The sequence below is a fragment of the Balaenoptera acutorostrata genome, chromosome X (assembly GCF_949987535.1).
Source record: "Balaenoptera acutorostrata chromosome X, mBalAcu1.1, whole genome shotgun sequence".
Lineage (NCBI taxonomy): Eukaryota > Metazoa > Chordata > Mammalia > Artiodactyla > Balaenopteridae > Balaenoptera > Balaenoptera acutorostrata.
In genome coordinates this window covers 73,621,872-73,681,242 of record NC_080085.1, presented here as the reverse complement: position 1 = coordinate 73,681,242, position 59,371 = coordinate 73,621,872, and the positions used below count along the sequence as shown (strand labels likewise).

Sequence of the window (59,371 nt, the reverse complement as noted above, 5' to 3'; positions counted from 1 at the left end):
AAATACATTAGTAGATAAGAATGAAATTTTAAAATGTCAAACCCTTTGGTTAAAGTTAAGAATTAGCAAAAATTAAAATGTTTGCATTTGACAAAGTATAGATTAAGGTAACAAATAAATTTGGGTTTACATGTGAATGAGATTTTGCACTGAAATGTCTCTGCAAGTAACTATATAGAATTCTGTCATTCTTTATAATTATATTCTAATAATTATTCATTATACTAAGAAACTGTTAAGATAGGAACATATAAGGCACTACATGAAATCAAACCACAAATGAAGAGAAAAAATGCTTTTAATACTTATATAAATATCCAAATAAGTCTTGATATGAAGCTAAAAGCTTTATTTTATTTTCTTAATACCTCGACTAAAATGTTAAGCTTGGGGACATCCCGGCGGTCCAGTGGTTAAGACTCTGCCCTTCCACTGCAGGGGGGAAGGGTTTGATCCCTGGTCGGGGAACTAATATCCCGCATGCCGTGCAGTGTGGCCAAAAAAAGAAAATATATTAAAAAATATTAAATGTTAAGCTCTATAATGTGGATTGATACAATTCCAGTCTTATTAGTTATTTTGTGGTAGAAAATGTTAATATTCTTTATGAGCTATGTAGTCCTTACATTTTTTCCCTTGGTGTAGAAACAACAGGGTAGTTTCTCCTCTGCTAACTACTCATATGTGTAACTGTAATTATGCCATGTTATCTACCCATTGCATATAAATGGAAGTTTTTAGTAGCTTGATAGAAAAGTGCCACCATAACTGTCTGAAAATTAGAACAAGTGTGATTTTCCTAAAATACCCTTAAATAAAAATAACAGTGTCCAAAATTTGGGATAGTTAAGAAGTCAGCACTTCATTGGCTCACTTGATCCATGCATAGTGAGAAATGGGGGTCATAACAAGGTGCTTATTATACTTAACAAAGTTAAATGTATTTCTTTTCCAATTTTTGATTAAGTTCAATAGAAATAGTAGTGATTTTTTTCCTCTCACAAGTTTCGCACAGCTTATCTCTGAAAATTGTAAAGATATTGTCAGATGAGGAATGCCTGTTTATCTAATTTCTATTCCCAGCATATTTTGCTTTAGATGTTGAATAAAATGGAGACTGTGCAATGACATGCAAAGTAATTTGTTTAAGTGTGTAAATAAAATATATATATATCTGTATGGTCTTTGTGGAAGTCCTAGTAGGAAACATGCGGAATGGAGTTTTAGCTTAGCTGTATACTCTTTTCAGGAAGTTATTATCATGTGAATGTTTATGTTAGAGCTAACAAGCACCACTATAAAAATAATCCTGATGTGGACTACTAGAGACAACAGTTTAACATAGTTGGACCTCTGGTTGATGCAGATTTCTGCTTTAAATGAGAATTTCTTTGCTTACAAACCTAGTCTTCTAAGTTCTGTAATTCACTAAGTTCATAACTAGATGCCATAAAGCATTCTTCCTATTTTTGTAATGGTGCTTTAACTGTAATACTTTGTCTTTACACAAACAGTACAAAAGGAAAAAAATAAAGCTCAAAAAATTGCATGTCACCACCCAATTTAGATCACTTTAACAAAAAGCCATTCTCACTTCTTTCCTGTTATAATCTACAAAGATAACATGTAGAAATAATTCCCTCGAAAGTAAATAATAAGCCATGAAAAGACTTCCCTACAAGGTCTCTCTCTCCCACCACATACCATTACTGAATTTACTGGATTTCCATAGTACTTTTTTGTCCAATAAAAAAGTACAACATATTTCAAGCCCATCCTAGGATAAATAAAATATATTTTTTAAAAACAAAGAATGGAATAAACAACTACATCTGTCTTATAAAACCATTAATCTTTAGTGACAAAATAAGACATACTGCTTTTGAGTCTACAAAGGAAGACTGGAATTGTTGTATGACATGATTATAATACATGATAGCCAGGCAGTCTTGGTAATCTTGGATTGGTCTCTTGTAGATGAGATGTTAAATCCAGTTCTTAATCTGTGCTGTTTTCCTTCAAAAATTCTTAAAAATATGTCTGGGATTTACTTCAAATTAAGTCAGTGAGAGAAGGGGTCATCAAAATAAACCAATGAGAGGCAGGTTGGTGAAAGTAGGAGTGAGGAAGAGTAAAAATGAAACAAAATTGGCCATGAAGTGATGATTGCTGAAGCTGGGTAATGGCTATATGGGGGTTCATTATATTGTATGTGGTTGAAAATTTTTTACAATAAAAGTTATCTGTCATACTACATCTATCATACATATCTTTAAGGGAAGGCCAAGGTTCAAACTGGTGGTTGTCCTGTATGAGACGTGAATTGGAGAGGTCTACCTGAATAATTCTAAATATTTTCCTCTCCATCATGGTATAGGCCACTTAGAAGTGACAATCAGACAAATCCATCTCCACATAATGACCCTAATGACCCTGAACTGTCCTGGAAAAGTGCCTTTTATTTTTCTTTTGTTTGTAACATGGGCTGAATTCTTATGTATTCTATCTTGGCTGTTTTCTAGGCCCAATTTATAAGAAAGAAAATCCATTTGCTTTTCTCCAGCACCACTGTAACCACGAACAACTGGAATAACCTCTTCACATGGCTGCCTGCTTCCTTTGGCCCCTGTACAATACATTCCTCACACAGCTTCCACAGTGATCTTCAAAACGTAAATCACATCATATCACTCCTTTCCTTAAAACCCTCCAATGACTTCCCATTTCAAATTCTCACAGGTCTCATCCCTTATCAGTCCCCCTTCACCATGATCCAGCCAAAGCTGGTACCATCTCAGGTTGTTCGCATTTGCATGTGTGTTTCTCTGCCTTGAATGCTCTTGCTCTTGCACAAGATTTTCATGACTGGTTTTTTCCTGCCACTCATGTCTCAGCTCAAATGCCAAGTCCTCAGTATGGATCTCCTCTATCTACTCACCCATAGATATTTGTTTAAGCAAAGTTGGCAAAGTGTACAGGAATTATACTGGGGGCTTTGTCTAACACCTTACTATTTCTATGGTGGTAACACATTGGGGGCTTGCTAGAAATGCAGAATTGTAGGCCCTGGCCTACACCTACGGAATTAGAATATATATTTTAACAAGATCCCTAGATGAACTCTATAGAATTAAAGCTTAAAGCACTGGTCTAACATGTAATAGCTAATAGATTCTTTCTTTTTCTCTTAGTGATCACTAAAGAATAACACAACTGACAAAGAGTCTTAGCAATAGTGCTATATATTATATCCAGGTACATGGATTCTACTGAATGCTGACTAGTTTGAATACAGCACGTTATTTTTACGCTCATTTGCAGAAATCTTTCCCAAATACTTGATTTAATATTTTTCCTTTTGAACGTATATTGGTCTATTGGGAATATAATTAGATTCATTTTTCAGGATTGTGTTACTTAAGCAGGTTAAGAATTTTTAGTTTTCTCTGTAATACTAAGTCTCAAGTCTTAAGATGGGCAACTTTAAAACATTCCATCACGGTTTTAGCAAAAACAAAATTTTGAGGAATAATCATGCCATAGTCATCATAATTGTTTAAATTCCTAGCTCATGTTGTTAATGCACAAAATTCTACAAGACACTAAACTGCAGACAAAATTGCCTAAGAGCAATTTTAAGTGAAGTCTTTTAATGAGGGACACTGCAACACAACTTTAAATAAACTCATAAAACCCTGAAGTGCAATAAATGCTTTTTATTGTATGCTCATTTCAATGAGTAACATTTAGAAATAATCATCGCACGTAACAGTGACAATCTTATTTTACAGCGTGTACATCATTTACAATCACATGACACACAATTGTAGATTTCCAAATTTAATATTCTGAAGTTAAGAAAGATAAAAAATTTATTCTCAAGGAACTGATTCTTATCTGGTGCAAAAACAGAAAGGTGAACATTATTTAAAACACAAAGCCACAATATAGCATGAAGTAAAATTACATTTTAATTATGTTTAACAGCTGAGTGTAAACATGAAGCAACTAAAACTTAAAAGTACACATCATATGCATTACATTTATGAACAGGATTTTCATTAAGTTTCCCTAAACCTGCTTTTTATATTAAGCGCCATGTTGATTTGCAGCATGCTAACATAAAGCATTGTTAAAGGGATGCATATTTTAAATTTATACACTGTAAACTGAATATCCACCTCCAAGCTCTATTGGCAGCATAGTGTTTTGTTAAATACCGCATAAATACTGCCTCATATTGAAAATGCATGTTAATAATATGGTATATAGATTTTAAAAATCAAAATTTTCAATAATGGCGTAAAATTGCACCTTTAAACATTAGAGCAAGTAAGACTAGAACAATCATACTTGCTATGACTGTCCTAAAAAAACCTCTAAACATAATATTTAAGAAAACTGTGTTCTCTCAATTTAATCTTTAGATCATTAAGAAATATAGTGCTAACTTTGCAACATTACTGTTGCATCCACTTTAGAAAGCCACATTTGACTCAAATATACTTCTGTCATGTATGCCACACTGAACAACAATCAACTTGAACATCAGAAAAAGGGGAACTTTAATCTTTAGACTTCAGTACAGAATGCTATATTTTAAACATCCTATCCTGTGATAAAATCTTAGCAGCTCTGAAATTCTTTTAAATAGTATTGAATTAATCTAACCTGTTTTCCAGTGAAATTTCTTTTGATGAATACACAAAACTTGCCATTTCTGGAATTCAATTTCCAGGTACCATATAAAGGCTCAATGACTAAGTGACTAATGGATGACTGCATTTTATTTCCCCACTTCATTTCTAAAACTGCATAAAAGTGACACTTGCTTGCGATAGCAAAGCATTGCTAAACTCCTTAATTAGATATGATCTTTTCAGAAACATCTGTCTCTAGTATGATCAGCCAAATAAAGTGGTTTTCTTTGCTCTTCCCCTCTGTAGCTGAATTATGCTTATAATACTATTAAATAGACAATAAGGTTTTCTGCAACCATTCTATGGTGCTCCTTAAATTCTTTAACTAATTTCAAAGGGCTATGAGATCCCCTCTCAATTCAAATATCTTAAGATCTTTAATAAAAAGAATGTAAATTTATGATTTAATATCAAGCTTTGTAACCAGGTGAAACAGTTCATGAAATTATCTTCCCATGTAACATGTCATATTTTCTAAATAGCTTCTTTCTTTATATTGATCTTATTACATAAGAGCCTCCTTGTGGTGCCTCATAATATGCTGATTTTTTTCTGATGGTCTTCGGAATCCCTTCTTGCAGAATTCACACCTGTGTGGATAGTCTTTTGTATGTATTGATATCACATGTCGTTTAAAGCCAGATGCATCTGTAGTGCTGTATTCACAATACTCACATTGGTAAATCTTCCTTCCAGTGTGAGTCTTCATATGCTTTTTGAGCTCATTTTGTTGTCTGAACCCTCTTTTGCACCTTTTACACTTCAATGACTGATCCTTAGTATGAACTGAAAGGATATGACCACTAAGAATAAATGGATCTGATGTTTTAAAGTCACAGTGCCTACACTGATGAATCTTCCTACCCTTATGGATATCACTATGCTTTTTGAGCTCAGAAGGACGATGGAAACCTTTATCACAGACCTCACATTTGTGAGGAAAATCCTTAGTGTGGACAGATATGATGTGCCGCTTAAGGTCACTTGAGTTGGTGCTCTTATGGTCACAATGAGGACACTGGTGTGTCTTATGTCCTTGAAACAAATCCAGATGGTGTTGAAGTTCCCTCTCATCACCAAATGCTTGGGGACAATGCTCACATTTATATGGCAAATTGTTACCATGCTTAGACTTAATGTGAGTTTTCAAATTTGATTGATCTGCACACCTGAAGACACAATACTGACATTGATATGGCTTCTCACCAGTATGGGTTCTCATATGCTTCTTGAGTTCAGAAGGATGTCGAAAGCCCTTCCCACACTCAACACAAACATGAGGAAAATTCTTGCTGTGAACAGCCAGTAAATGTCGGTTTAACAGTCCTTGTTCTGCAGTTTCATAGTCGCAGTATTTGCACTTGTGCATCTTCGGCTCCTTGTCTCTTAATATAAGTTTATTTGAACTCAATGGACTAGCCTCTCTGTATCTTCGTGTGTATTCCGTAAATTCATGGGTTTTGTCAACTTTGTTTATAAGCTTATGGCTTTCTAAGTGGTTATGGAAACTCACTTTCTTGTTAGTTGTAAAGTCACAATCTGTACACTGATATTTTTTTCTCATCAAATGATCAGGATGATTCTTCATGTGTCTTTTCAAGAATCCCCTGGATTTAAACTTTTTTGTGCAAATATGGCAAGGGTATACTGTCAGGGGCTGTCCATCAGGGCCTATTATAACAGCTAGATTTAAAAAAACAACAAAAACAAAACAAAACAGGGAAGTTGTGAAATGTGGCCAGACTGTTTTAAACAGTTTTACCACAAAGGCGGCAAAATTAGCTGACATTCACAATGTGAGAACTATACTAGTAGAATAAAATCCCATAAGATAAAATGCACATTGAAAGCAATTTATAATAAAGTAGCTCACTAAAAAGTAATGAGCAGCACTCTACTATAGACTATTCACCTGCCAAAATGCTATATCACATGCACTTTGTAAACTAGAAATAGGCACCCTTTATTGTTAAACCAACCTGAAAATTCTCTTTAAAAACGTCATTTGGGTAAAAAGCAAACAAGCACAGTTTTATTAAGTACCAGTAGAACATTTTAAAAAACCCAACTATTTAGATCAAACACAAGTAGGTACATGGGAGTAGGACTAACTACACTACAAACAACTGGCATATTCTTGGGTTACAAAAAATACTACTGCATTTCAAATAATTATAATCTTCATCGAGTAATGTATTAATATTTTACCTGTTTGCCACTGCCTCGTTTCTCCCCTTCTCCTCTTCTTAGCTTTTTGTTTAAGTACTTTGTTTGTATTAATGCTATCACAAATTTGAAGGTATTGTGCTGCTGTACTACTTCTGTTTTCTAATGTTGAGTCCAAAGTATTTCCTGGAAAAAAAAATCGATACACCATTAAACTACATATATTTGTACTTTTTTGGTTTTGGTTAGATGAATTAGAGAAGACATGGCATTCAGTTGCCATTGCAGTACTAAATTTCACAAAGTACACCCATCTTCTCCTTCTCTCTCTTTTATACTCTTACACACACATGTGTATATGCAAATACTTTAAATACGATACCATGTGAAAGTAACTTCAAAATATCCCAATTTATTCATCCTAAAGGAACAAACTGATAAGGTGAATGAAACATAAGAAACTGAATTTTATGACCCTAAACAAAATCTTGATATCAGATCAATTTCTCATCGATGAAGGCTGATGAAATTAAAGAGATTTAGCAAAGAAATTTACACATGTCAGTTATCCAATACAATCATGGTAACTGTAATACATGACAAACAACAGATTTCTTGTATTTATGCTTTAGAATAGTTTACTTAATGTTAAAAGTATTAAGATTGATTTTTTAAGTGTTAAGATAAATGTGGCAGGCAATCTACTGCAATTTCAGTGGGATCAGTGTATATGGAATAAAGTACTTAATAAAATCTCAGTTCTCACAATCTCTTGTGTTATGCAATTCAGTTTAAAAGTGTAGCCCTAAGAAACTGTTTAGCTTAAATGCTATGATATATATGCCTCTCATTAATTCCCCTGAAATCTACAGTTAGAGAGTCAAATACCTCCTAAAGCTAGAAACAAAATAGACACTTTATCATAAGAAAAAGTCTCCTTGTGTAAGAAAATAAAAAGAACTATCAACCACGGAATAAATAACACTATATGAAGTGTATTAAAACTAAAAAAAAAATTTACACTGACACATGAACTTTATGTAACAGCTATATAAATCTACTGGTTGCCATAGAAATTAAAAAAATAGTTCCATCCCAAGGAAGACATTAACAAGTGGTTGATATCATTGACAACTTTTACTTCCATGTCAGAATAATTCCTATTTTATAATTTTTTCCATAGTAACTTTTTTATGGCCCATGTAGTAAGTGGCCTGATATTTGTATCTTGAGGTAAATCTATTTTTTTAATTTTTAATTTTTATTTTTTGGCCATGCCGCGTGGCATATGGGATCTTAGTTCCCCAACCAAGGATCAAACCCGTGCCCCCTGCAGTGGAAGGGCAGAGTCTTAACCACTGGACCACCAGGGAAATCCCGAGGTAAATCTAAAATGAACTGCATTCACAGAATAACACACGCTATGTCTCTATATAAATTAATCAATTTCCCAAAGAGGTAAACTCTTCTAACTAACTAGATATGACCAGGCAAGTAAGAGTCTAACAAATGGGTCTGTACACACAAACTAATAACTCTGTATCTACCAAGCAGTACACAAAACCAGCTACTTAACTTACATCTCACATATAATGCTCTCTCACCTGATGACTGACAATCTTCATACCTTCGAGAAACTCTTCTTTCATCTCCTTAAAAAAAAAAGACCAATTAAAAACTGAGTGTAATGATTACTAGTAGATCACATCTTAATCTACAAAATCTTACTTTGATCACCGTTCCTTGGATTAAACATTTTTTTGTTGTTGTTGAGTTCTTCCACTCCCATGGATTAGATAATATCACACACTGAAAATAAGGGCTGCTGTCAGCATCCTTCGAACTACTAACATCTAGGACAACCTTACTTTTCAAATAAAACCTGGGTAGATATTTCTGCAGAATGCCCTCAAAATTGAAGATGCTCAATAAATGACTGTTGAATGAATGAACCTTTGGAAAAACCAAGTTAAGATACATTAATGCATTTGAACAACAAAATTTTTCAAAGTAAAGAGTATACCTGGACCATCTTGTAAATTAAGTAAGAATGAGATAAAATAGAAAGGGAAAAAATAACTTGATAAATTTACCTTTCATTACGTACTTCCTAGAAGAGCACACCTGGATTTCTGTTCCTTTTCAAAACCCCAATATCTTATTATTTGTGGTGTTAAAACATAAAATAAGTTTTTCCAAAAGGGGAAGGATCAATTTTCAAAGGATATTCCTATTTTAGAAAAATAAAACTTTTTATGGCACTCACTTATACATGTAGGATTTAAAATAAATCCTTCTGAAAAACAAAGTGCATTAAGCAAGGTTCATTGTAAATAACACAAGATATGTGGTACAAAAATTATGTAAGTAACTAGAGATGAATCAGTCCACAGCAAAACATTTTATAGTATTAGCCAACTCATGGGGGGCATTAGCACAGCATATTTAATGACCTAAAGGCTGATCAAATAGATATGTTATGTACTTATCAGGTGAAAAAATGCCAGTGTCCTACCATATGTCGCAGCCCAGACAACAGGGACAATTGTTTTATTAACATCAGAGTCCTCAAGCTGAGTCTCAGGGAGAGAAGTTCCTTCCTCTTCCCCTACAATGACTTCCATGTAAACTTCATCTGCTATTTCAGCGCAACCTAAATTTTAGAAATAATTGCTTGTTTATAACCCCAAGTATTTAATAAATGGGTAAAAATTTCCAAACGATTATCTTTCAACTTTCAAGATTTCGATTTGGTTAATTTAAAAATTACATTAGGCACTTCGCAGGCTGGTGCCACTAGGAGACAGTAATTTATCAAAGTTCTTATCCTCCTCTTAAAACCTAGTCCTATGAAAATGACTTTTAGATTATATAAAACGTGCGCCTGAAATATATTGACTAATTTCACAGTCCACTGGGCATTAGGAATTTATAAGAAGAGTTGTATTCCATAATTCTGCCTGATAGTTCTTCAGAACTCAGAAGGCACTTCCCATAGAATCAGTACTAGAAAGTGGTCCATGCTATCCCACATGTAAATTAAATGCAGTACTGTACATGCAATGAAAAATTGTCAAAAATACTAGTAATTGAAAAAGAATTAAAAATGAAACTAAGTAAAACCATAATATACGGTTATAATATAAAATGCTGGCGGCTCAAGGCTATGTGGACACCCATTAACAGGCAGGATTTTCAGAGACCCTACTGAAGACGAAAGCATTAAGTGAGACATTTAAAAAAACATCAGATTAGTGTAAAAGAATTTAAACCTAGAAGGTCAGTAAGCATATTTTATGTGAAATAATCCATTTGGATTTAACGTAGAAAATTGGCTTGAATTTACGCTTTTCCTTTGATTCACATACTGGGATTTTCTACTAAATATTTTTTTCTTTTTTTGGCCGCGCCGTGAGGTGCGGCATGTGGAACTTCCTCAACCAGGGCTCGAACCCACGCCCCCTGCAGTGGACGCATGGAGTCTTAACCACTGGACCACTAGGGAAGTCTCTACTCACTACTGAAAAATGTGGAAAAAATGTGGGAAAAAAGTATCCCTCTTCTCCTAGGTTTCCCTTCTTTCAATTAACCAGAAGGAAACATTGGTCTAAGTTTTGCACATCCCTATGGAATTCTGGCATCAGCTAACCTAACCTTCAGTCTCCTGACCAATGAGTAAAAAAGAAAAGAAAGAATCTAGAGCCCAAATAGAAATTAATTCCTTTTTTCTCTAACCAAATCCTCTAGACTCATTTGTTTTGACATTTTCAGCTGTGGTATATTATTCATGTTTGTTTGGGATTGGAATTCAGCTCCCTATGACTTCTAGGGGAGGAAATCTGAGGAGTGGGGATCATAGTGCAGTATAGGTAAAGCTAACTATTGTCAAGGTAATGCACTGAAGTGGAGGCTCTTGCTCTTCTAGGGCAAAACAAAGTAGTTTTTGTCTCAGCATGGCAAGAAGACAGAAAAAGCCTTAGGGAAGGGCTGCATTCCTACACTGAGGTGAGGAGAAAGTAGGAAGAAAGAAAAACATCTTCATAAGGAAATGTGTACCATGGCAGGAAAGGAAATGTGAGGAGCTTTTTTCACCCTGTGGTACTCAGCCGCAAGAAACTTTAAACAGCAACTACTTGGAGACCATCAATGGCATAATAAGTAAAAATCCTGGTGGCTTGACATGGAAGAATACTTACTCAGCTAATCTCTCAGTGGCAGAAGGAAAACAACCAGCTAGCCCTTCTACTGCTAAATTCAGAGAGAGGTCAACAGTGCTCACTGCCATGTACAAAGATCACTGACAGCAGAGTTAGGCAGACATGAGTTCAAATCCTATCTTCCTCGTTTAATACTGGAATGACCTTGGGCAACTGCTTAACTTCCCTGAGCACTTTCTCCTTCCATAAAACAGGGATAATACCACCTACCTCAGAGATGAATTATGAGAATTAAATGAGATATTATATATGCAACATATTCAATAACATATACAAAGTAGATTCCCAGTAATTCCCTACATATTTGTGGGCTCTCCTAAAGTCAGGAACCATATTTTGCTGATCTCTGTATCCCTAGTATCTCAGACACAGTATTTTATGTTTGCTCATTTGAACAATACATGCATGCACGGATAGTCAAAAGGACCCTTTTCCTTTAAATTAATTATAGCGAAGGGTCAGACTTATTTTATTGAACTTTGTTCCTATGTAGTGCTTGAATATGAGATTGCTTTTTTTTTTTAAGAATGCATGATGACTACTGATAAGTCACTACAGTGCCTTTTTTTCTTACTGATATCATCTTCTTCTTGAGAAGAATCTTTAACTGCCATGTAAACCATCTTCTCCCGCTGCATTCGGCTCTGGTCAAGCACTCCACCTACAGAATGCCCATTGGTGTACTCACTCTCTGTGACAATTTCCGTTCCACCTTAAAAGTTAAAACATGTATCAAAATCAGTAAGTATCATGGAATAATTCCCTAAATTAATAAGAAGGATACATAAAAATATTTTCCTTTAGAAAAATATTCCCCCTCAAATATTCCAACATAAATTTCTAAGTGTCAAGAGAATTTTCTTATAAATTGCACTTTAAATTTTCAGTCATCACTAAGAAATAACAACAAATGTTAACACTTACATTACACTTGTATATGCCAAGCACTATTTAAGTCTTTTACATGTATTTACCCATTTAATCCTCACAATAGCATTATAAGGTAGTTACTACCATTATGGCCATTTTATGGATGAGGAAACTGAGGCAGAAGAATGTTAAGTAATTCACCAAAGGCCACTCAGCTAAATGGAAGAACTAGGATTAAAATCCAAAGCACCCTTCCTCTAGCCTGCCCTTAAGTACTCATAATTTCCTACTCTAAACCAAATCCCCTCCACTCATATGTTTTGAAATTTCACCTGGAATCTTCTACTCAAGTTTAAAAGTATCTAAGATGACTTGTTCTCTATCCTTGCTTTATATTTATATATAATTTTTAAATATTCTATCCCCAAAGAAACCTTTTATAAGAGTTGCACTTTGAAGACAATATTAGAACTTAGTCTCCAGAAAAGAGAAGTTCTAATTCCTAACCATTATAGCAATAAATTAAAATTATTATTTGTACCTATTTCAACGTCATCTTCAGCCTCAGCTTTAAATATATACACTTTTATTACTTCTGAACCAAATCCATCTTCTTTAACATCTTCTTGTGAACCATCACTGCTGATTTTTAATGGTGTGTTCCCCATATGCTCTAATTTTTCCCCAACATCATCCACTGTAAAATATAAACGGGAAACTGTTTCAGTCAAAAAGTACCATTGACATTTAGTGGGTGTTAAGTATTAGTGCAATGTGAAATAATGTGTTAACCACCTACCCACTATATTCAATTAATGACCTATTATGCAACCATTAAAAGTGGTATATTTCATGAAAAAAAGTATACAAGACAGATATACTACATGATCATAATTATATAAAAGACATAATCACAGATTTCAATTTATGTATATGAAATACTCTTAACCATACAGCTTTAATTAAAGTGGTTTGGGAAAAGATTAAATAATCTTCCATTACGTTCAACATTTTAAGCTAAATCCTAACACCAAAATTAATAACAAAAATTAGAACATAAAATATATAGTACTCATGAAATAAGCTGACATAAACAATTCCCAAATTAAATAGCAGTATACTATAACCAATTAACATATGAAATCTAGTATTTAAAAAAAGAGAAAACAGAAAACCTGAATTATTTTATAAAAAGGGCTTTTCACAATCCCACTACTGGGCATAAACTCAGAGAAAACCATAATTCAAAAAGACACATGCACCCCTATGTTCATTGCAGCACTATTTACAATAGCCAGGTCATGGAAGCAACCTAAATGCCCGTCGACAGACGAATGGATAAAGAAGATGTGGTATATACATACAATGGAATATTACTCAGCCATAAAAAGGAATGAAATTGGGTCATTTGTAGAGACGTGGATGGATCTAGAGACTGTCATACAGAGTGAAGTAAGTCAGAAAGAGAAAAACAAATATCGCATATTAACGCATATATGTGGAACCTAGAAAAATGGTACAGATGAGCCGGTTTGCAGGGCAGAAATAGAGACACAGATGTAGAGAAAAAACTTATGGACACCAAGGGGAGAAAGTGGGTGGGGGGTCGGGGGGGGATGAATTGGGAGATTGGGATTGACATATATACACTAATATGTATAAAATAGATAACTAACCAGAAGCTGCTGTATATAAAATAAATAAAATAAAATTCTAAATAAATAAAAGAAAAAAAAATAAAAAATAAAAAAATAAAAAGGGCTTTTCAGAAATCATAACAATAAAATCTTAGTAAATACTTTTAATTCCTGTTGAGTCAACGAAAGGCAACTTCAAATCAGAAATTTTGTATACTTCCAGGTTTACCATTATATGATTTGCTTCAAATCATATATAAAATAAAGCAACAATAATTACTTACATTTTAAGTATACTTAAAAATTTGATTCTTTAAGAATAGCATTTAGTTTCAAGTGAATACTGTGCATAAACTATGCAATGAATACATTATATTCATAAAGTTTGCTCTTTGGACATAAATATTAAACAATATACTCCCCCAAAGATTATATGCCTACCATTTTTTATTTCAATGCTTGTCCTGTCCCCATAAAAACTGAAATGTAACCTAAACTGAAAATCTGCTCCTCCCTACTATATGTATCATAGTATCATATATGAAACAAAATCATGAAGGCTTGACTATATCTAAACAATTCCAGAGCTACTGAAAACAGAATAAAGTGACATTAAAAAGCTTTTAACTCAGTACTCTTAAAATATGAATTTCAGTAAGATCTAAATGGGTCAAAGTCTAGATTTTCTCTACCGCAGTTTCAAATTTGATACATGCAAATTCAAAAATATTCCTTTGGCCTTTCAAAATGGTGAAAACACATTTCAGAAATTCTTCTTACAATGTAAAACTACTTTAACTTTGTGATTAAATATAAATGATTCCACACTATTTAAGAGTTCAAATAGTTTATTGTCTAAGAAAGAGAGTACCTAAATGATCAAAATAAACAGAAAAAAAAATTTCATTCCATCATAAACCCTAATTCTGTTAGTATTTTTTTGGCAAATATTTTTTTCACAATGGGACAGATTAAAATGAAAGAAAAAAAGATGAGGAAGAATCTGATATTACTGGTTTTTAACAGCCTCTCTTTTAAAATACATTGAATAAAACAATGAGATCATTAAAAAAATTAAGAGGCAAGTTAAGTCTTCAGAAAAAAAGTACTTTCTCATTCTTGGAAATAAAGACATGGGATATAAAACACTCAAAAAGTGTCCAAAATATGAATTTCTTAGGTTGCACTAACAGTAAATTAATGAAAAAAGTACTCTCATCTGATAAATACTACTTTATTACACTTCAATGGTTAAAAGTAATCACAGTTCCTCCTGGGATAAACTGAATTAAAACTGTAATTCACAAAATTAAAACTCATGAAATGAAATAGACATTTGTTTGGTCATTTCTCAAAAGTTTTGTACCATAATTTTTGCTTTAAGTGTTGAAATTACTGGTGCTATTCTGATTATATTTATACCTTTCCTCGAGGTCCACAGTTTAATGTATCCATTATTTTCTACTTAATTAGATTCCTCAGAATGAACAATTTTGAAATGTATTGAGTAATTAAACTTGTTCTGTATTTTAAGTTCACAGACGATGATAGTTATTAAATATGTTACTGTACAGTTTTAAGAGATAAACCATCAACTTCACCAAGATTTATTCTGTATCCTTTGTTATAGAAAGTACAAAGTTAACAAAGATTTAACAGGCAATCAACAGATTTTAGAAATAGATCCTGAAAGACTCTTCTTTACGCAGACAGTACTCAAAATACCCAAAATTCAAGCTTAACCTTTTTGTTATAAGGCTTACAACATTCAAGTCCCACGGTGTTGTTTCCCAACTCACATGACATCCCAGCCAGTAATAAGTGGGTAATATTATATACAACGCAGAATTCTACTGGTGCTAAATATAACATTAAAACAGTAAGTTGTGGGGGGTGGGATGAATTGGGAGATTGGGACTGACATATATACACTATGTATAAAATAGCTAGCTAATGAGAACCTTCTGTATAGCACAGGGAACTCTACTCAGTGCTCTGTGGTGACCTAAATGGGAAGAAAATCTAAAAAAGAGGGGATATAGGTATACGTATAACTGATTCACTCTACTGTACAGCAGAAACAAACACAACATTGTAAAGCAACTATACTCCAATAAAAATTAAAAAAAATAAAACAGTAAGGTGCATTATTTGCCAACCCTACAAAGTTTGCTATCGTTCAATATTCTTCTATAGCCCATTGGTACAATTTGATTAAAATTTCATTTTAGCAAAATGTACAGTATAATATTCCTTTTAAAAACTAAGTAGGCTTTTTACTATACCCCTTTCATGTTACATCTACCAAAATTATATGGTGAATATGACATCAGTATAGACTATAGCTGACCCTTGAACAATGCAGGGCTTAGGGGTGCTGACTCTCCACATAGTCGAAAATCCATGTATACCTTTACAGTTGCCCCTCCGTATCCATAGTTCCGCATCTGCGGACTCAATTAACCTCAGATTATGTAATACTGTAGTATATATTTATTGAAAAATATCTGCGTATTAGTGGACCCACACAGTTCAAACCTGTGTTGTTCAAGGGTCAACTGTATATTGATGTACCACAGGGATGCGGTGAGGCAATGTGTAATGGATCCGTATTATGCAATGATGAAACAAACAAAAATTAGTAATATTTAAATTACAAAGGTGTTCCACGCCCAGGTGTATATATCCAAGACATCTGAAAACCTATGTGCACAAAAACTTGTACATGAATGTTCAGAGCAGCATTATTCATAACAGCCAAAAAGTGGAAACAACCTAAATGTCCATCGACTGATGAACTGATAAATAAACTGTATATCCATATAATGAAATATTACTCATTAATAAAAAGGAATGAAGGACTGATGCATGCTACAACATGGATGATCCTTGAAAGCATTATACTAAGAGAAAGAAGCCAGACACAAAAGGCCATATATTATATGATTCCATTTACATGAATTGTTGAGAACCGGCAAATCTATAGAGAAAGAATTTGGATTAGTGGTTGCCTGAGGGGTGAGTGGAGTGGCAGGGGTGATTGCTCAAGGGTATGGGGGTTTCTTTTCGGGGGAAGAAAAAATTCTAGAATTGATTATGGTGATGGTGATACAATTCTGTGAATATATGAAAAACCACTGAATTGCACACCTTTAAGGAGTGAATTGTATGGCATGTGAATTATATCTCAATAAAGCTATTATACTAAAAAAAATACAAAGGTGTTAACTTTTCTCTTTTACCCCTGAAATTGGTGAGGTTTCATGACCTCTCCCATAATGACCCTACCAATATATTTTGCTTTATACAAAATTATTTTCCTGAAAGAAATAAAATCTGATTTTATAGGTAAAAAAAATAATTTGAATGCATTATATTGGTTCATTATTTAAAGGAACCCCCTTTCTCCAGTGAAGCTTTTCATAAAGAAAATCATCACCCATAAATGTTTTGAGGGTGTTAGGTATTTTTAAAGAAAAGCACACCTGGGATAACTTTAGACAGATACAGTTATCCTATATTAATTTCCAAGTTACTTGGCACAAGTGGAAGAGCCTAACCAACTGCTAAGATAAAGAAATTGTGACATTTGGTCTGAAAGTGGAAAAAACTCAGATGCACCTCAGAGACTGAGAGAAGACAAACTCCCTACCACAAAAACTCAGCTGCTGATAAGATTTCCTTACAGGAATAGTTAGGGATTTAGGAATAAGATAACAGTCTGTTTTAAGTCCTCAATTTTACCCCTTGAGTAATTTGAAGATATCTTGGGAAAAAAAGAGGACTTTTAAAATTACCATTGAGACATTTCAAGGCAATTTATTCTCTAACTCCTGAAAGATTCAATGGTCAACAGAAACCAAGAGGTAAAAAAAATGAATTAAAGATTAAGCGATGAAGAAAAAAAAGGGAAAACTAAATAAAATAAAATAATGAAAATGGTTAAAAAGAGTAACTAGTCCCGGGGCTTCCCTGGTGGCGCAGTGGTTGAGAATCCGCCTGCCAATGCAGGGGACACGGGCTGGAGCCCTGGTCTGGGAAGATCCCACATGCCACAAAGCAACTAGGCCCGTGAGCCACAATTACTGAGCCTGCGCGTCTGGAGCCTGTGCTCCGCAACAAGAGAGGCCGCGACAGTGAGATGCCCGCGCACCGCGATGAAGACTGGCCCCCACTTGCCGCAAATGGAGAAAGCCCTCGCACAGAAACGAAGACCCAACACAGCCATAAATATAAAAATTAAAAAAATAAAAAAAAAAGAGTAACTAGTCCCAATTTGAATATTCTAACCATTATAAAAAGTTAGGGATCTGGGTGGCGAGAGAATGAATGATATAAAAAATATTTAATTTTTGTATATTCTATTTTCTAAAATAAAAAAATTATTTAAGTTTTAAAGGGATTTTTTTAATAAAGGAATGCCTTCAAATTTTATAAAGAATAGACCCACTTCTTCCTCAAGCTCCATCAATAACTTATCATGAGATTTTTTATTATTGTTGCTGTTCAGGCAAACTTACCACTTAAAATGAGAATAAGATATTTCTATCTTCCTCATTCAGATAGAATGTCTTAAGGACATCGTAAAGCAGTCTGAAATAAATATGTTTAAAGTATTTTTGCATAGACTATACAGACACATATATAGACAACAGAAAACAAACACAGGCAGAACTGTAGAACACAATCTGAGTTGATTATTTACTTTTCAAGTATTTAATTCAAAAAACTAATCATATTTCTTAACATGCTATGCTTAAACTCCTAAGCAAAACTGAACTGACAACTCCAGTACCTGTCATATTAAAAAGAAAGCAGTGGTTGCATGAAATAAACTTCCCATTTTGAAATATATATATTTATCATTAAAATATTGTCACTTAATGTTCTTCTTTGAACCTTCCAAATCTGTATTTTTGTTCTAAGATATTAATAAATTGCATTATTTTACTCCATTGTGGGTATAAATTTTCATAAATTAAAAACATGAACAAATTCAAAAAAGCATCTCAACACAGCTTTGAAAAAAAATTATTTTTCAAAAAGATCACCCCCATGACTTTTATTGAATAGATCCCCATCCCAGAAAACCTGTCCATGTTATACATAAATCAGTTTCTACCAAGTAATTATGGACTTTAAGTTTCACTTACAAGATATCATTAAGTAGTCTTCAGAAGTGCTCTTGACATCATCATCATCATCATCATCATCATCATCATCATCATCTTCAGTTTTAATAGTAACTGTAGAACCAGGAACACCGCCAGGTGCTTGAATCACAGTTTCTGTATCTGAATTAGTTACAAGAACCTCCTCTGATACCATTGTGGGAGAGTCAACTCCTGAAACACAATCTTGGACCACATGTTCTAAGTGTCCATCAGGACCAGTAACAAGGTCAGCCACAAAAACCTGCTCAGGTACTCTAACAGTTTCCGTAATTAGCTCAGACGTCAAGATGTGATCACCATCATCTTCCTCTAAATCTTCTTCAATAGCAACATCAGCCTCAAGTACGGCTTCAGGAACAATTACACCTTCTGTTACTACATCAGTCTCGGTGATGATATCAGGCCCATGGACAACTTCAGCTGCGAGGCCATGATCAAGAGTTATCCCATCATCTGTGACAACATCAGAAACTAATACAGCCTCAGGAACTGAAACAACAATATGGTCTCCATCGATATGCGCAGTACCAGCCATTCCAGCCACTACAATACAAACAATTATCCAAAAAAAGTAAAGTTATTTTATTAATTAAAAGTACTGTATGTATATATCAGATGACATAAAATAGATTTTAAATATGAAACAGTCCTGGGCAAACTATAATTTTAAAGAACCACTGACAATTTAACTGTAATAAAAATCATCACCAACCAGGAATCGGGGTGGAGATGGGTGAAAACGATGTTAGTAAAATCTAAATTAAGAACTTAAAAAGAATGTACTTTATTTTCAAGTAAAAAAAAAAAAAGCTACAATGAGATATCACTACACACCAATTAGAGTAACTAAAATAAAAAATAACACCACAGGTTGGTGAGGATGCAGAGAAACTGGATCTCTCATACGTGATGGCAGCAGCCACTCTGGAAAATAATTTGCCCAGTTTCTTATAAAAAACATGCGCTTACCAATACAACCTAACAATTGTACTCCGTGGCATTTCTCCCATAGATATTAAAATATGTTTACACAAACAGCTGTACATAAATATCCATAACAGTGCATAGTAGCTATTATTCCTAGTAGCAAAAAACAAAAACAAAAACACAACAACTCAAATGTCCTTTAGCAGGTAAATGGTTGATTAAGCCAACTCTGGCACATCCTTACTATGGAATACTACTCAGCAATAAAAAAAGGGACAAACTACTGATACATTCAACAACCTGAATCAACTGCTAGAAAATTATGCTGTGTGAAAAAAGTCAATTACCAAAGGTTACTGTACTGTATAATGTATAAATGGAATCATTTATATAACATTCTCAAAATTCTAAAACTATAGATATGGAGAACAGATTAGCAGTTGCCAAGGGTGGGGGTGTGTGTGACTATTTTGGCATAGCATATATATGGTGACGGAACCATTCTGTATCTTCATTGTGGTGGTGTCTACACAAATCTATATATGAAATAAAACTGCATAGAACTATATACACTCTCACACACACAAATGGTGAAAACTGAATGAGATCTGTAGTCCCATTAACAGTAATGTACCAATGTTAATTTCCTGCTTTTGATACTGTACTACAGTTATTATAAAGATGTCACCATTGGAGGAAGATGAGTAAAGGGTATACAGGACCCTATATACTATTTTTTCTACTTCCTGTGAGTCTAGCATTTCAAAAAATTAAAATTAAAATAAAAAGGACACACAAACATAAAAGGTTGCTAATACGTTAAATTGAGTTAATAAAATATGACAAGCTTAATACATTAGAAAATATGTATTATAAACATAAAAGTCCCTGAACTTCTTTATTTTACAAGAATTACTATATTCAAAAATGGAAAGCATCCTTTAACATCTGATTTGAGGAGAAAAAAAACAACTCATTTTAGACAAAGATTTGGTTTATTTAAAAAACATACATACAAACTCTAAATTATATTAAATTCTAAATTAGTAAATCTTCAGGAATAAAGTTTTAAATAACGTTTTTCTTGAGTAGCACGGTAAAAACCAACTCCTACCCCCCTTGTAAATACTGTAAGAGTGTAAAATTCCTTCATGAGTAATTCTGTTACATTCTCTATGAGGTGGTATAGTAAACAAATTAACAGAGTTTGTGGACCAGGTTACAACAAAATTACCTACATGAAATAATCCAGTACAAAGCCTTTTCTACATAATGATCACTTTCTATACAGTAATACCTGAAAGAGTACCATTTGTTATACACTGTTCACTGTTATTAACCAATTCATTATGGAAGTTTGTTAGCAAGTTAGGATGGAGACCAGTAAACACTACTATTACCCTAACACATCAAAAAATAAGGTGAGAAGGGAAAAGCTGCCTTTCAGGATTATCTTCCTTTCAACCCTTCTGTAGCCTTCTCACTATTCTCAAACTCTCACCTAAACCACCATATTACCCAAAAGGACACAGCCTCAACCTTGAAAATCTGGTAGACAAAGGGAGTATGTATAGAACAAGTGCTTTCTATTCACTTGTTACTCCACTGGCCATTTTTGGAGACAGGGAGAAGGTGAGGTTCAAATTTAGTATTCAACCAGACTGGAAATGTGGTTTTTAGCAGGGAAAAATTAAATGTTAACCCTATAAAATTCACAGTATTGCAATTCTATGTATATGAACAATGAAATTAGTATTTTATAAAATCTTTTCATAAGTTAGACTTAAAATATGGGAAATCCCATTTATTTTAGAACATTGCTGGAGAGTAGTTTGGTTCCTGAGAGTAGACACTAGGGAAGGATGGAAGGATAGAATAATGCTAGTGCTGGCTTGGGTTCCGATTAACCTGTTTGGGAGGATTCTAAGAAGAAGGAATAAGTGTTTTTCAGTTTATCTAGTCTTTACTCTAGCAGGAACTTACAGGTCAAAATAAATCAGATCTAAACCAAAAAAATCCAAACATCCTTGTTTGCCCTGAACAAAATAATTTAAGGATCTTAGACCAAGAATTGATGGGTTCCTCACAGGGTATTGGCAGATTACTCAGACCAAGATCCAAGATGTCTTTTATTAAATTTTGCTCTTTCCTCTTATCAACTCATCTGTTAGATTTCACTGACTTTCTAAACAAAGTCACTTATTTTAGCTATACTCTAGCTATATTTATTGAGTACTATGCACCAAGCAACCTAATACTTTTACATATATTATCTCATTTAAGCCTCAGAACTGTGTAATAAGGTGAGTGTTATTATCCCCATTTTAAATATGAACAAACTATGGTTTAGAGAGGTTAAATGCCCTTGCTCAGATGGGAATAAAGATGCAGACCTACTAGAGAATGGACTTGAGGACACGGGGAGGGGGAAGGGTAAGCTGGGACAAAGTGAGAGAGTGGCATGGACATATATACACTACCAAATGTAAAATACATAGCTAGTGGGAAGCAGCTGCATAGCACAGACAGGGAGATCAGCTCGGTGCTTTGTGACCACCTAGAGGGGTGGGATAGGGAGGGTGGGAGGGAGGGAGACGAAAGAGGGAAGAAATATGGAGATATATGTATATGTATAACTGATTCACCTTGTTATAAAGCAGAAACTAACACACCACTGTAAAGCAATTATACTCCAATAAAGATGTTAAAATAAATAAATAAATAAATAAATAAATAACCTTGCCCAAGGTTCAACCTGGGAACTGAACTCAATTGTTTTACTCCAGACTGGCTTTTTTTTTAACTTGCCTAAATGAGGAGAACAGAATTTACTTATTCTAGAGAGTATTTTTTAAGGAATTTATAGGGCTAATCAAGTGAGTGACTAGTAAAGGAAGAGTTTGAAAGAGAAAGAATAAGAAGACCTACCATAGAGTCACTCGTTTAAAATTTAAGGCATTTAGTAAGCAGCATTAAAGGGCATTAAAATTTATCTCACTAGGTAGCAAATTATAAATGATATGAAGATCTTGTAAAAAGTGTGAAATCAATTAGATAACCAGATAACAGTAAGAAACAAGTCATTATTTCAAGCATTCCCCTTTTTACTAAAGTTATTTAATTTAAATGTGAATACCTGGAATTTCACCAGAAAGACAGCATAAAATTTGGTATTTGTTGGGTCCGTCTTGGGCCACCATCTAAGGTTTTTTGCTACTTAAGTCCCAAAGCAATATGGACTTTTTTCAGCAATAAAATCTTAAACAACAATTAAATTCAATGGCACAGATTCCAAGGGCAACTATTATACTGAGACACGCACAAGTTATTACATAAAGCATACTACTGTAAAATTTAAACTCTGAAGTATCCTTCAAAAGAAACTGGTCCAATAAACTTCTGAATTAAATTAATAGTTCAGATTCTTAATATAGTAGCCATTTCATACCAACCAAAAACCTTACAGAATTTAGAGATCCTGTACCACACAGTGTGTTTGCTTGGCTAGCTCTACCTATGTATGCTAAACTCTTATGTTTCACAAGTATAATTAATTTATGGCATTGCAGATATCTAAGTTTTGATGTTAGCAAAAATTTAAAGAGAATGTTTCTAATTTCTAATCAATTTTTGAATTTGGAAAGCTTAGTATTAGATATAATAAGGGATTAATTAAACCTCAAGACATTGAGGAGGAACAGTGGAAAGAAAGGTAAGAGGAACACCAAGCAAATATTCACCAGCACCAATCAGACATTTTTTTCACTCTTTGAAATGAATCAAGTTTTACTTGCTAATGGGCAACTTCTTCAGGAGTGAGGGGGGTTCTGGCACTTTACCAGATGCTACAGGGTAGGTAATATTTTGTATTAAATGGAGAAAATACTGCCTTTCTTCCATTTAAAAATATCTTATTTTTAAAAGGTAAAAAATTAAAGTTGAAATTTCAACCAAAACTTAATTTATCACACTGAGTTTCAAGTGTTCCAGAATTTGAAAAACTATCTCTAGCAAAGAATTCACAAAATTCTTTGTGAAATCTCTTATGCTTCAGCCTTTTGTCCTTCTTCTAGAGTTTATTCTTATTTTTTTTCATATAAAATCACTTCTAAGTCATCCATAATCAACACAACTCACTTCTAACTCTTTCAGCAGAATAAATCCATAATTCCTTTCTATTTCATCAACTACACAGTCATCTCGATTCCCACCATATTAAATCTTAATCTATGCATTGCACCTTTACCATCAGACAGAAATGTCAAGGAATCAGAGAACTGGGGAGGACAATAAATGTTTTCTAGTCCAAACCCTTCATAAAAGTAAAATATGTAATTTGCCCATTTACACAGATAATTTAATAGGACTGCCAAGACTAGAATCTAGTTCTTCTGGCTCTCATTACTGTGGGCTTTACAACAGGAGACAACATAACATATTCAACCATATTATCTGAAAACAGTAGGAGCATTTTCTTAATTGAGTAAAGTATCACTTGTTGTAATCCCCCATTCCTAATTTCATCTTTAACAATTCTACAGTATCTCATGTTTCTGTTTACTTTTTGTCCCAATTTGCCATTTGTCTTTTCTACTCTCACTCTGATCTTTTCTTTAATTCTTACCACCCTATCCTTGCCTCTTACACTTCAGATACCTCTCTCTTCTATCATTCAGACTGAACCTGTCCAAATTCAGTTTCTTTGTTGACTGTCAAGGGAGTCTTATCATCTTCATCAAAATGACTACTGTTAAGAGGCTACTGAAAAACTTGGCCACAAAAGTGGGGAATTTTTTTTTTCAAAAAAAAAGAAAAAGGTAATGCTATTAGTAACAACTTTCTGAGGATATGGCATCAGAATATAATTAATCACCTAGTGCAAGATATTCCTCTATCACTATATAAGCATCTAACTTCTTTGAAATGACTGAAGTACTTCCTTTTCCAGCTTTATTAACAATGCAACTTAAAATGTATTTTATATTTTAATATTTCCTACACATGAGAACTGATGCAGGTATTTATGCAAATTGAGTTTTTCATTTCCAATGACATATTACCACTATATTCCAAGTTTCCTTACCTCAACCTTCCCACAAAATTATAAGAATGATTTTATCTAGACTACTGACACATAGCTTTACTTTAAGAAAATAAGCCCTACAAATGTATTTTCCTGGCAAAAGAACAATTTTTCATTGTAATTTCTTCCCTTCTCCAATACAGTTTTGATATTTAGTATGTTCTGACTTTTAAAAAAGAAAGAAAAAATATAACAAAGAAAATGCTTTACCAAAATCCTGCATAATCATGGTATGTGCCATTCTAGAGTCTGATGTGTGCAATCCAAGACTTCCACCACCTGAATCCATACTTAGCAAAGTTCATTCACAAATCTCTGTAAAAGAAATGGTTTTAAAAATAGTTTAAATACATTTAGGCCAAAGTCAGTTGCTTTGAGAAAATAATGCAATTGAAAATGTGCCTCTCAACCAGGTGTGCAAATCTCATTACAAAGGAAAACAAAACAAACAAACAAAAACCTTGATTAGATGCTTTATGTGACAACCATAAATAAAAGAAGGGTCAAATGGAAGTAAACCAAAGATAATGGAGAATAAGCACAGTAAGGGTGATGAGCCATAGGGAAGTGATAGAAGCAAGCAAAAGAACAAAACTGTAGCACTGAGGTTCCACTTAAAATACAGGTTATTAAATAAGAAGAAAAAAGAGAACAAGATGACAACAGACAATAGTTGGGATATTTATACATTACTAGAGGACTCAGGTGTCTAGTATTAGTGAATTTCATCCAGTGGCTCTCATCCATTTCTTCCAGACCCAGCTCAGCTCTGCAGCGTAGTTCTGCAGATAAACGTGTGTTTCACCTCTGGCTCCCGGGGTTCTACTTATAATGTAAAATGTTCTATCCCAGTTTCCCTGGAGTTCTTTGAGCCAGTAAGGACGTCTGGCCTTATTCTACTACATTCTCTTGTCTCAGTTTTGAGGACTCATGAAACATGACTGCTTCCTAAATATAGTGGAGATAAGATCAATCACATACAAACATTTAGTAAATTGGTTCTTTCAGAATATCTTTTACTTGTAATTGTATGACTAATTTTTTCCATTAATGATTAATAAAGTCACACTAGCCTCATGCTAGTTTTGAAAGCAAGGGCTCAACCTATTTCATTTCAAATGACTTATCCTATATTTAAGATCACCAGATCGTATGGAACCTAAAGTCAGGTTCTGTAACTCAACGTATTCCTTACAATTACATGTATACTTCGCTTTCAAACATAAGATTCTAAGTAAATCAACCAAAAAGTCTGTCAATTTTATAAAACATTTCCTCATTTTTAGTTAGGGATGTTTAATAAATTGGGCTATATCACACAAAAGATGAGGTTGCATCATTAAGTTTTAGAAACTTTTAGGAAGCTGCCACGTAAGACAACTTAATCTATCCTTAAGTACCAGAGATCACTAAGATTTTTTCCCTTGTCTTAAAATTTGATAGGTGTAAAAGAGGCAGGAAAGTTTCACAGAGTAATCTTTATTAACATTTGAGTCATGTATATCAAAATCCTACAGCAGTAGGTTACTTTTCTGTATATTAAAATGATTCAAACAAAATTACTTCATGTGTGAGCAAAATTACAAATTTTTAGAAACTCTTAGCTATATTTCGCTATCTTTTTTCAAATACCACATTATTTTCTGCCTTCAAAATGAAGTCAAGAGGGGCCAAGATAGTTCACAATAAACTACCCGGGGCTTGAGAGAGATAAATTAAAATGCCATAAGGACTTATTCTTAACATTTAAAACAGTGTACTATTTCAAATTTAATTAGAGTAATTGCTTTCTTTATCACATGACTAATAGAACAATTACAGATGTCTTTAAAATGTTTTAAACACTTAATTTTGTTTAATTATTAAAGATAAAACATTAAGTAACTTGTTAATCACCTTAATATGAGTATCCTGAAGAAACTGTTGATTTTCTTACATATTGTAAAATAAAATCTGCAGCACTTTCTTTTTGTTATTTTTCCTTCTGAACTACGTTACTTTCTTTGGAAAAACGTTCTTTTTACCTATTGTAAAAATACATTCACAATTAGATATTTTAAAACATTTTAAACCAAATCTCTTACACAACTTAAGAATTTTTCTTTACACTTTAATGTGCAGGGTGAGATTGGAAGGGTTCATATGCTCAAAACTGCTAATCTAAAAAGCAACAGAAGGGATTGCAACAGAAACAACTACCTAAAACGACATAAGCAACGTTATTTCACTTAGAATTCGACTACCTGATTAAACCAACATCTTCCCTAAAGCATATTTTAATAATCACTAGCAATACCTTATTTTGGAAAGTGAAAGAGAACCAACCAAGGGCAAGCATTACCCTTGCCAAATTCATAGAGAAAAATCTGCACTAGTGCTCAATGAAGTGTAAAAATTTTAACACACAGTGCAACTATTACGGGAAGTATCACACTGTAAGAATACCAAATAAATAAATTGGAGCACCTTCTTCCCATATAGGAAGTTTCAATAAGATCAATAATGAATGAGGTATGAGAACAGCAGTGTGTTAAGGATTCAACAGCCAATAGATAGCTAGGCTTCTCAGTCTTCTCAAGAGTGTATCTCACATCCTTATTGAATGGAGGTAACCACCAAGTACTCTTCAAGTAAACATCTTTCCATAAATATGTGGGGAGCAGAAATCAGAAAACAAAAATCAAAACAAGACAACCCCCCCCCCACACACACACATTTTACTCTCATTCGTCTCCTCGTCTCCTCTAAACATAGTTCACTCAGGACCTAGCTTCTCAATAATGTAAATAGGGTGAAGGACAGGAGAGAAATCCTAAGGCGGCAGAGCAAGAGAATGTGAAAGTAGTATTAGCAGAGATAGGAGACAAAGGAGCCCTGGCAAGTAGCAGTATTGCAGCTTTGGACGCAACCCTCTTCCCGCAGAAGTCTCCCTTTCCCATGATCATGCCAAGTTTCAATCATTTTGAGCAGAACGCACACATGTGCCCTCCCATATATTACCCATCTGCCTGGATCTTCAACCAAACAAGAGAACCTTCGCAGTGGAAAGTCAAGAGACCGAAGAGACAAGAATACCCTTTCCCCTCCTCCTGCACTTGGTGCAGCGGTCGCCACCGCTGCTACCCACGCCGTGCTGCCCAACCCCTCATCCTCCTCCTGCTACCTCTGCCCCGCTACACGGGAGACGGTGGCTGGGAACCAAAATGGTGGTGTTTTAACGGAGGCGACAGTTGCCGCACACGGCCCCCCACCCCCACCCCAGGCTCTGACGGCTCCCTAGCCCCTAAAATGCCCGATTCAGTGCCACCTTCTCGCAAACGCCGCCATCCCTCGCGCGTTCCAAGGTTACCATCCGCGGCAGGCGGGGGGCGGGGGCGAGGTAGGGGCAGTGCAACCGAGAGGAATATTGCGGGGGGGGGTCGCCGAGAGAAAATGCCAGGGGGCCGCCGCATTCTTCACTTCACTGTTTTGTTTTCCGCCATTTTCCCGTCACCCTAAACCACCGACGGCCTCCACGACGGCTCTCGCCCCCGGGGGCTCTGGCCTTGGGGAAGAACGGATCGGCTGAGGGGGAAGTAATTCTCTCAATTCCTCCAGCCGCCCGCTGCTGCTGAGGAGAAACACTGTCTGCCCGAGGGGGAGGGAACGCTTAGGGACTAGACGCCACTTCCATTGTTCCCGTCTTCCTACACTACACGCTGGGTGGGAGCCTCTCCTCAACTCACGCTAACGACACTGAGCGCAGCGGATCCGAGTCCCTCTACTTTCTCCTCAGGAGTCTCCTTACCTGCAGCCGCCACCGCCAGTTGGCTTCTGACCGCGCTCCGGATTTCTGCGGGGGGCGGCAGCTGTGGATCCGTAAGCTCCTCACATTCGGGTTTCCGAGGTTCCGCAGCTCGAGCCAATCACAAGCTACTCTGCGTCTGGGAGGCGCGCCGCCTAGTCCTCCTTTATATCGCGGCTGACTTGCTGAGGTTGCATTACGTCACGCTCCCCTTGCTGCAGGGTAGGGGGCCGAGGGGGGAGCGCGCACGCGCGCGCGGTCGATCCAGAAGCCCGCGCTGGGTTTCTGCCCGGAGACCCCGCGGACTTGCAAGCCGGGGCTGCGCCACCGGCCGAGACCCAGTGCGCAAGCCTCGATCTTGGCGCGACCCTGAGGAGTTTCCGTGGGAAGATTTTCTGTTTTCCAGGTTTCTCAAAGGAGAGGAAGAGGGGGAGGGGGAGAATTAATATCTGAATGGCCACTCACTGAACCTCTCATAGATGTTGGATACCGTTAAAAAAAATCGGCCCTACCCTCGAGGATTTGACCAATTAGGCTGACCAGAGTGATAAAAGGTTTACCTCCCCCAAATGAAACCCTTGTGTGTTTTGCAGTTTCCCTCCTTCATTTCTTTTATATTTCCTAATGGTAGACAATTCGATGAAGAAAGTCAAGTGAAGAAAAGCATAGAAGGGAAAGGTGGACAAAGGACCTAAATGAAGTGAATATTAAATATCTTGAATGTGTCACTTTCAGCTTGTGTCTGAACAAAATGAGAGAACAGTGAGAAATTCAGTGGTGAAAAGAGTGATGCGATGTGACTAAAAGGTTGCATTTGCAAAGGGCCTTATGTTCTGGAAATTTAGCTTTAGTACTATGAGCATTTGGAATGAATAGCAGAGTTTAAGGAGGGAAAGGGTACGATCCTTTAAAAAAAAGGAAAAGAAAAAGTAACATTACCTTTGCCTAAATAATTTGAATATTTTACAAATAAAACGTTATTTTTCTCCATCAGCTAGATAATTTCTCCATGTCTCTATAACCTAATATACCACTAAAGGTTTTGAGAAAAGTAAAAGAGACACGGTGTGAAAGCCCTGGCACAGTATCTGGCTTATAGAAGACCGGGAGTCTGCAAACTGTCTACGTACAGAGCCAAGTAGTAAATATTTTAGGCTTTGAGAGCTATAGGGTCTCTGTCACAACTATTCAATCTGCAGCTGTAGCCCCAGTGCAGCCATAAATAGTATGTACACAAATGAACATGGCTGTGCTCCGTAGAACTTTATTTATGGGCACTGACATTTGAATTTTGTCATTTTAAAGTGTCTTGAAAAATTATTTTTCTTTGAATGTTTAAAAACTATTTAAAAATGTAAAAAACATTCTTAGTCTCAGGCCATTAAAAATACAGGCAGCCATCCAGATTTGGCCTGTGCACCGTAGTTTGCTGACCCCTGTAGGTATTATTTGTTTACACTTTTATTTTCCCTCCTAGATGAAGAAAGGTATTTTTATGAGTATATTCCCATCCGTGCTGTGTTTCTACATTGGATACCCTGGCAAATACTATTTGAAAGGTCTTCTCCCAGTGACAATTCCAATAGGAGACATGGAAAAATCTGAGAAAGATGTGGGGTTTTTACATTAAAAACCTTTGTGAACAGTACATTGTGGTAGATAACTTTTAAAACCTGAAGATCATCCTTGCTCTTCTCTCTTTCTCCAAACATCTCTTCCATCAAAATGTCCTGAGACTTCTACTTCCTTAATATCTGTGGAATTCATCCAATTTTTTCCATTCCTAATATCATTACCTTGTTCGGGTTCACATCCCTTCTTATCTGGATTACTGCAACACCTTCCTAACTTGTTCATCTGGTCCATTTGCCATCAAATCCTGAAATCAAAAATCACCAGATCAGAAAAATATCTCAAATCAAGCTTCCTGACTCCAATTTCATTTCAGTTGAGGCCCTCAGCAAATAGGTCTGTGCAATAGCCTCCTAACTCATTTCTCGGCTACAAGTCTGTCTTTACTCCACTTGATATCTTTTACTGTGTAAAGTCTACACCACCACAAAGATCACTTTGCATAACAAAACAAACAAAACTGATATCTCATTCCCCTGCTTAAACATTACTGTCAATTCCCACTGGAAGTCAAGGATGATATTCAGGCAAGGAGAGAAGGAGACTTGTAGGACTCCCAGCTGGGCAACCATGTGGAAGACGATCCAACATACATCTTTTAGATATTTGGTCAATATTTATTTGAAGGGTAAATTAAATACTATGTTAAGGATGGCTGTTTGTGCTATTATTTTAAATAGTAAGTGTTGCTTTTATAGTCATGCTTCAACGTTTTGCAGTTTCACATTAGCCCCAAGACCAATATTAGGCGCTATAAACTCTTTGTAGTTTGTAGCTTGCTTTGTTTTGTAGCTTGCTCACTTCACTCCCTCTACTTCCCTTGGTAGTCTTGGCTAACTAATAGTGTTTTGCTATGGTACATTTATAAACCACATGTTGCTGTCTCTCCTTCCTCATGTACTTCCGAAGTCACAGTTTGTCATCAGATACATTCCCTTTAACTTCAACCTGTTCTCTGAAAACTCTTAGACTCCTTGCTTTAACCGGCACCTGGCCATCTCCCAAGGAAATAATCTAAAATAAATTAACATAAGCATATTGAGAATCATCTAGAAGACTGCTTTGTAACTGAACACTGTCATACATTATCAACACTCACATTTGTTTTTGTATTTACAAGTACATCAGCACCAGAGAGTACCACTTTAATTGTTTTGGGTTGATATGAAATGAAGGAGTCAGACTTTGTAAATTGTATGGTCTGGTCATATACCAGGTGTGCTGTACATAGTACAATTTCTTGGTAGTTGGAATAAAGTGGTGGGGCAAGTGAGTCATCCCACAGTATACAATAAGATAAGATATGCTCAATATGCTATTGTGGAGTCATATTCATGTTATGAAATGTAATTTACTTTCAGCAAAACAGTATAATGCATAGCATTAATGCTGTTAATTTATTAGTTTTGTTGTTTATTGTTTTGGTTTTCTAATTGTATAAGCACCATAAGCCTACGATATTTATTTATACATAGCTCTACTGTTATTTATGTTTAAGTAACATTATAATAAAACTAGCTTAAGTCAACATTGACTACAAATATTTTTCCTTTAGTCTATAATAAAAATATACAAAATGATGCACAAAAAGGTCTCTAAATACTATTCCACAGAAAAAGTATGAGGACTTATTGGGGGTAATAGCTAATTCCAGGTTTGAGATAGGAAATAAGCAAGATGAAATTGTGTTATATTGTTGTGTCAATGAGCAAAACAACCATCAAAGACAGTGGGATCATGTCAAAAGTACACAAGAGGAAGAGGGACTGGAAAAAGTTGCTGCTGAAGGAGGCCCAGCTTTAGGAAGACCAGCTTTAACTACATGTTGAAAATTTTATCCCATAAAACAAAAACCTAGGTCAGAGGGGGCTGATGGCAGACTCTGGGAGGGCTCATGCCAAGGAGTACATCCCAGAAATTCTGCTGCCAGTGTCCTTGTCCCCATGGTAAGCCACAGCCACACCCCACCTCTGCAGGAGACCCTCCAATGCTAGCAGCCGTGTGGCTGACAAAGTCTTGGTGCTCCTTCCGGGTGTCAGGCCTTTGCTTCTGAGGTGGGAGAGCCGAGTTCAGGACACTGGTCCACCAGAGACCTCCTGGCTCCACATAATATCAAATGGTGAAAGCTTTCACAGAGATCTCCATCTCAACGCTAAGACTCAGCTCCACTCAGTGACCAGCAAGCTACAGTGCTGGACTCCCTATGCCAAACAACTAGCAAGACAGGAACACAACCTCACCCATTAGCAGAGAGGCTGCCTAAAAACATAATAAGGTCATAGACACCCCAAAACACACCACTGGATGAGGTCCTGCCCAACAGAAAGACAAGATCCAACCTCATCCCCCAGAACTCAGGCACTAGTCCCCTCCACCAGGAAGCCTACATAACCCACTGAACCAACCTTAGCCACTGGGGGCAGACACCAAAAACAAAGGGAACTATGAACCTGCAGCCTGCAAAAAGGAGACCCCAAACACAGTAAGTTAAGCAAAATGAGAAGACAGAGAAACACACAGCAGATGAAGGAGCAAGGTAAAAACCCACCAGACCAAACAAATGAAGAGGAAATAGGCAGTCTACCTGAAAAAGAATTCAGAGTAATGATAGTAAAGATAATAAAAAATCTTGGAAATAAAATGGAGAAAATACAAGAAACGTTTAACAAGGACCTAGGAGAACTAAAGAGCAAACAAACAATGTTGAAGAACACAATAAGTGAAATTAAAAATTCTCTGGAAGGAATCAATAGCACAATGACTGAGGCAGAAGAACGGGTAAGTGACCTGGAAGATAAAATAGTGGAAATAATCACCACAGAGCAGAATAAAGAAAAAAGAATGAAAAGAATTGAGGATGGTCTCAGAGACTTCTGGGACAACATTAAGTGCACCAACATGAGAATTACAGGGATCCCAGAAGAAGAGAGAAAGAAAGGGACTGAGAAAATATTTGAAGAGATTAGAGTTGAAAACTTCCCTAATATGGGAAAGGAAATAGTCAAGTCCAGGAAGCACAGAGAGTCCCATACAGGATAAATCCAAGGAGAAACATGCCAAGACATATTAATCAAACTATCAAAAATTAAATACAAAGAAAAAATATTAAAAGCACCAAGGGAAGAACAACAAAAAACATACAAGGGAATCCCCATAAGGTTAACAGCTGATCTTTCATCAGAAACTCTGCAAGCCAGAAGGGAGTGGCAGGAAATATTTAAAGTGATGAAACGGAAGAATCTACAACCAAGATTACTCTACCCAGCAATAATCTCATTCAGATTCGATGGAGATATCAAAACCTTTACAGAGAAGCAAAAGCCAAGAGAATTCAGCACCACTAAAACAGCGTTACAAGAAATGCTAAAGGAACTTCTCTAGGCAGGAAACACAAGAGAAGGAAAAGACCTACAATAACAAACCCAAAACAATTAAGAAAATGGTAATAGGAACATACATATTGATAATTACCTTAAATGTAAATGGATTAAATGCTCCAACCAAAAGACATAGACTGGCCGAATGGATACAAAAACAAGACCTGTATATATGCTGTCTACAAGAGACCCACTTCAGACGTAGGGACACATACAGACTGAAAGTGAGGGGATGGAAAAAGATATTCCATGCAAATGGAAATCAAAAGAAAGCTGGAGTAGCAATTCTCATATCAGACAAAGTAGACTTTAAAATAAAGATTATTAAAAGAGGCCAAGAAGGACACTACAAATTGATCAAGGGATCAACAAGACGAAGGTATAACAATTGTAAATGTTTATGAACCCAACATAGGAGCACCTCAATACTTAAGGCAAATGCTAACAGCCGTAATAGGGGAAATCGACAATAACACAATCATAGTACAGAAATTTAACACCCTACTTTCACCAATGGACAGATCATCCAAAATGAAAATAAATAAGGACACACAAGATTTAAATGATACATTCAACAAGATGGACTTAATTGATATTTATAAGACACTCCATACAAAAACAACAGAATACACTTTCTTCTCAAGTGCCCATGGCACATTTTCCAGGATAGATCATATCTTGGGTCACAAATCAAGCCTTGGTAAATTTAAGAAAATTGAAATCGCATCAAGTATCTTTTCCAACCACAATGCTGTGAGACTAGATATCAATTACAGGGAAAAAAATCTGTAAAAAATAAAAATACATGGAGGATAAACTGTACACTACTAAATAACCAAGAGATCACTGAAGAAATGAAAGAGGAAATCAAAAAATACCTAGAAAAAAGACAATGAAAACACGACAACCCAAAACCTATGGGATGCAGCAAAAGCAGTTCTAACAGGCAAGTTTATAGCAATAAAATCCTACCTCAAGACACAATAAGCATCTCAAATAAACAACCTAATCTTACACTTAAAGCAACTTGAGAAAGAACAAAAAATCCCCAAAGTTAGCAGAAGGAAAGAAATAAAAAAATTCAGATCAGAAATAAAAGAAAAAGAAATGAAGGAAACAATAGCAAAGATCAATAAAACTAAAAGCTGGTTCTCTGAGATAAACAAAATTGATAAATCATTAGCCAGACTCGTCAAGAAAAAAAAGGAGAAGACTTAAATCAGTAGAGTTAGAAACGAAAAAGGAGAAGTAACAACTGACACTTCAGAAATACAAGGGATCATGAGAGATTACTACAAGCAACTCTATGCCAATAAAATGGACGACCTGGAAGAAATGGACAAATATTTACAAATGCACGACCTTCTGAGACTAACCAGGAAGAAATAGAAAATATAAACACACCAATCACAAGCACTGAAATTGGGACTGTGATTAAAAACCTTCCAACAAACAAAAGCCCAGGACCAGAGGGCTTCACAGGCGAATTCTATTAAACGTTTAGAGAAGAGCTAACACCTATCCTTCTCAAACTATTCCAAAGTATAGCATAGGGAGGAACACTCCCAAACTAATTCTATGAGGCCACCATCACTCTGATACGAAAACCAGACAAAGATGTCACAAAGAAAGAAAACTACAGGCCAATAACACTGAGGAACACAGATGCAAAACTCCTCAACAAAATACTAACAAAAGGAATCCAGCAGCACACTAAAAGGATCATACACCATGATCAAGTGGGGTTTATCCCAGGAATGCAAGGATTCTTCAATATACGCAAATCAATCAATGTGATACACCATATTAACAAACAGAAGGATAAAAACCATATGATCATCTAAATAGATGTAGAAAAAACTTTCGACAAACTTCAACACCATTTCTGATAAAAACTGTCCAGAAAGTAGGCATAGAGGGAACTTACCTCAACATAATAAAGACCATATATGACAAACCCACAGCCAACATCATTCTCAATGGTGAAAAAATGAAATGATTTCCCCTAAGATCAGGAGAAAGACAAGGTTGTCCATTCTCACCACTATTATTCAACATAGTTTTGGAAGTTTTCACAACAGCAATCAGAGAAGAAAAAGAAATAAAAGGAATCCAAATCAGAAAAGAAGAAGTAAAGCTGTCACTCTTTGCAGATGACATGATACTATACATAGAGAATCCTAAAGATGCTACCAGAAAACTACTAGAGCTAATCAATGAATTTGGTAAAGTAGCAGGATACAAAATTAATGCACAGAAATCTCTTGCATTCCTATACAATAATGATGAAATATCTGAAAGTGAAATTAAGAAAACACTCCTATTTACCATTGCAAGAAAAAGAATAAAATATCTATGAATAAACCTATCTAAGGAGACAAAAGACCTGTATGCAGAAAATTATAAGACACTGATGAAAGAAATTAAAGATAATAGAAACAGATGGAGAGATATACCATGCTCTTGGATTGGAAGAATCAACATTTTGAAAATGACTGTACTACCCAAAGCAATCTATGGATTCAATGCAATCCCTAGCAAACTACCAATGGCATTTTCCACAGAACTAGAACAAAAAAATTCACAATTTGTATGGAAACACAAAAGACCCCGAATAGCCAAAGGAATACTAAGAAAAATGGAGCTGGAGGAATCAGGCTCCTGAACTTCAGATTATACTACAAAGCTACAGTCATCAAGACAGTATGGTATTGGCACAAAAACAGAAATATAGATCAATGGAACAGGATAGAAAGCCTAGAGATAAACTCACGCACATATGGTCACCTTCTTTTTGATAAAGGGGGCAAGAATATACAATGGAGATAAGACAGCCTCTTCAATAAGTGGTGCTGGGAAAACTGGACAGCTACATATAAGAGAACGAAATTAGAACACTCAGTAATACCATATATAAAAATAAACTCAAAATGGATTAAAGACCTAAACATAAGGCCAGACACTATAAAACTCTTAGAGGAAAACATAGGCAGAACACTCTATGACATACATCACAGCAAGATCTTTTTTGACCCACCTCCTAGAGAAATGGAAATAAAAACAAAAATAAACTTATGGGACCTACTGAAACTTAAAAGCTTTTGCACAGCAGAGGAAAACATAAACAAGACGAAAAGACAACCCTCAGAATGGGAGAAAATATTTGCAAATGAAGCAACTGACAAGGATTAATCTCCAAAATTTACAAGCAGCTCATGCAGCTCAATATCAAGAAAACAGAAAACCCAATCCAAAAATGGGCAGAAGACCTAAATAGACATTTCTCCAATGAAGATATACAGATTGCCAACAAACACATGAAAGGATGCTCAACGTCACTAATCATTTGAGAAATGCAAATCAAAACTACAATGAGTTTTCACCTTACACCAATCAGAATGGCCATCATAAAAAATTCTTCAAACAATAAATGCTGGAGAGGGTGTGGAGAAAAGGGAACCCTCTTGCTCTGTTGGTGGGAATGTAAATTGACACAGCCACTATGGAGAACAGTACGGAGGTTCCTTCAAAAACTAAAAATAGAACTACCATACGACCCAGCCATCCCACTACTGGGCATATACCCAGAGAAAACCATAATTCAAAAAGAGTCATGTGGGGGCTTCCCTGGTGACGCAGTGGTTGAGAATCTGCCTGCCAATGCAGAGGACACAGGTTCGAGCCCTGGTCTGGGAGGATCCCACATGCCGCGGAGCAACTAAGCCCGTGAGCCACAACTACTGAGCCTGCGCGTCTGGAGCCTGTGCCCCGCAACAAGAGAGGCCACGACAGTGAGAGGCCCACGCACCGTGATGAAGAGTGGCCCCCGCTTGCTGCAACTAGAGAAAGCCCTCACACAGAAACGAAGACCCAACATAGCCAAATTAAATAAATACATAAATAAATTTAAAAATTTTTTTAAAAATGATAATAAATAAATAAATAAATAAGTAAATAAAGCAAGGGATTTAAAAATATATTAAAAAAAAAAAAGAGTCATGTACCACAATGTTCATTGCAGCTCTATTTACAATAGCCAGGACATGGAAGCAACCTAAGTGTCCATCGACAGATGAATGGATAAAGAAGATGTGGCACATGTATACAATGGAATATTACTCAGCCCTAAAAAGAAATGAAATTGAGTTATTTGTAGTGAGGTGGATGGACCTAGAGTCTGTCATACAGAGTGAAGTAAGTCAGAAAGAGAAAAACAAATGCCTTATGCTAACACATATATATGGAATCTAAAAAAAAAAATTATTCTGAAGAACCTAGGGGCAGGACAGGAATAAGGACACAGAGGAGGAGAATGGACTTGTGGACACGGGGAGGGGGAAGGGTAAGCTGGGATGAAGTGAGAGAGTGGCATGGACATATATACACTACCAAATGTAAAGTAGATAGCTAGTGGGAAGCAGCCACATAGCACAGGGTGATCAGCTCTGTGCTTTGTGACCACCTAGAGGGGTGGGATAGGGAGGGTGGGAGGGAGGTGCAAGAGGGAGGGTATATGGGGATATATGTATACATATTGCTGATTCACTTTGTTATACAGCAGAAACTAACACACCATTGTAAAGCAATTATACTCCAATAAAGTTGTTTAAAAAAAGTACACAGGAGCATCAAAAAATAATAGTAACTTCGTGCTTACTAAGTGATTGAAACACATTGAATATGTAAAAAAATCATGAGTTTATTAAGGATACTGGAAGAGAAATAGAGATCGCCCCCCTACGCCCACCAAAGAAAAATCTCACTGGATACCATTTGAAATAAATAAAACATCAACTCCTTACTCTGACAATTAACAATAAAAAGAAAAGAACTCAGTATTTTATTCTGCTTTTCCTATACACACTATTTCAGTACAACCAAATAACTCTAGGTTGATGAGGGAAAGTTCTTTTTTCACAAGAAATATAATAACTATGGAATAAACATAGAAATAAATATAGAAATTCACCATTTTACAACCTTTAATGAAGTAACAGATCCAGGCAGTAATCATCAGTGGGTGAAACATTAGATGAAGGGCTGATGGAAAACTTTATAAAGGAGTTCAGGCTGTCATCACCTGGACCCTCTAATCAGTTTCTCCCCATCCTCGCCGGCATTTGGTATTATCACTATTTTTTATTTCAGTTGGTCTATTAGATGTGTAGTGATATCTCATTGCGGTGTTAATTTGCATTTGTCTGGTAGCTAATATTGCTAAACATCTTTTGTATGCTCATTTGCCATAATCTCTTTGGTGAAGTGTCTTTTCAAGTTTTTTGCCCATCTTTTAATGTGGTTGTTTCCTTATTGCTGAGTTTCATAGTTTTAAATATATATATTGTGGAAACAAGTCCTTTATCAGATTTGTGATTTGCAGATACTTTCTATCCATTGCCACCTGGTCTTTTCTTTTTCTCTCAGTGTCTTTGGCAGAGCAAAAGTTCTTAAATTTGATGAAGTCCAATTTTTCAACTTTTTCTTGTATAGATTGCACTTTGATGTGAATTCTAAGAATTATTTTCCTAGTTTCAGCTCACAAACATGTTCTCCTATGTGTTTTCCCAGGAGTTTTATTGTTTGGGCCTTACATTTATATCTATGATCTATTTTGGGTTAGTTTTTGCATAAAGTGTGAGATTTAAGTTGTGGTTCATTTTTACATATATCGACGAGTAAAGATTCCAACATTTGTTAAAAAGTCTATCCTTTCTCCAAAGAGATTTTACACATTTGTAAAAAATCAAATGGCCATATTTATGCAGATATATATCTGTCCTATTTATTAGGTTCCAAAGATCTGTGTATATCTATCCCTTCACAACACTGACCTGATTACTTTAGCTTTTTTAGTATGTCCTAAAATTGGGTAGTGTAATTTTTCCAACTTTTTCTTTTTCAAAATGGTATTAGCTATTCTCCTTTATTTTAATATCACCGTGTCTATATCTATAAAAAAATCTGCTGAGATTTTGATTGATATTTGTGAATCTGTAGATCTCTGAGGAAAATAGACATCTTTATTTTGTCGATTCTTCTAATTCATATAACACAGTATGTTTGTTTCTTTAGATCTTCTTGGGTTATTTCATCAGCGTTTTGTATTTTTCAGAATTCAGCTTCTGTACATGTTTTGTTAGATATACACCTAAGTATTTCATTTTGGGGGAACTGCTGTTTCTTTTTTAAATTTGGTTTCCAATTGTTAGTTGTGTTTAGCTTTAAGCACTTTGATTATAATGTGACTGGGCTTGGATTTCTTTGGGTTTGTCCTGTTTGGGGTCCACTCAGCTTCTTTGGGACATTTTCAGCCATTATTTCTTTGAATACTCTTTCAACGCTATCATCTTTTTCTAGTCCTTTGAGACTTTGATTATATAAAGTTTAGACAATTTGTTGTTGTCCCACAGGTCCCTAAGGCTTTGTTCATTCTTTTCAATCTTTTTTCTCTTGTTGTTAAGACTGGATAATTTCTACTGGTCTAACATCAAGTTCACTGACTCCTTCCCCTGTCATGTCTATTCTGCTATTGAATCCAGAAACTGAGTTTTTCGTGGGTTTGTAATTGTTTTGGTTATTGCATTCTTCAGTTCTAAAATTTCCATTTGATTCTCCTTTGTATATTCTATTTCTTTGATGATACTTTATTTTAATATTTGATTCAGGAGTATTATGATTGCTTATTTGAACATTTTTGTCAAAGATGCTTTCAAGTCCTTGTTAGATAATTCCAACATCTTCTTCATCTCATCATTAGCACATGTTGATTGTCTTTTCCCAGGTACATTGAGATTTTCATGGATCTTCATATGCTGAATAATTTGGTTTGTGTCCTGTACATTTTGAGTAATACATTGAGACTCTGGGTCTTGTTTATATACTATGGAGTATGTTGACATTTTTGTTTTAACAAAGACTTGTTTTGGTTAGGTCAATGAAGAATGAAGAAAATGAGAGAGAGAAAAAAACAAATGGTGTTTTACCTTACTCTCTTTGAGCTTTAGGAATTCTCTTTTTCTCTCTCAAGCTAGAGCTAGTGGATTTCTTATGGCTCTCTATCTCTGCACTCCCAGTTCTCACTTTTGGGTTTCCAGTTATATCAACTTCAGGCCAGGGAATACTGGAGGGGGTAAAAAAGGGTAAACTTAATCACTGGTTCACTGGTACTTTGATTTCTGATTTTCTGCCCTGATCCTCCTGTTGTTGTTTACTTTTCAGAGTTCTCAAACAACTTTCTGTGCAGTCTGTCCACGTTTTATATTTTAATTCAGTAGGAGATAAAGGGAAGCATGTGTTTACTCCGTCTCACCTGGAAGCAGAATCTTGAAAGTAAACTTTTCAATTGTTTGAAATTTATTCAAAAATAATTTTAAAAAATTTTGCCGAAAATGCAAGGAATGATCAACTGTATCAATATCAAATGCTCTTGACAGACACTTTGAGTATGATAACAGCTAATATTTGATGATTGGATTGAGCAATATGAAAGTTATTGGTGATCTCGACCAAACATCTTTTGGAGAGTGGTGAGAACAAAAGCCTAGTTAGAATGGGTTCAAGGGAGAATTAGATAAGAAAAAGTAAATATAATGAATAAGGACAACTCTTGGATTACTAAGTTAAGGCTTTATCAACCTGAGGCATAGATGCTTAGTATTAGTCATTCATTCAGTCAAGCAGTTATTCACGCATTCATTCACCTATTTATTCAATAAAGATTTAGTACCAGGCACTTCTAGACACTGGCAATAGAGATATGAACAAGACAGTCTCTGCCTTCATGGAGCTTACATGCTTATAAGATCTAATATTTAAGCCAAAGAAGGAGTGAACTCATATGAACCACTTACCACGTTAGAGACTAAGGACAAAATTTTAAAACTCTGTGCCTCATTTGTAAACTGCGGATTTAAACAGTACTTTACCTCATAGGGTTGTGAGAATTGATGTGAGAACTGAAAGAGAGAATCCTTATAAATGCAGTCCAATGCTTGGTACACAGTAAAAGCTCAATAAATATTACTGTTTTTATTAATCTTGTTATCATCTTTACTAACAGAACAATTTGAATATGTTCCTTCCCTACATTCTCTGGGAATCTGAAATGATTTATTCAAGGTTAAGTATCTGTTAGTGGCCATACACTTGCTTAAACTTTGTCTTTGTGCTTTAGAATAGTCCAGTGGTATTCTGGTAAACAGTCTGAGGGAAGATGGGAACCTTGAATTATAGTATTTCTCGATTTCCATGGTGTAAATACTCCCACCATGGGTAATTTTAAACTACTAATGTGACATTATTGAATGCAGCCTTGAAAGAGATGTACTAAAAATGACTTTAGTGAGTCAATACATACAGCTCTAGCACACCATTGAAATACTCCTGTTATTTCCTGAATTCCTATATAGGAATCCATCTCACTTCAAACCAGGTAAAACTTAGGCAACTTGTGACCACCGAATTACTATTTTCCATAATGTTACCACCACTTTGGAAAACACTTTGGCAGTGTCTACTAAAGCTGAACATATGCATACCCTGATACCTAACAATTCCCCTCCTAGGTATATACCCATCAAAAGTGCATACATAAGCAAAACAATAACAACAAAAATATGTCCAAGAACATTTATAGCAGCATTATTCGAAATAGCCAAAAACTGGAAACAAACCAAATGTCATCAAGTCATTCATTCATTCATTCATTCATATTCTTTGAGTGCCTAATATGTGCCAGGCCCTTATCTAGTGTGTCTTTGCCTTTTGGAGCTTACATTCTAGTTGAGGGATACAGATAGTAAACAAAACAAACTAACAAGCAAATACATACAAATTGTGAAAGCTGCTATGAAGGAAAAGGAGTGAGAATTCAGGTAAATAAAACCTCTCTGAGAAAGTGATATTTAGGCTGAGACTTAAAGTCTGAGAATATTTTAGTCAGAAGAAGAGTTGGAGAAAGAGCAACATCCAGAGAGAACTGCATAAGTGAAGCCCTTGAGGCCAGAAAAATCTTTATGCACTTAAGAAATTGAAAGAAGGCCAATGTGGCTGGATCATGGTAGGTGAGGGGGAGAGCAATGCAAGATAAAGTTGAAAGCATGCAGATCTCAGATCATTCAGGGCCCTGTAATGAGATTGTATTTTATTTTATTCACAATGAGAAGTCATTGAAAGATCCTACTGATTCAACTTTCCAAGTATTTTTTATATTCTCCATCCGTATTCCAGGTTGTCATCATCCCTCACCTGGATTACTGCAATAATTTCCTAACACGTCTGCCCCCTTCCTTTAGTTTATCCTTTTCATGTCTATAAAAGAGATCTTTTAAAAATGCAAATCTAATCACTCTGCTATCCTATTTAAATCTTTCAATGATTCCCATTTATTCTACAAGATGAAGTTCAACTCCTTAACCAGGCCTATAAAACTTAGTGCAAGACCACATCATGACTTTCATGAGCCCTAGGCACTTCTGCCTTCCTCCATAAGAATATACTAAAAATTACATTTTTGACTGAATTGTTATAAAGACTAATATAAATCAGGCTGGATTCATTATTGTATGTTCATTATTATTCCTCTTTTTCTTCTGATTTTAAAATAAGGTTAAAACATTTTCACGACTTTTATAGGTATCATGGGCCCTAGGCATGGTGCCTATTTTACTTAATGAGTATGTCACCCCTGTTAGTGTGATATAGCTCCATCATAACTCTCTATATTCATTCATTGACTAATTCAAAAAAATATTTATTGAGTACCTACTGTATGCCAGACACTGTTCTAGGTACTGGGAGTACATCAGTGATCAAAAAAGACAAAAAGCCACGACTTCATATTGCTTTCATTCTATTGTGGAGGGAGAGGGACAAAAGGTAAACAAATGAGTAAATAAAATGAGTAGTGTGATAAGCAGTGATGAAACAGGGAACAAGGATGATGGTTTCGGGGATGGTTTGCAATTTAAAATAGGATATTCAGGGGAAACCTTACTGAGAATATATTATTTATGCAAACACCTGAAAGAGATGAGGGACTGAGCTAGGTGGCTATCTGGGATAAAAACATTCCAAGTAGATGGAACAGCAGACATAAATGTCCTGAGACAGGGATTTGGCTAGTGTATCACTGAATAACTAGGAAGCCAGTGTGGTTGGAGTAAGAGAGAGAAAAATGGATCAGATCATGGGCCTTTTATCATTATAACTTTGACTTTTTCTCTGAAGGAAATGGGAACCTAACGGAGGGTTTTGACTGTTGAAGTGACATGATTTAACATATGGTTTATCATCCTGGCTGCTGTGTTGAGAGTAGACTATAGCAATGCAAAGGATGAAGCCAGGAAACCATTTAGGAAGGAATTACAACAATCCAGATGAGAGATAATGATGGCTTTGACCATGGTGGTAGCAGTGGGTGGTGAGAAATGGTCAAATTCTAGATATATTTTTAAAGTAAACCTAATATGTTTCACTGATAGGTTGGGTATGGGGCTAAGAGAAAGAGAGAAGTCAAGGATGACTGTAAAGTTTTCAGCCTGAATAACTGAAAGGATGGAGTTGCTACCAAGTGAAGTGGAGACATGGATAGAAGGGAAGAATGCTTTTAGGGAGTTCAGTTGTAGACTGGTTAAGTTTGTGATGCCTGTTAAATATCCAAATGTAGTGTGGATTTCAAAAATGTTTTTTAGGGGAAAAGTCCAAGACAGAAATATAAAATTTAGAGATGATCAAGAAAGAGTATAGATACAAAAGAGAAGGAATGAAATCTAGAGAAGTGTATTGTTTAGAAATCAGAAAAGTGAGAATGAACCAGCAAAGGAGACTGAGAAGGAGAGAGGAGCAAGGAAGGAGAAAACCAGTAGAGTATGTTGTTTTGGCTGCCAGGTGAAGAAACTGTTTTGAGAAGGGAGTGATAAACTGCATCAAATGCTACTGAGAGTTCAAGTAAGGTGGGGACTGAGAATTGACCACTGGATTTAAGAACATTGGGATTATTAGTGGCTTTCACAAGAGAAGTTCCAGTGGTGTGGTAGGAGTAAAAGCCTGGTTGGAATGGATTCCAGAGAGAATAGGATGGGAGGAGTTGGAAACTATGAATGTAGAAAACTCTTTTGAGAGGTTTTACTATAAATGGGGCAGAAAAATGTGGCAATAGCTGGAGGGATATACAGGGTGCCTAAAGAGGACTTTTTTCTTTAATGTAAGAAATTATAGCATGTTTATATGCTGATTGGGGCTGATCCAGTAGGGAGGGGAAATTAATAATGCAGGTGAAATAAAGGAGAATTACTGGAATGGCATCTTTGAATAGCTGAGAGGGATGGGTCCTTTGTACACTTTGAATAGTGTACAAATGAAGTGGTCTGCCTTACCATGGGGTGTGGATAATGGCAAGAGGGAAGCAGGATATGTGTGTACTGTTGCCGGTAAGTCAGCAGGAAGTTCTCTTCTGATTGCTTGTGGAAAATCTCTCTTTTAAAATATTCTTCATTTTGGAAAAGTTCAAACATATACTGAAGTAAAGAGAATGGGATAATGAACCTCTTGTTGTCATCACCCAGATTTAGCAATTATCTCTTCATCACCTATCTTGCTTTTCCTGTAGGCCCACCTACTCTTTCCTTTCCCCAGATTACTTTGAAGGAAATCCCATATGGCATATTATTACCATAAATGTTTCCATAATAAGTACCATAAGAACCTTAAATATTTATGATTTATGAAACATAAATATTTGATTATATGTCTCTAAAAAATAGTTCTTTTAAAAATTTAACCACATTACCACAATTAAAAGATTAATGATAATTCCTTAGTAGCATTAAGTATCCATTCAGTGGTCAAAATACCCCATTTGACCTTTAGCAATGTTTTCTTGAAATAGGATCCAAACAAGGTCCATGAAATGTAATTGGCTAATGTGTGTCTTAAGTCCCTTTTAATCTATAGATTCTCTTTCCATCTATTTTCCTTAATTTGCTTGTGGAAAAACTGAATTATTTGTCTTACAGAATCTCCCACAGTCTAGATTTTTCTGTTTGCGTCCTCATGGTGACTTTTAACATGTTTTTCTGTTCTCTGTAATTTGCATTCTAGAGGCTTAATGAGATATGGGTTCAAGTTTTTGCAAGAATATTTCATAGATGGCACTGTATACTACCATCAGGAGGCATATAATGTCCAGATGTCTCTCTTGTTAAGCTGTTAGCAGCAATTGATGATTTTTGCTTAGATCTATGAATTCATTAGGGGTTGCTGGAATTAGCTGGAATATTTCTAAAATAAGAAACTTCCCCTCATTCCTGATAAGGTTACACTAGTATACAGTTGGAAGTTTTATTTTGATTGATTCAATTTTCTCAGTGAAATAGGAAGGAATGTCATCAACTAGAGTGAGGAGAGAGAGGAGATACTGGAGATTTGATGAGGAGAAGGTATTAAATAGACATCTAGGAGAGTGGGAACAAGATTGGACTAAGGAAATTTAATATGATTTCCAGGTAATACTAAAAGCACAGATGAGGTTCATGATGAAGAATTTGACATAAGACCAGTAAGTGTAGTTGTGTGCTTTTCTCAAGCAAACTGCAGCTGCATGGGTGCAGGTAAAAGTAGGTAAAGAGCTGGATTTAACCAGGACTGGGTTTTGGAAGATGAGTACAAGCAAGAAAAAGACAAGAATATTGAGGATATGTGCAAGGGAATGATTATAATGATGAACCATGGAATTTGAATTAGGTATAGGGGGAAGTGAGAGCATGAGAATGATGAGGAACAGTGAAAAGCTGATAGGGTCAAAGGAGTGCATATCCTATAATGGCTGAATAATTAAAGAAGTCAAGGAGCTAAAAAAAAAAGAGTGTGCTACAGGGATAGGTGGTTTTGATCAGATAATGTAAGGCTAAAAATTGAGTTATGAAGAGGGTAATGAATGACTAGGGCTAGGGAAAGACTACGGGAGTAAGTGGCTGAGGTGGAGTGAAGGACAAGATCACTGGAAAAGAGAGGAGATCAAGGAAAAAGAGGCCAAAGGATTGGAAAATTCATTAATATAGATATTGACATCATTAAGTATAATGATGGCTAGTGGGCCAGAAGCTAAACTCCTCAAGGGATGAGTGGTATAACTCAATAAGGAAGGGTAGTAAAGTATAAACTCCATATGAGCAGGGATTTTTCTCTATATTTTTTATCACTATATCCTCAGGTCTTAGGATAATACCTGGCATATAGTAGGGTGCTCAATAAGTTATTATATGAATTAGTAAGTGAATGAATAAATGACTTGAAATTCAAAGCTGAAGAGTGTTTAGGGAAGAGAGAGAGAGTAAATGAGTTGTAAGTAGAACATTTAACCCACCTCTAGGACCATTGATTTGAGGGGTATAGGAAAGGAAACAGCTGCCACTTGATAGGACTTCAGGTGAAGCAATGTCTTCATGGGAGAGCCAGAGTTCCTAGATCAAGAAGGTGAAAGGAATGTTCAGAAAAGAGGTTGAGGATATAGGGAATTTTTCTGGTGAAGGATTGTAAGTTCCAGTAGACATCGTAGAAGAAATTCAGGAGGGTGTGAGGGGTGGGGGAAAAGGACAAAAAGAGAATTTGCACAGTTGTATGCAGATTAGGGATTTGGGATTTCTGGACTTCTTTAGGCGACTGAAGTAAACAGAGATAAAGGGTGAAATGAGATGATTCTAATGATCTCAAAGCAGATAATGGTTGTGAGGCTGTGAGTGCTGGGGGTGAGGGAGAGAGAGGTGGGGATCCTGCAAGGAATACAGAGAGATATGAGGCCAATTCTTCATTTATGTAATGAAAAGGTGGAGACCAGGGAAGGAGGTATGTCTTTCTCCTAACTCTTGGAGAACAAGAAATGCTAGGGTTCTCTTTCAATTCTTATGTATCATAGTGTTGAATTCCAGGGATTCCTTTTGACTACTACCAATGGTGAACATTTCAGGAAAAGTGATATCTCATGCATATGCTTTTTATGCTTCAGCCATACTTCACTTACTTACAGCTCACTCAGTCTGGCATGCTCTCTCAGGTTTCTTTGCCTTCTAGTCTCTCTTCCTGGAGTATCCCCTATATACATTTTCCATCTACCTGGAGTGCTCCTACTCATTTTTCAAGACTCAGTTTAGGCATCTATTTCAATACAAAGTCTTCCCTTTTCCCCACATCCAAGGCAGATTTAAGTACTTCCTCCTGTTGTATTCCTTAACACTCTATAAATATACCATCATGACATTATCTTTTTTATTAAGATAGTGTAGATTCACATGTAGTTGTAAGACATAACACATAAATAATCAATGTACCCTTTACCCAGTTTTCCCCAATGGTAACATCTTGCAAAACTATAGTACAATATAGCAACCAGGATACTGACATTAGTAGAGTTCATCAATCTTATTCAGATTTCCCCAGTTTTATTTGTATTCGTGTGTGTGTGTGTGTGTGTGTGAATTTAGTTCTATGCACTGTTATCATATGTGTAGGTTCCTGTATCCACCACCACAGTCAAGGTACAGAATAATTCCTTCACCACAAGGATCCCTCTTGTTGCTCTTTTATAACCACAGCAAACTCTATTCTACCTCCTGCAACCCAACCCCTGACAACCATGAACATGCTTTCTGTTTCTAAAATGTAGTCATTTCAAAAATGTTATAAAAATGGAATCGTATAGTTTGGAAAATTTTAGGATTTACATTTTTCACACATAATTCTTTGGAAATTCATCCAGGTTGTTGCATGTATCAATAGCTCATTCTTTTTATTGCTGAACAGTAGTACATCATATGGATGTATTATGGTTTATCCATTCACCAGTTGAAGGACATTTGGCTTCCCCCCCCCTCCCCAGTTTTGGCTACTACAAATAAAGCTTCTATTCATGTATAGGTTTTGTGTGAACATAAGTTTTCCTTTGTCTTGGATAAATACTCATGAGTGGAATTGCTAGATGTAGTGGAAGGACTAGGGAAGTCCATCTCCTCTTATCAGGAAGGCAAAAACTTTCCCAGACCCCTATCCCCATCATACTCCCCATTCAATTTCATTGGCCAGAAATAGCTGCAAGGGATGCTGGAAAAAACAGGGACAAACTTAGATGACCCAAACAAAACTGGGATTCTGTTAGCAAAGATGAAGGGGATATTGGTTATAAAATTAAAAATGCCTGCTAAAAAGTCAATGTTTGAGAACAAACGAAACTGAATAGGAGAACGTGTATCATAGTAGTTATAGTGGGCTAAATGGTGACATCCCCAAAACTATGTCCCTAACCCCTGGAACCTGTGAACATTACTTAAATGTCAAAATATGTGATTAAGTTAAGGATCTTGCTTGTCTGTTAAGAGACAGAAGAGGAGACAGAGACATACACAGAGGAGAAGGTGATGTGAAGATGGAGGCGGAGATTGGCATGATGTGGTCACAAGCCAACAAAGCCATCAGAAGCTGGAAGAGGTAGGGAATGGATATTTCCCTAGAACTTCTGGTGGCAGAGCAACAGTGCTGACACTTTGAATTCAGGGTTTTATATTCCAGATCTGTGAGAGAATAAATGCCTACTGTTTTAAGTTGCCCAATTTGTGGTAATTTGTTATAGCAACCACAAGAAACTAATACAGCAGTTAAGAGCACTGACATTAGAGTTACTTCTGAGTTCAAAGCCTTCCTTAGCTACTCAGCACTATGACATTGGAAAAGTGACTTAAATTTTCTATGTTTAAGTTTCCCCATTAGTGAAGTGGTGACATAACATAAAAACATTTAGCACTGTGGCTGGCACACAGTAAGCACTTATTAGCTTTTAGCCATTAGTGTTACTCAGAGAGGTAAAACTACAGAGGAAAGCAAGAAAAACACTCGCATTAGTATATAATACACCAATCTCAATATCTCTCTCTCTTCCAGTGTTATCATTTCCATAAAGAATGCTTCTGGGTTTTAAAGATGGCAGAGGAGTAGGAAGGCATGGAGTTCATCTCTCTCCACAAATGCATCAAGAATACATCTACAGATGGAACAATTCTCACAGAACACCAGCTGAACACTAGCAGAAGACCTTGGACACTGGAAAGGACAATAAAGATCCCCGCATAACAGGGTAGGATGGAAGGAAGAAGGGAGAAGGAAGAGGAGAGGAAGCAGGACGGGACCTGCAGACCTGGGGGGGAGCTGAAGCAGAGGAGAGGTTCCCGCATTCAGGGAAACCCCATCACCAACAGGGAAATCAGTTGGGACAGAAGGGAAACATCTGAGGCTGTCAGAGGAGGGTGAAATGGCCTGTCTGTGGCAGACGGGACAGAGTGAGAACTACATAGACAGTCCGTGCCATGGCCCTGTGTGCCTCAGACTGGGACATGTATCCACTGGTGTGCATGTCCACTGTGGGCTGAGAGCTGTAGTGTGGGGATTGGAGAGCAAACCTGGGGGGAGAACTTCTGTTGGCTGCAAGGAGACAGACTGAAGGGACGGGGGGAGGAAATCTGCAACAAGGAATGCTTGTGGAGGAAACCTGGTCTGCCATGGAAGCAAGGTGCCACTGTTGAGTGATGCACAGGGGGTGGAGCCATCATTGCGGCCTCTCTCTCAACACGTGCTGTCCCCTGCCTCCCGAGGCACTAGGAAAGGGCCCCACCAGGGCTGGCCCTTGCACACCTGCCACCAGGCACTAGAAAAGACTCCCACTAGGGCTGGATCACTTGTGCCTGTGGCCGCTGGCTTACCCGTGCACCTGTCACAGCTGAGGGTCCTGTGACCCAGGAAGCCATGCCACCTCTGTGACCTGTCCTCACTGGGGCAGACCTGAGTGCTCTAGGGCAGGCTCGGGAGCAGACTCCTGTGGGTGGCCCACATGCAGAGGTGGGGCTAAAACCACAGCTGAGCCCCAGTGGCAGGGTGACTAAGGAAGAGTAACGAAAATCTTTCCCTCAGCTGCACAAGCCACAGATTAAATGCCCGCGATCTGCTTGATAGACCCTGCATCTATGGAATACCTGAATGGAAGAGTGTTCCCATAAAGGAAGCCAATCTAACTCTGGCAGCTGTGGACTTTGGGGGCAAGCACACATAAGAGTTGGGCCAGATCAGAGTCTGAGCTGTCCCCACAGGGCCCACAGCAGGTCCAGAGACCAACCTAGAGGCAGTGGAGGGCCTCCTGGGGAGGCAGAGGTGGGCTGTGGCTCACAACAGGGGCAAGGACAGTGACAGCTGAGACCCCAGGGAAATACTATTATTACGATTATTTTTATTATGTTTTGATTCATTCAGCTGTTGGTATTGTTTTGTTTCCTTAAATTATTTTTATTTTTAATTTTTATTTTTATTTAGTTTTTCTGGGGTTTTTTTTTGGTTTGTTCGTTTTTTTCTTTTTTCTCTTTTAAATTAAAAAAATTTAATATATTTTATTGTTTTATATTTCTATTTTTACTTTGCTTTTTCATTCTGTTTTTTCCTTTTATCTTTTCTTTGTTCGGTTTTGTTTTTATCTTTTATTAAATCGTTTTTATGTGTTTGTTTTGTTTTCTTTGCTTTATTCTTCAGTTTGCATTCCACTTTAGTTTTGTTGTTTCCTTTGTGTTTTTGTTAGTTTTGTTTTTAATTGTTTGATTTCGTTTTGGGGTTCTTTTGTTTGTCTGGTTGTTCTCTGGTTTTTCGTTTACTTTGTTTTTGTTTCTTTTTTTGTAGTTTGTGTGTGTTTCCTTGCTTTTGTTTGTTTGGTTTTGCTTTTACCATTTGTCTGGGGTTTTGTATGCCTTTTTTTTAAATTGCTGTTTGTTTGCTTCTGTCTTTGCTATTTGTCTTCAATTTTGTTTCTCTGTTTGTTTTCTCCCCCCCAATTTTTTTCCCTTTATTGCCATGATGTGTGGCTTGCAGGGTCTTGGTTCCCCAGCTGGGGGTTGAGCCTGAGCTTCTGGGGTAGGGGTGCAATGTCCAGGATGCTGGACCACCAGAGAATTTCTGGCCCCAGGGAATATTAATCAGAGAGAGCTCTCCCAGAGGTCTCCATCTCCAATCCAAGACCTGGCTCCACCCAACTGCGTGCAGCTCCAGTACTGGACACCTCATGACAAACAACAAGCAAGACAGGAGCACAAAACCACCCATCAGCAGACAGGCTGCCTAAAGTCGTACCAAGCTCACAGATACCCCAAAACACACCACCAGACATGACCCTACCCATCAGAGGGACAAGATCCAGTTTCACCCACCAGAGTTCAGGCAACAGTCCCTCCCACCAGGAAGCCTACACAAGCCAGTGGACCAACCTCACCCACTGGGGGCAGACACCAGAAGCGAGAGGAGTTATGACCCTGCAGCCTGTGGAAAGGAGAACTTGAACACAGCAAGTTAGAGAAAATTAGAAGACAGAGAAGTATGTTGCAGATGAAGGAGCAAGGTAAAAACCCACAAAACCAAATAAATGAAAAGGAAATAGGCAATCTACCTGAAAAAGAATTCAGAATAATTATAGTAAAGATGATGCCAAATCTCTGAAATAGAATGGAGGCACAGATTGAGAAAATACAAGAAATGTTTAACAAGGACCTAGAAGAACTAAAGAACAAATGAACAGTGATGAACAACACAATGACTAAATTAAAAACACACTAGAAGGAATCAAAAGCAGAATAACTGAGGCAGAAGAACGGATAAGCCACCTGGAAGATAGAATGGTGGAAATAACTGCCATGGAGCAGAATAAAGAAAAAAGAATGAAAAGAAATGAGGACAGTCTCAGAGACCTCTGGGACAATATCAAATGCACCAACATTCAAATTATAGGGGTCCCAGAAGGAGAAGAGAAAGAGAAAGGGCCTGAGAAAATATTTCAAGAGATGAGAGTAGAATACTTCCCTAACATGGGAAAATAATAGTCAATCAAGTCCAGGAAGGGCAGAGAGTCCCATACCAGAAAAACCCAAGGAGAAACATGCCAAGACACATATTAATCAAACTAAAAAAATTAAACACAAAGAAAAAATATTAAAAGCAGAAAGGGAAAAGCAACAAGTAACATACAAGAGAATCCCCATACGGTTATCAGCTGATTTTTCAGCTCAATCTCTGCAGGTCAGAAGGAAGGGGCAGGATATATTAAAAGTGATGAAAGGGGAAAACCTACAACCAAGATTACTCTACTCAGCAAGGATCTCATTCAGATTCGAGAGCAAAATCAAAAGCTTTCCAGGCAAGCAAAATCTAAGAAAATTCAGCACCATCAATCCAGCTTTACAACAAATGCTAAAGGAACTGCTCTAGACAGGAAACACAGGAGAAGAAAAAGACCTACAAGAACAAACCCACAGCAATTAAGAAAATGGCAATAAGAACATACATATCAATAATTAGCCTAAATGTAAATGGATTAAGTGCTCCAGACAAAAGATACAGACTGGCTGAATGGATACAAAAACAAGAACCGTATATATGCTGTCCACAAGAGACCCATTTCAGACCTAAGGACACATACAGACTGAAAGTGAGGGGATGGAAAAAGATATTCCATGCAAATGGAAATCAAAAGAAAACAGGAGTAGCAATTCTCATATCAGAGAAAGTAGACTTTAAAATAAAGACTATTATAAGAGACAAAGAAGGGCACTACATAATGTTCAAGGGACCAATCCAAGAAGAAGATATAACAATTGTAAATATTTATGCACCCAACAAAGGAGCACCTCAATATATAAGGCAAATACTAACAGCCATAAAAGGGGAAATCTACAGTAACACAATAATAGAGGGGAACCTTAATACCCCACTTACACCAATGGGCAGGTCATCCAGACAAGAAATTAGCAAGGAAACAAGGCTTAAATGACACATTAGCCAACATAGACTTAACTGATGTTTACAGGACATTCCATCAAAAAGTAGCAGAATACAGTTTATTCTCAAGTGCACACAGAACATTCTTCAGGATAGATCACATCTTGGGTCACAAATCAAGCTTTGGTAAATTTAAGAAAATTGAAATCGTATGAAGCACGTTTTCTGACCACAACACTATGAAATTAGAAATCAATTACAGGAAAAAAAAACTGTAAAAAGACACAAAACTTGGAGGCTACACAATATGTTACTAAATAACCAAGAGATCACTGAAGAAATCAAAGGGGAATTCAAAAAATACCTAGAAACAAATCACAATGAAAACATGATGACCCAAAACCTATGGGATGCAGCAAAAGCAGTTCTAAGAGGGAAGATTATAGCAATAAAATCATACTTCAAGAAACAAGAAAAATCTCAAATAAACAACCCAACCTTACACCTAAAGTAACCAGAGAAAGGAGAACAAAAAACCCCCAAAGTTAGTGGAATGAAAGAAATCATAAAGATCAGACAAAGATATCACAAAAAAGAAAATTACAGGCCAATAACACTGATGAACATAGATGCAAAAATCCTCAACAAAATACTAGCAAACCAAATCCAATAACACATCAAAAGGGTCCTACACCATGATCACGTGGGATTTATCCCAGGGATGCAAGGATTCTTCAACATACACCAAACAATCAATGTGATACACCATACTAAAAATTGAAGGATAAAAACCATATGATATTCTCAATAGATGCAGAAAAACCTTTTGACAATTTTCAACACCGAGTTATGATTAAAAAAACTCTCCAGAAAGAGGACTTAGAGGGAACCTACCTCAATATAGTAAAGACCATACATGATACACCCACAGCAAACATCATTCTCAGTGGTGAAAAACTGAAAGCATTTCCTCTAAGATCCGGAACAAGACAAGGTTGCCCAATCTCGCCACTATTATTCAACATAGTTTTGGAAGTCCTAACCACGGCACTCAGAGAACAAAAAGAAATGACACGAATCTAAATCAGAAAAGAAGTAAAGTTGTCACTGTTTGCAGATGACATGATACTATACATAGAGAATCCTAAAGATGCTACCAGAAAACTACTAGAGCTAATCAATGAATTTGGTAAAGTAGTAGGATACAAAATTAATGCACAGAAATCCCTTGCATTCCTATACACTAATGATGAAAAATCTGAAAGAGAAATTAAGGAAACTCTCCCATTTACCATTGCAACATAAAGAATAAGATACCTAGGAATAAACCTACCTAAGGAGACAAAAGACCTGTATGCAGAAAACTATAAGATACTGATGAAAGAAATTAAAGATGACACAAACAGATGGAGAGATATACCATGTTCTTGGATTGGAAGAATCAATTTTGTGAAAATGACTCAACTACCCAAAGCAATCTACAGATTCAATGCAATCCCTAGCAAACTACCAATGGCATTTTCCACAGAACTAGAACAAAAAAATTCAGAATTTGTATGGAAACACAGAAGACCCCGAATAGCCAAAGCAATCGTGAGAAAGAACAACGGAGCTGGAGGAATCATGCTCTCTGACTTCAGACTATACTACAAAGCTACAGTCATCAAGACAGTATATTTCTGAAATATAGATCAATGGAACAGGATAGTAAGCCCAGAGATAACCCACACACATATGGTCACCTTATTTTTGATAAAGGAGGCAAGAATATACAATGGAGAAAAGACAGCCTCTTCAATAAGTGGTGCTCGGAAAACTGGACTGCTACATGTAAAAGAATGAAATTAACAAATTGACCCACTTCCTAGAGTAATGAAAATACAAACAAAAATAAACAAATGGGACCTAATGAAACTTCAAAGCTTTTGCACATCAAAGGAAACCATAAACAAGATGAAAAGACAGCCCTCAGTATGGGAGAAAATATTTGCAAAGAAGCAACTGACAAAGGATTAATCTCCAAAATATGCAAACAGCTCATGCAGCTCAATATGAAAAGAATAAAAAACCCCATCAAAAAATGGGCAGAAGAGCTAAATAGACATTTCTGCAAAGAAGATATACAGATAGCCAAGAGGTACATGAAAAGCTGCTCAACATCACTAATTATTAGAGAAATGCAAATCAAAACTACAATGAGGGATCACCTCACACCGGTCAGAATGGCCATCATCAAAAAATCTACAAACAATAAGGGCTGGAGAGGGTGTGGAGAAAAGGGAACCCTCTTGCACTGTTGGTGGGAATGTAAATTGATACTACCACTATGGAGAACGGTATAGAGTTTCCTTAAAAAACTAAAAATAGAACTACCATATGACCCAGCAACCCCATTCCTAGGCATATACCCAGAGAAAACCATAATTCAAAAAGACACATGCACCCCCATATTCACTGCAGCACTATTTACAATAGCCAGGACATGGAAGCAACCTAAATGTCCATCAACAGAGGAATGGATAAAGAAGATGTGGTACATATATACATGGAATATTACTCAGCCATAAAAGGGAACGAAATTGGGTCATTTGTAGAGATGTGGATGGACCTAGAGACTGTCATACAGAGTGAAATAAGTCAGAAAGAGAAAAACAAATATCGTATATTAATGCATATATGTGAATTCTAAAAAAATGTTATAGATGAACTTATTTGCAAAGAAGAAATAGGGACACAGATATAGAGAATAAACGTATGGATACCAAGGGGGAAGGGAGTGTGGGATTAATTGGGAGATCGTGATTGACATATACACACTACCATATACAAAATAGATAACTAATGTGAACCTACTGTATAGCACAGGGAACTCTACTCAGTGATCTGTGGTGACCTAAATGGGAAGGAAATCCAAAAAAGAGGGGATATATGTATACATATAGGTGATTCACTTTGCTGTACAGTAGAAACTAACACAACATTGTAAAGCAGCTATACTCCATTAAAAATTAAAGAAAAAGAATGCTTCATTTTCATTTTGTAATCTGAAAACATTAGGCAGTATACTCCCAACTATGATTCATGCCTGCATTTATCCTCTATTCCCAGAGACATAAAAGTGTATAGTGCCTTCTTCATTCCTATACTTGAGAATATATTCTTTTACTCTCAGTCTAAATACCTAGTTTTGAATGCTGACAGAGAAAATATCCTAAGGTTAATGTAGTGACATATCTGATTATCTGTTCAGCTAAGGCTCTGGGCATTGAAATACTATCCTACAAATACTACATCTACCAAGGGAGTTCCTCAATATCAGTAATGAGTTCACCAGTGAGAATTAGTTTTGTTTCAAGGAGCCTTAGGCAAGAAAGTAATTTAATATATAGTATAATGCTTCATTTTAATCATGTGATTCAAAAACATAATATACATGTGTTACAGCTGATTTCAAATGGATTTACCTAATCAGATACTAAACTGTTAAAATTTGGGGTTCCCATCAGAAAGCTTAACATATTCTCCAGTCCTGTGTTTGGAAAGTAAACACGCTATTGCCAGATGCCAGCTTTCTTAAAAGGAAAACAATTCTGTGAATTGCAGGCTTCTGACTAACACACATTTTGACTCTCATTTGGGGACCATAACTGGACCTTTATCTTACCTAACACAGAAAGGAAATCCTGGTAAGTTTATCAGGACTTCAGAGTTTCAAGAACTTTTAGAAAAGACGAAACATGCTTTGATTTCATTACTAATGTTGAAAGCTCCAGTCTTTTCAAATCTATTCATAATGGCCTACTACAAAATTGGATACAGCTCTGTTTTAGGAACATGAAAATATAAAACACCTTGTAACATATTTCAATAGAATGTTATTGCTAAACGAAAGAAAATTATTTTCTTTCTAGAAATATAATCTAGTAATTTTGCAGGACATAATTTTTAAGTAAGAATTTTCCTTTTGAACTCATCCCTAATCCCTGACAAAGATATTTGCTATGATGGCCTTTATCTAGAATTATCCCTGCTCCTCTAGTCCGTTATTTTAGACAGTCACTCCTAATTTTGTGTCTATAGATTCAAGTCTGCACCTATGTTGAAAACTGTTCTGAGTGACCCTGGGCAGGAGGCATGTAGGAAGTTCCTCCTGAAAAGGTGTTTGGCTCAGCATCAAGTGTGTCTTTTGTTGCTGATGCCCTGTGCATATCACTCAGATCCATAATTAGAAAGCAGCTTTTTGTGGCCCTGATTTTTTAGTCTAGGATTTTTGTTTCCCAGTCAGTAAGCCTGGGAAACTGATCTCTGCTAATTGTCCTCCTAGATCTGATCCACTTTCTGGACATATCTTGGTTCATCCTGCAGGATTTGGATGATGCAACTTAATGGCTCTAAGGGAACTGAGAGGCCATCTAGTCTAACTTCTTAATGTTATAGGGGAGGAAACTAAAATCTTGACCTCTTTTTTTCTCTCTGGCCCTATCATACCTGCCTGCTTCTCTTGGTCTTAGATGCCCTCCTTGAAATTCGCTTTTCTGACTTACTCAAAATATTATTCCTCTTCCAGTCTAATAAAACACCCAGCCAGGCACTCACTCAATCCTACCAAGTCTCTAAATTACAAGTGTCATAACACAAACTTTGTGGGCAAGGACATGGGAGAATTCCTAAGATAAAATATTTTTATTGTGACAGTATCTCAACCACATGATATGAAGGCACAGACCTTGAATGTGTACTACCTAGACCAATCACAATTAAATATACAATGTGCTCAAAACAAATATTAAAATAAAAGCTTAACAGTAGAGGAAAAATAAAAAATTTCCTCTGAAACTGTTAAAAATCCCAGAAGGGATGAATATTCCGTCAGAAAGCAGCATGAATAACTTTGTATATGAGGCTATAACATTGTAGCCATTTCAAGGATAGCTAAAACAAGAGCCATTGTGTATAAACTTAAAGATAATCTTTGCTAGAGACTTTTAGTTAGTAAAGTAATGTTAAGTGGACTCTTTTATTCCTTAAAAGTTCGGTAAAAAAATATTCTCTCCTAATTGAGGAGAACCTATTCATAGGGGTACTTACTTTCCTACACTGCTATCTGTGTTATTTTTTGTCTCTGTCTTTTAGTCATGAGGAGCAAAGGATATACGGACTTATAGTTGTTTCTTGACAGTGTCAGAAAGGCAAACTAAAATCATCCTTGTGTCTGGCAGGAAGCAATTAAAAAATTGCTTTTGTCACTGTGAGGTAGATGTAGGAGTCAACAAAACAGACCTGATTGTAATTTCATAATTAAAGTAGTTAAATCAGGCAATCCAGGTGGCATACACCAAGGGAATAGACATAATTGGCAAGAGTAAATTTTATATACGTGTGTGTGTAAAAAGTTTGGAAAAGTCAGCTAAGGAAGGTATAATCAAGCACATATTGAAAGCTGAAACGTGATATTTGTTCCCTAAAGTGCCAAGAGCATAGAAAATAAGTCACTTGCTCAACGTGCCATAACTAATAAGTGGAGAGGCTAGGATTTTAATACAGAGGCTGACTACAGTGTTGTCTAGGCTATTAACCACTATACTATATTATCTCTAGTATATAAACCATGCCTTTGACTATCCTGGGTTCTTTCCTGCTCTGTCTCTAGCACTTATAATAGAAGCTTCTGACAATTTGGCAACTCTTCAGTGCATACAAACAAAATCTCAACTTCACAGACTATATTCTTATGCCCGCCTCATCATGAAGAGACCAATGCTCAACATCCAATATATGTTTTTGTTTAGAACTATAGGAGCCAGGTAGAATCTGCTCTTATGTGGTATTAAGCACCTAAAGGAGTACTACTACACAGGGTCTGCTCCTACAAGACTTTCAGGTTGAGTAAAGAAGGCTTTCAACAATCTGAAGCCTATTGCTATTCAGGACTTATGTGGCATATCATACAAAACATTCAACCACCCAGGAACACTTTCAGGGCCAGCCTCTAAGTTAGGCTGTGGCCACATCTTCC

General features: G+C 36.3%; 1 protein-coding gene across 8 annotated transcripts; it reads right to left on the bottom strand.

The window, feature by feature from the left end:
- Positions 1-3,731: 3,731 nt before the first annotated feature.
- On the bottom strand, positions 3,732-28,685 carry ZNF711 (zinc finger protein 711). Of its 8 annotated transcripts, none has more exons than XM_057539026.1 (11): positions 28,562-28,679; positions 26,671-26,798; positions 25,468-25,722; positions 24,985-25,089; positions 18,744-19,307; positions 12,495-12,650; positions 11,658-11,795; positions 9,382-9,519; positions 8,471-8,518; positions 6,909-7,052; positions 3,732-6,383 (listed from the first exon to the last, which is right to left on the bottom strand). In XM_057539026.1, exons 4-11 carry the CDS (start codon positions 25,061-25,063, stop codon positions 5,206-5,208), a joined length of 2,445 nt encoding a protein of 814 aa, XP_057395009.1. In that variant the 5' UTR covers positions 25,064-25,089; positions 25,468-25,722; positions 26,671-26,798; positions 28,562-28,679; the 3' UTR covers positions 3,732-5,205. The 8 variants fall into 8 exon arrangements, with proteins under 8 accessions (XP_057395009.1, XP_057395014.1, XP_057395015.1 ...); XM_057539031.1 differs by having other exon boundaries at positions 11,772-11,795; XM_057539032.1 differs by lacking the exon at positions 9,382-9,519.
- Between the last annotated feature and the right edge of the window lie 30,686 nt (positions 28,686-59,371).

Excerpts from the sequence above, each read along its gene's own strand:
- ZNF711 (XM_057539029.1), bottom strand. The coding sequence starts at position 25,063 with ATGGATTCAGGTGGTGGAAGTCTTGGATTGCACACATCAGACTCTAGA. Across the intron at positions 12,651-18,743 it reads AGACTACTTAATGATATCTT|TGGATGATGTTGGGGAAAAA; the intron begins GTAAGTGAAACT and ends TATATTTTACAG. Across the intron at positions 11,796-12,494 it reads TGAAGATGACGTTGAAATAG|GTGGAACGGAAATTGTCACA; the intron begins GTACAAATAATA and ends TTAACTTTTAAG.